General features: G+C 49.7%; 2 long non-coding RNA genes across 2 annotated transcripts; one reads left to right on the top strand and one right to left on the bottom strand.

Annotated features, from left to right (window-relative positions):
* The first annotated feature begins 24,230 nt into the window (after positions 1-24,230).
* LOC123375652 lies at positions 24,231-36,318 on the top strand. Its single transcript, XR_006581546.1, has 3 exons — positions 24,231-24,269; positions 32,728-32,915; positions 36,052-36,318. It is a non-coding gene; the product is annotated as an uncharacterized LOC123375652 (long non-coding RNA).
* Positions 36,319-57,680: 21,362 nt separating this feature from the next.
* On the bottom strand, positions 57,681-66,476 carry LOC123375715. The gene is made up of 3 exons (XR_006581567.1): positions 66,372-66,476; positions 58,666-58,752; positions 57,681-57,822 (listed from the first exon to the last, which is right to left on the bottom strand). It is a non-coding gene; the product is annotated as an uncharacterized LOC123375715 (long non-coding RNA).
* Positions 66,477-71,571: the final 5,095 nt, after the last annotated feature.

Here is a 71,571-nt window from a genome sequence, read left to right as displayed (position 1 = left end):
GAGGGGCTTCAGTAGCAGAATGGCAGAATAGTATGGCGGGCTCCCAGGCCAAAGGGACTGGACTTTCCTTGGACACAGAGTAATTGTACATTGAAGCCCAGGGGGATGCAGAGCTAGAACTCCCATGTTGGGCTGAATGGCTATCTGCTTAGCAGACAAGGGGAAGTATTCGCCAGTCTTCTTGGCTATCCACAGGTGTTCGGCTGTATTTGGCACTGACTTGTTTTACTAAAAGATCTGCAATTGGGAACAGGTGGAATGGCCAAGTCTGTGTCAGAGGGAATACACACGCCCGAACCCACACAGCAGGAGCCAGAGTCCAGCTGCTCCCTTGGCCAGAGGCTTTTTATGACTATGGGTATATCTAGCTTACAGTTACCATGACTGTAGTTAGCTGCAGTGCAGTCAGCACAAAGTAGTGCATGCACACAGGGTGTTCCCACGAGGGTTTGCTGTCCACTCACAGGCACAGGCGCATTGCACTCAGGCATGTTGGCAGCAATGTTTTCTGGGCAGACAACCCAGCAGAGTTCCCAGCACTGCTCCCAGCTGCAGGGCACAGAGCATAGTTACATCCAACCCCTGGGACAACCCAGGGGGATTGTGGAAGGAGAGGTCACTGTGACGGGTTCAGTCACAGAGACCCCCTTGGGACTGCCACCTGGTCTGCTGAGACTACCTCTGAGCCCATTTTCCCTGGCAGCTTGAGACTTCAGAACCCTGTCTTGTTGAGCCAGACATGCTAGCCTGCTACAAACACAGACCCAGGTCTGAATCACGTCCCCCAAAGCTGCAGACTTTAATTGAAAACCACTTTGCAGGTACTCCTGTCTCCAGCACCCAGATACCCAAGTCCCAATAGGGTCCAAACCCCAAATAAATCTGTTTTACTCTGTATAAAGCTTATACAGGGTAACTCATAAATTGTCTGCCCTCTATAACACTGATAGAGAGATATGCACAATTGTTTGCTCCTCCAGGTATTAATTACTTACTCTGGGTTAATTAAAAACCAAAAGTGATTTTATTAAGTATAAAAAGTAGAATTTAAGTGGTTCCAAGTAATAACAGACAGAACAAAGTAAGTTACCAAGCAAAATAAAACAAAATGCGCAAGTCTAAGCCTAATACATTAAGAAACCGATTACAGATAAAATCTCACCCTCAGAGATGTTCCAATAAGCTTCTTTCACAGACTGGACTCCTTACTAGTCTGGGCCCAATCCTTTCCCCGGTACAGTTCTTGTTAGCTCCAGCTCAGGTAGTAACTAGGGGATTTCTCATGACTGGAAACTCCTTTGTTCTGTTCCACTCCCTTAAATAGCTTTGGCACAAGGAGGGAATCTTTTGTCTCTCTGGGTCCCCACCCCTCCTTCTAAATGGAAAAGCACCAGGTTTAAGATGGATTCCAGTACCAGGTGACATAGTCACATGTCCTGTGAGACCCCAAACCTTCATTCTTCCTGGCCTGACTCACAGGAAGGCTTGCAAGTAAACAGAGCCACTTACAAATAATTGTCCTACTTGATGGGAGCCATCAAAATTCCAAACCACCATTAATGGCCCACACTTTGCATAATTACAATAGGCCCTCTGTGTTATATTTCATATTTTTCGTTTCAGATACAAGAATGATACATTTATACAAATGGGATGACCACACTCAGTAGATTATAAGCTTTGTAATGATACCTTACAAGAGATCTTTTGCATGAAGCATATTCCAGTTACATTATATTCACACTTATTAGCATATTTTCATAAAATCATATGGAGTGCAATGTCACAGTCACATTCTCCAAACTCCCATAATCCCCCTGGAAATCCCAACATTCCTTTCCTGTCTGGAACCTTCACTTATGATATGTTTCCATGGCAACCAACTTATTTTGGCAAATGCTTCCTGGGACCTTGCTGTGGTGTAGATTTTTCCCAGAGCCCCGGGCTGTCCCTGGAGGAGGGATGATCATGTGCTGTGAGGCCTCAGTGGTGGCAGGTGTTCCCAGCAAGAACTCAGCAGGATAGATTCAGAGGGTGTCTGCATGGTCTCCTGGGGAGGGAAGCGCTCTGGGCCAGTCAGAGGTGCAGAATGGCCAGACCACAGAGTTGTGGAGACTGGGGATGGCCAACAGCAGCTGCACAACTTCCTGATGAAGAGGTCACTTTTCTGAAAGTGTGTGAGGAGCTCGCACCAGGCCTGGAGAACCTGGCCGCAAGGTTGGGAGCCCGGGTACCCATCCATGAGCCAGTAGCATCTCCCTGTGGATGCTGGTTATCTCTGATTGTTGCAGGTCTGCTGGGAAACCCTTCACGCTGGGTATTTCCCTGGTGGGTGCTGTGGAGAATTGTGAGGCCATAAGTGCTGAGCTGTAGCCTTGTGTAGAGAAGGCAGCCAGTGTCCCTGAAATTACTGAATGATTTTGGCAGCTGAGATTCCTCACTGGTGCTGTAGCCAGGGGTGATACGAGGTGCTACTTGGCGTGCACAGGAAAGTTCACTACTCCCTGGTGAAGCAGCTCTGGCTGCCAGGGAGCCTCATGCACAGACATGCTGGTAAAGTCCGTGATGTGAGGGCATTCAGAAACTTGGCCAGGCAGGAACCCTATGAGTGACACTGCTGGTGTCTGGGTTCCTACTGTCATCCAGGGAGACCCGAGTACCCACCCCTGCCCTAGCTAATGAAGCTGCACTCTGATGGGAGGCTGCCAGTTGTAAGATGGTTTCACTACCCCCATTCCATGCCCCCATACACACGGTGGCCAGCTGAAAGCCCAGAGGAGATGCCTCCTCACTTGCAATGACTTAGTTGGGTTTGGTCCTGCTTTGAGCAGGGGGTTGGACTAGATGACCTCCTGAGGTCCCTTCCAACCCTGAGATTCTATGATTCTATGACTGCTCAGCATGCAAGCTCATCCCCATCACGACCCCGGATGCACCCACTGCAGTGTGTGTGAAATCAAAGGGGAGCTTTTAGGCCTGAATTCAGGAGGCCATGCCATGAGCCTGTCTTCAGACATCTTGGAACTAAAGCACTTGGAAGCAGGCTGAGAATGCAGCTGCCAACAGCGTACAAGCTGCCCTGTGCTCTCCTGGTGGATTTATGTAGGGAATTCACTGCTGAAGTTTACTGGTTTTACTTCCTTGATGAGCATGGCCGTGACATTTTACTTTGGGTACTATTCAAATGCCCTTTATGCCACACAGAGTTGTACCTGTCAGGGTGGGGATGCAGGGAGGAGATGCAGCAAGAGCTCCTGGCCTGGAAGTGCATGTAATGCAGTCATATTTGCTTCAGGACAAAACTTTATTGCCAGGCGAGATTATAGAACAACTGCTATCGCTTGACAACAAATGAAGCAGCACAACCTCGTGCTAACACGGCAAAGGTGGTAGCATTCTCTTCATTGCTTCCAGGTCCACGTGCAGGGCCAGTTAGACAGGCAGAACTGCATGTTCTCAATGCATGGATGAGCCAAGAGGATTGGGAGGAGGGATTTAGGTTTATTAGGAACTGGGGAACCTTTTGGGAAAGGAGGAGCCTGGAAGGATTACACCTAAACCAAAACAGAACCAGGTTGTGGGCATATAAAATTAAAAAGGGCATAGAGGAGTTTTTAATCTAAGAGCTGGGGAAAGCCGACAGGTGTGCAGGAGCACGGGGTTCAGATGGATGCATCCCTTAGGAGAGGATTTATTAAAAGGGGATACTCTGTATCCTAATACAGGGGAGAAGATAGACACTGATAAAATACAGGTAGGAACAGAAGAGAAACAGTCAAAGGAAAGAGAGTCCCATTCAATTACATCACATGAAGGCAAACAGTGCCACATTTTATAAGTGCTTGTATACAAATGTTAGAAGTCTAAATACTAAGATGGGTGAACTAAAATGCTTGGCACTAAATGATGATAGTGATACAATAGGCATCACAGAAGCTTGGTGGAACAATGATAATACCGGGATACAAAATATATAGGAAGGACAGTAGACCATGCTGGTGGGGGAGTGGCACTAAATGGGAGAGATAGCATAAAGTCAAATAAAGGAAAAAAATCTTAAATGAATCAAATGGTACCATAGAATCTCTAATAGAAATTCCATGCTTGAGCAATAAAAATATAGCACAAGGAATACAATTTTTTTTATTAAAAGGTAATGTTAAAAAATTATATAATGCACAGGTTAAGCAAAGAGCATCTGTACATCTGGGTGTAGTGCTTAGATTATCCAAAGTAATGATCTGGAAAAAGGGGTAAACAATGTGGTCACAAAATTTGCAGATGATACAAAATTATTTAAAATCGTTAAGTCCCAGGCAAACTGCGAAGAGTTACAAAGGGGTCTCATAAAATTGGGTGACTGGGTGACAAAATGGCAGATGAAATTCAGTGTTGATAAATGCAAAGTAATGCACATTGGAAAACATAATCCCAACTAGACATACAAAATAATGGGATCTAAATTATCTGTTACAAGTCAAGAAAGAGATCTTGGAGTCACTGTGGACATTTCTCTGAAAACATCAATTCGGTGTACAGTAGCAGTAAAAAAATCTATCAGAAAGTTAGAAACCATTAGGAAAGGGATAGATAATAACACAGAAAATATAATAATGTCACTATATAAATCCACGGTACTCCCACACCTTGAATACTGCATGCAGATCTGGTCACCCCATCTCAAAAAAAATTAGAATTGGAAAAGGTACAGAGAGGAGCAACAAAATTAATTAGGGGAATGGAACAGCTTCCATATGAGGAGAGATTAAAAAGACTGAACTATTCAGCTTAGAAAACAGACAAATAGGGGAGTATGATAGAGGTCTATAAAATCATGAATGGCATAGAGAAAGTGTTATTTACCCCTTCACATAACACAAGAACCAGAGCTCCCCAAGGGAATCAATGGACAGCAGGGGATTGGTCCTGCTTCAAGCAGGGGGTTGGACTAGATGACCTCCTGAGGTCCCCTCCAACCCAGATATTCTATGATTCTATGAAAACAGTTCTTATGAAGGTGCTCAGTGCACAGCAGCCTACGCAGAGGATGCACTTTCACAGAGTGACAGGCAGAGCCACCCACTGGGACCTGCCCCGCCTGCCCCTTTGGAGTGGCTTGCTCTAGCAGGGGACTAGGAAGCAGCAGTTCCAGTGGCCTATATGCACCCCAGCTCCTGCCTGCTCCACAGCATGACATTGGCTACAGCTGGACTGACCGGATTAGAAAAGGGGTTGTGTACATGGGCACTAGAATGAGATACAGAAGCCTGGAGCAATTCAGGGAGGACCCTGGCAACAGCCTCTCTTGCTGGGTGAGAGATGGCCCCTGCTCTTGAGACCTGGGAATGGGAGTCACTGCCTGAGGCAGGAGTGGCGGAAGCTTCCTAAAAGTGTGGGGGGGGGCCACCAGCACCCAAACCATGGCCCCGCCCTTGCGCCTCCCCTTCCCCTGAGGACTTGCTTCTTCCCCACAAGACTCCTCCCCCCTTGCCACTCACCCTTGTGGTTGGTAAAAAGTGGTGGGGCCATGGCCCCCCGTGTTCCAGTACCCCGGCCAGAGGCCATACCAGCCCAACAGTGACTCCTGCAGGAGTCACGAGACATCCCAGCTCCCACTGGGCCAAGTGAAACCTTTCCAGTGGCTGCAACTTCATGGGCCAGCTAGCCTTCTGGGGTAGTCTACTGACAGCCCTAGGGTTCTGAACCAACAACAGGAGCCAGACTAAACTGTTACTGACCCTATGGCATCCCCATGCCAGCTCAGCCACTCAGCAATGCCCCTTCTGACCACCAGAGGGTTTGTCTGCATTGCATAGAGCAGTGGTCCCCCAATGCGGTGCCCGCAGGTGCCATGGCGCCCGCCGGGGCATCTATGTGCATCCACGTACTGTCCGGCAGATGAGCATCCGCTGAAATGCCACTGATTTTCAGCGGCATTTCGGCGGCGACGCCTGTTGATGTTGCTGCTTCTCAGCGGATGCTTGTCCGACGGCCACGGTCCTTGGTGGCTCATCGTCTGGCACCCGCCAGACGAAAAAGGTTGGGGACCACTGGCATAGACCATCCAGCATGTTAAGGTCAGAAGGCTGTGATCATCCGGCCTGACTGCCGGTATAGCACAGGTTGGAGAACCTCCCCCAGCCATCCCTATTCCCTGCCTCCAGCCCAGAACTTCTGGTAGGGAGAGAGGCAATCTTACACAAAAGGTGGGCAGGAGAAGCTAGCCATCCAAGTACATACTGCAGGTCTGTGACGGGATCATACCCAGGGTGGCTAGACTCTCCCTCTGCTTGGGCTGCTGCTGCTATCCTTTTATTTTTAGCAGGCTAGCTTGATCAGAGCTAGGAGGGTACGTCTCCTCGAGCTGGACATTACACCTGCCTGCTCCACTGTAGACATACATTAAAGGCTCCAAGTTATGGAAAATCCATAGCTTGAAGCAGGAGCACTACAAACTGCAGGATTGTGCTGAGCACACTGCACAGACACCTTTCTTAGAGAGGCTCCAAACACAGAACTCTGGAAACCCAGGTCAACATGCACCACAGATAGGCGGTGACAAATAAGCCACACAAAGGCTCATATCTGAGGAGCCCAGTCCTGTTGTGATAAATAAAGTGGGGGGTAGCTTCCTTTTTTGGACACCCAGCCAGCCAGTAGCTATACAATTCCTCTCAGTAGCTGTTCTCTAATTTATCTACCTGTAGAGGGTTAAAAAGTCTCACTGCTATGCATAGGTAAAAGGAAGTGAGTGGGCACTTGGACAAAAGACACAATGGGAAGGCTAAAACATTTTAAAATTGAAACAAGACTCCCCTTTTGTCTGTCTATGGCTGTTCTGCCAGGGAGAGGCAAACAGGACAGAGTTATGCTGTGAAAAGCTTGGGCCAGGTATGAAAAATCATTAGTATCATACCTAGAAACTACTAATTTAAAACTCCAGATATGTAAGTAGATCAGGAAATGTCTAGGAAGACGCAATTAGGTTTATCCCTTTTAGATCTTTATGGCTTGTGGACTCCTCTGTGCTAACCCCAAGTGCTTTTGTTTTGCTTGTAACCTTTAAGCTGGACCTCAAGAAAGCTATTCTTGGTGCTTAATCCTTGTAGTTTTTTTTAAAATCTAGCAATAGCCTGAGTTCCCAGATATATTTTCTTTCTTTTTTTTTTATTAATTAAAATGTACCTTTTTAAAGAACAGAATTGGATTTTTGTGTCTTAATTGGTTTATGCATATGTTGTTTAATTAGCTGATGGCAACAGCTGATTTCCTTTTTTCTTTTTCTTTCCCAGCTCTTCCCTGGAGTGGTGTGTGAAAGGGCTTGAGGGTACCCCACACAAAGGAATTCCCAAGTGCGCCTTCCTGGGCTCTCAAAAGGGTTTTGCACTTGGGTGGTGGCAGCATCTACCAATCCAAGGTCAGAGAAAAGCTGTAACCTTGGGGGTTTAATATAAGCCTGGAGTGGCCAGTATTAATTTTTAGAATCCATGTGGGCCCCAGCTTCTGCACTCAAAGTGTCAGAGTGGGGAATCAGCCTTGACACCAATACTCCTGGCCTAGCTGTATATTTCACCCAGGGTAGGTCCTAGAGACTTGAGCTCTCCTAGCCCTCTTCGATAAACTAGACCAAGTTTAAGTTTCTCGTGGTGAGGCCGGCTTTTCAGCCCTGTTAGTTCTTTTCTGAACCCTTCAATTTTATCATCTTTCTAAAACAGTGGGCCTGGTAGAGAATTCCAGTAGTAATGTCACCAGTCCCATATACAGAGGTAACTCGCCCTCTGCTTGCACTCAATATCCCTGTTTATGCACCCAATCGTCACATTCACATGAGCCTTCTCAACCACAGAACTGCCCACCGAGAAATCTGGTCTTTTGTGTGTTTTTACTCTATACTATACAGATTTCATGGGGTAGACCAGCAGTTCTCAAACTGGGGGCCCTGACCCAAAAGGGAGTTGTAGAGGGGTTGCAAGGTTATTTTAGAGGGGTCATGGTATTGCCACACTTCAGTGCTGCCTTCAGAGCTGGGCAGTAGAGAGCAGCAACTGTTGGCCGGGTGCCCAGCTCTGTAGGTAGCGCCCTGCCAGCAATAGCGCAGAAGTAAGGGGGGGCAATACTCTACCATGCCACTATACCCTTACCTCTCCGCTGCTGCCTTCAGAGCTGGGCGGCTGGAGAGTGGCGGCTGCTGACAGGGCCCAGCTCTGCAGGCAGCAGCACCGAAGTAAGCGTGGCAATACCATACCATGCCATCCTTAGCTCTGCACTGCTGCTGGTGGTGGCTCTGCCTTCAAAGCTGGGCTCCCAGCCAGAAGCCATCACTCTCCAGCTGCCCAGCTCTGAAGGCAGCACCACCACCAGTAGCAGCACAGAAATAAGGGTAGCAGTACTGCACCCCTCTACAATAACTTTGCAACCCCCCCACAACTCCTTTTTGGGTCAGGACCCCTACAATTACAACACCATGAAATTTCAGATTTAAATAGCTGAAATCATGAAATTAACGATTTAAAAAATCCTATGACTATGAAATTGACCAAAATGGACCATGAATTTGGTAGGGCCCTAGCTATGGGGCAGCCTGCAAGCTTATCCCTGGGGGCCTTTTGTGTGTGGCCCATCCTGCGGGTGTGCTCTGAGCAGCTCATTAGCTCTGGGTGGCATCAGGACGTACTCGGTTTTGCACATGCCCACCAGCAGAAACTTGGGTGCTTCCATGGTCAGGCGGCAGCCGCATGGTGGTTTGAGAATGTCAGTGGCACCTAAATAGGCCATGGGCCCCTAAGTCCCTTTGTGAATCTAGCCCTTAGGCATTGCAATACTAAGCAAAGCAACATCTAAATATCTTAAAATCTGGGCCTTAGACACTTCAATGTTACCTCAAACTATTTACCATGAAACATGGGCACTAGCAGTCTTTAGTTCTTTAATGCTGGAGCCCCATATCAGCGATTCCATTATTTTCCCTGTGACCTATGTCATGCTAACTGGCTTTTAATTACCTGGATACACAGGAACATAGGAGTTGCCAGACTGGATCAGACCCGAGGCCCATTCAGTCCAGTCCAGTGTCCCTGACATTTTTTATCCCATTTTAAATACTGGCACAACACTGGCTATCCCCTGCTCTCCAGAACTTCCCCGGTGTCCAACAGTTGTTTAGAATTAACCCTCCAGTGCAGCGAGCTCTGCTTAGCTAGCGCCTTCAGACCTTTCCTCAGACCTGTGCCCAATGCGGAATGAGCAGGAGGCAGGGGGCTGCACTAGGGGAGTGTGAATGGAAATGATGGGGGAGTTCAAGTGGGTAGGGACTGATGCAGGGATTGCTCTGTCTGCTATCTCAGAATAAACACACACATTAAGCTTTCCTACTGGCAAAATGAGATAGGAACTCTAGCCTGTAATGGTACCAAAGGACACAGGCCTTCACAGACTGGAAGAAACTGGCTGGGCAAGTTAAACTGGGATGCTGAGCTGTGTTCTGTACAGGGAACTAAAAGCAACACAGACACTTGTACTAGATACAAACGCAGGGCGAGTATGCACTGTAATGGCAGAGCTGCAGGCTGCAGGCTCTGCCACTGCTGAAATGCTGCCTGCTCCCTTGTGCATTGGGCAAATCCATAGCAAGAGAGGTAGATGCAATATCCCTGTGAAGTTCAGTAGCTGGGCAGCACTGACTGTGCACTCCAAGAGCAGATTTTGGCATAAGGAATTGTAGGGAGCCCCTATAAAGGCCTGGTTGGAGGTGGGTGTGATGCTCTGTAACTCAGGGGAACACCCAGCACCCCCATGTTCATCTTTATAAAATGATTGTGTGGTATCCAATGCAAAGTTTGTCATGTTGTGTGTCTTTGGAAGGCTCATGATGTACTGAGCATTGTTGTTATAGTGATTGTGTAATTGTTGTTACAGTACTATTACAGCAATGTTATTGGTTATAATTTCATGTATATAGTTATGAGGCTGAAAATGTGTCTTCATGGCTTAAAATAAGCCCAGGAAAAAACTGTCCAAGAGCAGAGGGGCAGTTCACACCACATTAGGGCATGTATGGAACAAACCCAGCCCAGACTCACAGGAACAAAGGACGCTGGCCTAGGCAGGAAAAAGCTAGCAGCACAGGAGCCAGCAAACAGAGCTGTAAACAGGGGAGTTTGAGTGGGAGTTTGCAGCCGGAGTTTGGGGGAAGACTAAGCAAGGCAGGCAGAGGATTAGACAGGCTAGTGAAGGGAGTGCGCAGTGTTCTAGCAGTGTTTTGGTGCTTGTTGGGGGTTTGTTTTGCTGTGGGTGGTGGTGTTTTGGTTTGGTTTGTATTTCCCAGGTTTACAGGATTTAGGTGAGAAGGCTATGACAGCTACAGAGGCAGAAGTGGTAGTGACCCAAGCAGTGGAAGACACAATGAAGATGACTGGATGTGGAAGCCGCGGAATGTACGTAATCCTGGAGGGGGCACCTGAGAAGAGTTTTGTTTGCATGAAGTGCTACCTGATAGAGCTGATGGAAGAAAAGATCCCAGGATTGGAGATGCAGGTGGACACTCTGGCTGAGTTTAGAAGGCGGTTCGAGCGGATGATGGAGCAAAGACATGGAGGAGTCTGAATGGAAAAGCTCAGACCTGCAGATAGAAGCAGGACCAAAGAACTCTGAGGGAAGACTGCTGGGTGAGGAAAGTGGTCGGTGGAAGTATGTGACTAAGAGAACCAGAACCAGGCAGAGGAAAAGATGGGCTAGTGAAGGAGAAATAGAGATCAGGAACAGGTTTGTGGGGTTGGAAAATGACGAAGGGGCACAGCAGGTGGTCGCTGAAGGTGAAGAGCAGCTAGTCCTATAGGACGAGGGGAAGAGTCAATGGAGATGACACTAAACATGAGCCCCAGAAGGATATAGGATGGGTTGCGGAGGACTGCAAGGGTGAATAGCAATCGAGAGAACTTGCAGCCAGAGGGAACAGAGGATAGACCAGAGAATTGCACCGTCACCAGGAAAAGGCAAGTCTACTCAGTAAGAAGTCTCCAATCATGAATAATAGATAGGCCCGTAAGCAGAGCTGATCCAGAGAACAGAAGGGTGTGCTGTCTGTCGGGTGCTAAGATACGGGATGTGGACCTCAGGCTGAAGAGGATCCTAACGGGAGCGGGAAAGAATCCGCTGATTGTCCTTCATGTGGGAATGAATGATACGGCTAGATTCTCGCTGGAACATATCAAGGGAGACTATGCCAGACTGGGGAAGACGCTTAAGGAAATCAAGGCTCAGGTGATCTTCAGTGGGATTCTGCCTGTTCCCAGAGAAGGGCAACAAAGGTGTGACAAGATTATGATGATCAACAGATGGCTTAGGCAATGGTGCTCTAAGGAGGGCTTTGGGATGTATGGTCACTGGGAGGCATTCATGGACAGAGGACTGTTCTCTCGGGATGGACTTCACCTGAGTAGGGAGGGAAAGAGACTTCTAGGATGGAGGCTGGCACAACTGATTAAGAGCGCTTTAAACTAGGAATTTGGGGGAGATGGTTGGGAGATGTCCAGGTAATCTCCACGCCAGATTTTAACATTGAGAGGGAAGAAAACAAAGAAAGAAAGGATACAGCCGTGGGTAGGAGAATGGACGTACGGAGGAAGGGTAGTGTAGATACCATTCCAATAGGTGATACTGGTGGTAGAATGTCTGGGCCTAATCATGTAAAAGAATGTGAGCAAAGCCAAACAGCAAGAATTAAGATGTTTGTACATCAAAGCGAGGAGCCTAGGTAACAAAATGAGGAACTAGAGTTACTGGTTCAGGAAGTGAAACTGGATATTATAGGGATAACAGAAACATGGTAGAATAGTAGTCATGACTGGAGTACAGGTATTGAAGGGTATGTGCTGTTTAGGAAAGACAGAAATAAAGGCAAAGGTGGTGGAGCAGCATTGTATATCGATGATGAGGTTAACTGTAAAGAAATAAGAAGGGATGGAATGGATAAGACAGAGTCTGTCTGGGCAAAAATCACATTGGGGAAGAAAGCTACTAGACTCTCCCCTGAGATAGTGTTTGGGGTGTGCTATAGACCACCAGGATCTGATTTGGATATGGACAGAGACCTTTTTAATGTTTTTAATGAAGTAAATACTAATAAGAATTGTATGGTCATGTGAGACTTTAACTTCCCAGATATAGACTGGAGGACAAGTGCTAGTAATAATAATAGGGCTCAGATTTTCCTAGATGTGATAGCTGATGGATTCCTTCACCAAGTAGTTGAAGAACCAACAAGAGGGGATGCCATTTTAGATTTGTTTTTGGTGAGTAGTGAGGACCTCATAGAAGAAATGGTTGTAGGGGACAACCTTGGTTCAAGCGATCATGAGCTAATTCAGTTTAAACTAAATGGAAGGATAAACAAAAATAGATCTGTGACTAGGGGTTTTGATTTCAAAAGGGCTAACTTTAAAAAATTAAGGAAATTAGTTAGGGAAGTGGATTGGACTGAAGAACTTGTGGATCTAAAGATGGAAGAGGCCTGGAATTACTTCAAGTCAAAGTTGCAGAAACTATCAGAAGCCTGCATCCCAAGAAAGGGAAAAAAAATCATAGACAGGAGTTGTAGACCAAGCTGATGAGCAAGCACCTTAGAGAGGTGATTAAGAAAAAGCAGAAAGCCTACAAGGAGTGGAAGATGGGAGGGATCAGCAAGGAAAGTTACCTTATTGAGGTCAGAACATGTAGGGATAAAGTGAGAAAGGCCAAATGCCATGTAGAGTTGGACCTTGCAAAGGGAATTAAAACCAATAGTAAAAGGTTCTATAGCCATATAAATAAGAGGAAAACAAAGAAAGAAGAAGTGGGACTGTTAAACACTGAGGATGGAGTGGAGGTTAAGGATAATCTAGGCATGGCCCAATATCTAAACAAATACTTTGCCTCAGTCTTTAATGAGGCTAATAAGGAGCTTAGGGATAATGCTAGGATGACAAATGGGAATGAGGATATGGAGGTAGATATTATCACATCCTAGGCAGAAGCCAAACTCGAACAGTTTAATGGGACTAAATCGGGGGGCCCAGATAATCTTCATCCAAGAATATAAAAGGAACTGGCACATGAAATTGCAAGCCCATTAGCAAGAATTTTTAATGAATCTATAAACTCAGGGGTTGCACCGTGCGACTGGAGAATTGCTAACATAGTTCCTATCTTAAAAAAATAAGTCAGTTTGACATCTGTAGTATGCAAGATCTTGGAAAAAATTTTGAAGGAGAAAGTAGTTAAGGACATTGAGGTCAACGGTAATTGGGACAAATTACAACATGGTTTTACAAAAGGTAGATCATGCCAAACCAGCCTGATCTCCTTCTTTGAGAAGGTAACAGATTTTTTTAGACAAAGGAAACACAGTGGATCTAATTTACCACAATTTCAGTAAGGCATTTGATACGGTTCCACATAGGGAATTATTAGTTAAATTGGAAAAGATGGGGCTCAATATGAAAATTGAAAGGTGGATAAGGAACTGGTTAAAGGGGAGACTACAACGAGTCGTACTGAAAGGTGAACTGTCAGGCTGGAGGGAGGTTACTAGTGGAGTTCTTCAGGGATCAGTTTTGGGACCAATCTTATTTAATCTTTTCATTATTGACCTTGGCACAAAAAGTGGGAATGTGCTAATAAAGTTTGCGGATGACACAAAGCTGGGAGCTATTGCCAATACAGAGAAGGACCGGGATATCAGACAGGAAGATCTGGATGACCTCGTAAATTGGAGTAATAGTAATAGGATGAAATTTAATAGTGAAAAGTGCAAGGTCATGCATTTTGGGATTAATAACAAGAATTAAGCTGGGGACGCATCAGTTGGAAGTAACAGAGGAGGAGAAGGACCTCAGAGTATTGGTTGATCACAGGATAACTATGAGCCGCCAATGTGATGTGGCCGTGAAAAAAGCTAATGCGGTCTTGGGATGCATCAGGCGAGGTATTTCCAGTAGAGATAAGGAGGTGTTAGTACCGTTATACCAGGCACTGGTCAGACCGCATCTGGAATACTTTGTGCAATTCTGGTCTCCCATGTTTAAGAAGGATGAATTCAAACTGGAACAGGTACAGAGAAGGGCTACTAGGATGATCATTCCAAGGAATGGAAAACCTGTCTTGTGAGAGGAGCCTGAAAGAGCTTGGCTTGTTTAACCTAACCAAAAGAAGGCTGAGGGGGGATATGATTGCTCTCTACAAATATATCAGAGGAATAAACACCAGGGAGGGAGAGGAATTATTTAAGCTCAGTACCAATGTGGACACAAGAACAAATGGATATAAGCTGGCCATCAGGAAGTTTAGACTTGAAATTAGACGAAGGTTTCTAACCATCAGATGAGTGAAGTTCTGGAACAGCCTTCCAAGGGGAGTAGTGAGGGCAAAAGACATATCTGGCTTCAAGACTAAGCTTGATAAGCTTATGGAGGGGACGGTATAATGAGATTGGTCTTTGACTACTAATGGTAAATATGCCCAATGGCTTGTGATGGGATGTTAGATGGGATGGGATCTGAGTTACTACAGCGAATTCTTTCCTGGGTGTCTGGCTGGTGAGTCTTGCACATATGCTCAGGGTTTAGCTGATCACCATATTTGGGGCCGGGAAGGAATTTTCCTCCAGGGCAGATTGGCAGATGCCCTGGAGGTTTTTCGCCTTCCTCTGCAGCGTTGGGCACAGGTCACTTGCTGGAAGATTCTCTGCACCTTGAAGTCTTTAAACCATGATTTGGGGACTTCAATGGCTCAGACACAGGTTTGATACAGGAGTGAGTGGGTGAGATTCTGAGGCCTGTGTTGTGCAGGAGGTCAAACTAGATGATCATAATGGTCCCTTCTGACCTTAAAGTCTATGAGTCTAAAAGGATCTGTTGGACTCTCAAGTGAGTCACCTCTTTTCTTTTGGTCAGTTTGGGACTGCAATGAGGTAATGCTCACCTGACCCTGAAGGGGGTGGGGGGCAAAGCCAAGAGGGAAGAAAGAACATGATAAAAGGCAGAGACATTTGCCATGCTCTTCCTCTCTCTTCCACCTGCATCTACAGACACCACACCAAGCGACTGAAGTGCTAATCAAAGGGGAGAGCCTGGCTGAAAAGCAACCAGCCAGCCTGTGGTGAGAAGCATCTAAGTTTGTAAAGACATTGAAAGTAACACTTAGAATGCATTTTGCTTTTATTTCATTGGACCAAATCCGACTTGTGCTTTGACTTATAATCACTTAAAATCTATATTTGTTGTTAATAAATCTGTTTGTTTATTCTACCTGAAGCAGTGCGTTTGGTTTGAAGCATGTCAGAGACTCCCCTTGGGATAACAAGCCTGGTACATATCCATTTCTTTGTTAAATTGATGAACTCATATAAGCTTGCAGTGTCCAGCGAGCATAACTGGACACTGCAAGACGGAGGATCCTAGGGTTGTGTCTGGGACTGGAGATATTGGCTAGTGTCATTCAGTTGCACAATCCAAGGAGCAGCTTACTTGCCAGAGGCTGTGCATGAACAGCCCAGGAGTAGGGGTTCTCACAGAAAAGCAGGGTAAGGCTGGCTCCCAGAGTCAAGGACTGGAGTGACCTAGCAGATCACCAGTCCAGATAACACCAGAGGGGAACGTCACAGGCTCCCCGGAAACTGTTCAGTGTTGGGCTGCTCTTTGAATCCTTATTTCTTATGCTTCAGAGCCAGGGACTTTGTGCGTATGTAGCCAAGTGAGGGCAGGTCTAAACTTAAAATGCTGCATTGGGACAGCTGCACTGATGCAGCTGCGCTACTGTAGTGCTTAAGTGAAGATGCACCCATGTCAACAGGAGAGCTTCTCCCATCGGCATAGTTAATCCACCTCCCCGAGAGGCAGTAGGCATGTCAATGGAAGAAGCTCTCCTTTCAACATAGAGCTGTCTACATAGGGGGAGTGGGGGTAGGTCGGTATAACTATGTCACTCGGGGGGGCTGAGTGACATAGTTATGCCAATATAGGACTGTAGTGTAGACCTGGCTTGGGTGTCATACAGAGACATTGGCCCTCCCATTCATGGGAGCCATTCTCTAACCCTATGAGAAGTGAGACTCTCCCATCCCCCACCCTTCAGAGCTGCCCATTTCCTGTGTGGATTTCCCTCTAATGCAAGAGACAGGGCCTCATCCCTGCACTGCGCAAGAGCCTACATGCCTTGTTCTCCATTCTGTGCCCAGCCCCCCCGGGCTGCGCTAGCTGCACCCCTGGCCTGGCGGCATGTGGGATTTGCAGATGCAGGGTCCCTGAGCTTGTGGGGACAAGGAGTTGGGGTGCGGGAGAGGGTGAGGGCTCTGGCTGGGAGTGTGGGCTCTGGAGTGGGCCTGGGGATGAGGGGTTTGGGGTGCAGGAGGGGGCTCCAGGTTGTGGAGTGGGGCCAAGGGATTCAGAATGTGGGAGGGGGCTCTGGGTTGAGGCAGGTGTTTGGGGTGTGGGAAGGAGTGAGGGCTCTGGGCTGGGCATGCGGGCTCTGGGGTGGGGCTGGAGATGAGGGGTTTGGGGTATAGGAAGGTGCTCCAGGCTGAGATTGAGGGATTCGGAGGTCGGGAGGGGATCGGGGCTGGTGTTGGCTTCAGGGATGGAGGGCTCCAGCTGGGGATGCAGGTTCTGGGGTGGAGCTGGGGATGGGGGGTCTGGGGTGCAGGAGGGGGCTCTAGGTTTGGGGGGGGCTCAGGGTTGGGGCAGAGGGTTGGGGCATGGGCTTACCTCAGGGGGTAAGCTGACCTCTGGTCAGCAGCGCAGCGGGTCTAAGGCAGGCTCCCTGCCTGTCCTGGCTCCACCCTGCGCTATGGAAGCAGCCAGCAGCAGGTCCGTCTCCTAGGTGGGGGTGGGGGCAAGAGGCTCCACACGCTGCTCCTGCCCACAGGAACCGCTCCCCAGCTCCTATTGGCCGTGGTTTCCGGCCAATGGGAGTGTGGAGCCGGAGCTCAGGGCAGGGGCGGCGCGCGGAGCCCCGTGGCCCGCTCCCCTGCCTAGGAGCCAGACCTGCTAGCTGCTTACAGGGTGCAGCATGGCACCAGGACAGGGAGGGACTAGCCTACCTTAGCCCTCTGCGCCATCAACCAGACTTTTAACGGCCCTGTCGGCGGTGCTGACCGGAGCCGCTAGGATCCCTTCTAGACCGGGTGTTCTGATCAAAAACCAGACACCTGGCAACCCTAAGAGGGGCCATGAGGCAAGACAGTGGCCAGCTCTCAAACATGCCCCTTCCCCAACCCCCTCGTCAGGCTACCCAGCCTTTGGGGCACTGTGGGAGGGCGAAGCAGGGGATCAGATTTTCACATGCAACAACAGGCTCGGGGAGGGGCTGGGGGAGAGCAGAGAAGGAGGTGGGGGGCAGGGCAGGCCTACCCTTGGGTCCTCTCTACCATCCCCCTCTGCCACAGTCAGCCCTTCAAGCCTTCTGAAGAGGAAGGAGCTGCTGGGCGGGAGATTGGGAACCTGCAGGAGGATGAGGACCCCGGGTAGGGAGGGGTGAAAGAGCCTGGAGGAAGCAGAGCTGGCAGGGTCAGGAGATAGGGGGCATAGCTCAGTGGTTTGAGCATTAGCCTGCTAAACCCAGGGTTGTGAGTTCAATCCTTGAGGATGCCACTTAAGGATCTGGGGCAAAAATTGGTTCTGCTAGTGAAGGCAGGGGGCTGGACTCAATGACCTTTTGAGGTCCCTTCCAGTTCTAGGAGATTGGTATATCTCCAATTGTTACCTTTATTACCTTTTAGACGGGAAGTGGAGGGTCACAGTCCCTGCACAATGGACAAGTGGCCAGCATGGGAAGGGGGAGGTGGCAGAGGGTGGGGGCAGGGGGCTGGAGCAGAGGGCTGGGGGTAGTAGCAGGTGTCAGAGGCAGGTAGCAGAAAGGGGGTAGCTAGCAAGGGGTGCAAGCAGGGGGAGAGGGCAGACGCAGGTGTCAGGGAGCGGGAGCAGGGATGGGGTGGGGGCAGGTGGCAGGGGATGGGAACAGGTTGCAGAGAGGGGGCAGCTGGCAGGGGGTGGGGCCAGGTGCAGGTGGCAGGGAGGGGGAGCAGGGGCAGGCTGCAGAGGAGGATCCCAGGTACCACTGTGCTTGGGAGGGTGACACTGCCTGGCTGTAGCTCAGGAGCAGGAGCAGTGCAGAGGAGCCAGCAGTGCTGACCTGGGCATCCAGGCCTCAGCCCCAGAGCCAGCAAAGCTACCAGGGCCAGGCCAACCCCACAGAGTAGGGGCTCCCCAGGGACTATGCCAGACAGGCTCCATCGGCCCTGGAGAAGCATCACGGGGAGTGTGACGGGTTTCTCTGGCCCAGGTGAGCGCTGTCTGGGCCATGCCCGACCCTCTGCCCAAGGCAAGGGGCTTTGGAGGCAGAGCCAAACACTTTGGGAAGCAGCTTGCAACTCATCTCTTCCTCTCCTCCACCTGGCCCCCCCTTGCACCCCAGCGCCAGCCCCCCTCTCCCAGGCAGGGGCCACAAAAGGTAGCAGAACAGACCAACTTATAGCAGAAGGGCTGCTCTCCTTCCCCCTCCTCACCCCACTAACTCACTCTCCTGCTAGTTTATGGCTGGAACATTTTGTTTGCAAAGTGCTGTCAGATGCGACATTAAGAGGCACCATAAATCAGAGTGCAGGGGCCTCTCCAAGCCTCCACAGATGAAAACCTTTTATCACAATTTGGATCTGTTTGCACTGGTATGAAAATTACGGCTCCAGTTTAGCATCAACCTCCCATTATTCATGTCCCTGTGAGGCTGCAGCGCCTGCAAAATTGGATTGTTCCAAGCTTCCCCTCCCCTCCACATGCTCCCACAGCCGCTCTGTCCTGGTGCCACCTGCCTGCTCCCTAAGGTGACCAGATGTCCCAATTTTATAGGGAGAGTCCTGATTTTGGGGTCTATTTCCTATTACCTCCCTTCCCCCCCATCCTGATTTTTCACACTTTCTGTCTGGTCACCCTACTGCTCCCTAACAGACTCAGCCCCTCCACCTCAACCTGGGCATGAGTGGGAGTGAGGCCAGGGCCCCAAAGGGCAGTGGCCAGCTGAATTGGGGCCAGGAACCTGTTTGGATCGCGGCCAGAGCCCCAAAGGGCAGGGGCCAGCTGAACTGGGGACAAAGGCCAGCCAGGAGAACTGAGAAACCAAACGGGGGTGGGGGATAGAGAGAGAACTCCAGCCCCTAGCATGGATCCCCCAGAACTGGACACTGTCTGAGACACAGCAGTCACTCCAAGCCATGGACCCTGCTCTGAACCCTGGTCTCCTCCAAGCCATACCATGCCCTGAGCCATGAACCTGCTTCTAGCCAGCCCCTGCTGCCAAATACATCAGCGCTGAGATGACATGCCATGCCAGTTTCAAGCAGCGCCCCGCCCCAAACCAGGGCCCTGCTGCGAGCTGTACCCTGCCCCAAACCAGGACCCTGCTGCGAGCTGTACCCTGCCCCAAACCAGGACCCTGCTGAGAGCCGTGCCATGTTCCAAACCATGGTCCCTGCTCTGAGCTGCATCCTGGCTACAAGCAACGCCGAGATTCAAGAGGTGCCCTGATGGAAGCCATGCCCAACTCAGGGTCACAGCCCACTCCAGGCCAAGCCCCTGCTCCAAGCCACAGCCTCTAGTCTGAGTGTTATATCCTTGGGGGCAGCCGGTTTAGGAAGAAATCACTTGAGGCCAGACAGCAGACAGCTAACAAAACTACCATTTTATTTACAGACACAGAGCTCACCCAGCCGGCCGAAACTGGCTGGTCTATCCCCTAATAATCTAACTCAGTTGCCATAGCAACAAAAACCATGACAACCAAATACACAACATATTCCTCCCCCCCTAATAAGAACATCCCCTAAATAAAACACACACTAGACTAGAGAAGGAGGGTAGACTGCCTCCATTCCCGGCTAAACCCTGGGGATTATTTTGCCCCATAACCGTGGGTTCGCCCTAGCTAAAGATCCAGCCGATGAGGAGGCCTTCTGTCTCTAGGTGGATTACGGCGAACTTCTGGTGTTGTTGCACCCGAAAGTACCATGGGCTCAGGGTCCGCAGCACGAACAGGTGAGGAGGTGGTATCAGCTTGTGCTGGGCAAAGGGGTATCTCAGCTGCCGGCAGTAATGGAGAAGAACAGTCAGGAACAGGTGATTCGTGATTCGGTGTCTCACCAGAAGAGGTGAAGTCAGACCCCTCAACTGCAGATGTGTCCTGAGGACTGGCATGACCTGGCAACAGCTGATCTACATGTCGCCGCCAGGTAAGATTCTCTGCAGTCCGGACTGTGTAGGAAACAGGTCCTGTTTGAGTGATGATTGTGGCAGGGACCCATTTAGCTCTGGAAGTATAATTCCGAGCCAGAACTGGCTGTCCTGGGCTAAAGGTTCAGTCTTTTGCTCTGGGTGCCCGTCTGATGACTTGATATTGCTGCTGATGTTGCACAATTTGTCGGGGTTCAGAAGGTTTCAGCAGATCAAAGCAAGTGCGCAGCTGTCGTCCCATCATTAGAAAGGCCGGGGATGCTTGGGTTGTAGCATGAGGTGTGTTTCTGTAGGAAAGTAAGAAGGTATCCAGACGCTTTTGAGTGGAGTGTTGTCCCCTTGCTGATTTCAAAGCGTTTCATTGTCTGCACAAATCTTTCAGCTAATCCGTTGGTGGATGGATGATATGGTGCTGACGTGATGTGGTGTATCCCATTTGCCTTCATAAAATTTTGAAACTCCTGAGAGACGAACTGCGGTCCGTTGTCGCTCACAAGTTGTTCTGGCAGACCAAAATGACTAAAGAGTCCTCGTAGTTTTTGGATAGTACTCTCTGCAGTAGTGGACTGCATTATAGAGACTTCTGGACATTTAGAATGGGCATCTACTGCCACCAAGAACATGCTTCCTTCAAGGGGGCCAGCGAAGTCAATGTGAATACGTTGCCACGGGTTTTCAGTCCAGTCCCATGGGTGTAGGGGTGCCCACTGGGGTGCATTCCTCACACCCTGACATGACATACAAGCTTTTGTCTTCTCTTCAATAGCACTGTCCAATCCAGGCCACCAAAAATAGCTTCGTGCAATTTCCTTCATGTGCACTATTCCACAGTGACCGAAATGTAGCTATTCTAACATCTGTGATCTCAGTGGTGGTGGAATAATGACACGTCTCCCCCACAACAAACAACCAGATTGGACCGATAACTCCATCCTCCTGGACATGTAGGTAACAAGGTCGGGTGAGACCGGAGAGGTTTGTCGAGATTTTCCATGCATCACCAGGTCCATAACTTGGGACAATACTGGGTCAACGTGAGTTGCCTTCTTTATCTGAGTAGCAGTGATGGGTGTATTTTCTACCTGTTCAAAGTAGAAGATTTCCTTTTGGGCACTATCTTGATGTTTGACCGGCAAAGGCAATCTTGAGAGGCCATCTGCATTGCCATGCAGAGTGGATTTCCGATATTTGATTTCATATGTGTGTGCGGAAAGTAACAATGCCCAACGTTGCATATGACTAGCAGCTAATGGGGGAATGCCTGTGTAGGGTCCAAAAATTGACGTCAGGGGTCGATGGTCTGTGAGAAGAGTAAACTTTCACCCAAACAGGTACTGATGAAACTTCTGAATTCCAAAAACAATTCCTAATGCCTCACGTTCGATTTGGGCGTAGTTAGTTTCTGCTTTGCTTAGAGTGCGTGAAGCAAAAGCAATAGACCTATTCTCCCGAAGGCATAATGTGTGACACGACTGCTCCCACTCCATAAGGGGAGGCATCGCAGGCCAATTGTAGGGGTAAGGATGGATCAAAGTGCGTTAGAACTTCAGAATTTAGCAATGCATCCTTAGCTTTGTTAAATGCAACATCACAGGCTTCAGTCCACTTCCAGGCCTTGTTCTGCCCAAGGAGCTCATGAAGTGGTTTTAGCAGTGTGGCTAACTGTGAGATGAACTTTCCATAATAGTTCAGTAGTCCTAGAAACGAGTGCAGCTGGCTTACATTTCGAGGTGGGGGAGCCTCCACAATAGCTTTAACTTTTGCAGGGGGCCTTATGAAGACCTGCAGAATCAATGATGTGTCCCAAATATTCAACAGAGGGCTTGAAGAATTCACACTTGTCTTTGCGAACTCGTAGGCCACACTCTTCCAGTCTTTGTAGGGTAGCCTCTAAATTCTTTAAGTGATCCTCTTCATTTCTTCCAGTGACCAGGATATCATCCAGATAGCACTGAACTCCTGACAAGCCACACAAGATCTGGTCCATAGCCCTCTGGAACAGGGCGGGAGCAGACGTTATTCCGAAGGGTAGGCAACAGTATCGATAAAGCCCCTTATGAATCACAATAGTCAACAGCTCTTGAGACTTTTCATCGACGTGCATCTGTAAATATGCTTGACTCAGATCAATCTTACTGAACTTTTGTCCCCCAGCCAGGCCTGCGAAGAGGTCATCGATGCGGGGAAGCAAGTATTGCTCTGCACACAACACTGGGTTGACAGTGACTTTAAAATCACCACAAATCCGGAGAGAGCCATCTTTCTTCACTATTGGAACGATAAGAGTGGCCCATGAGCTATGGGTAACTGGTATTAGGACTCCATTGGTGACCAGGCGCTCCAGGTCTGCTTCAACTTTTGGCCTGATGGCATATGGCACAGTTCGGGCTTTCAGATATTTTGGTGGACTGTAAGGTTTAATGTTCAATGTCACAGTGATTCCCTTCATACTTCCCAAATCATCTCCAAAAACAGCAGCATGTTTCCTTAGTATAGGGGTTAGACTGGTTTCTTCTTTAGTCATCCGGTGCACTTCTGCCCAGTTCAGTTGAATCTTCCCAAGCCAAGACCTACCCATTAAGGCTGGGTAGTTACCTCTCACCACAAACAGTGGCAATTTAGCAGCCTGTCCATTGAGCTCCACCTTAACATCAATAGTGCCCAACATGGACACAGCTTCTCCCGTATACGTCTTCAGAACTGTTTTTGTTGCCTTAAGTGGAAGATGCTGTAGCTTTTCTTTCTACACAGTCTCGGAGACCAGCGAGACGGCTGCACCGGTGTCCAGTTCCATGCGTATAGGTTTGCCATCCAACAACGGGGTTACCCAGTATTCATGTGAGCCCACTGCCAAAGACAAAACATGCAGTGGCACTTCCTCTTGCGATGAGGTGTCACCTTGATCATCCTGGGTCTGCTCTAGGGTATGCAGGGTTCCTCTTTTTGTTGGCCAGACCACCGGCCTCTTTTTCTTTTGTTTACAGGCATACTCAATGTGTCCCTTTTTGCCACAGTGTCGACACACCAGGTCCTTACACCAGCATTCTGATGCCTGGTGACCTGGCTTACCACAGCGGTAACATTCTTGACTCTGCACAGTTTTGTGGGTCGGTTCTTGTGACACTTTTTGCACCCTAGGGGATGCACCGATGTATTGCGCCTCCCTTGTAGCCAGTTCCATGGAGACAGCAATATCAACAGCCTTCTGTAAGGTAAGCTGAGCCTCTATCAGTAGGCACTTCCGTATAGCTTCACTGTAGAGGCCACACACTAACCTGTCACGCAGGGCATCATTTAACATCTCTTTAAATTCACAGTGTTCTGCTAGCTTTTTTAAAATTGCTACAAATTGTACAACTGTTTCATCTTCCTTTTGGTCTCTTTTGTGGAACCTATATCTTTCAGCAATTACCAGTGGTTTTGGGGAAAAATGGGACCCCAGGATTTCCACAATGTCACTGTAAGATTTAGTCTTAGGCTTAACAGGGTGTAGTAAGCTGCGTAGCAGGGAGTAGGTTTTAGCCCCTACAACACTTAAGAATATTGGCACCTTCTTCGCTTCTGTAATGTCATTTGCAATAACAAAAGGCTCAAAATGCTCAGTATATACATGCCACTGCTCTATAGTCTCATCAAAAGGTTCCAGTGGCCTGGTCAGAGTAGCCATGATTTTTAGTTTCACTTTCACAGTCAGTGCAAACAAGCAGGTTGTTTGTTTGTTTGTTCTTTACCTTGACTTCTACTTCCGTTACTGGAGCAGCACCAGAATCCCACCCTCGTCGCCACTTGTTATATCCTTGGGGGCAGCCGGTTTAGGAAGAAATCACTTGAGGCCAGACAGCAGACAGCTAACAAAACTACCATTTTATTTACAGACTCAGAGCTCACCCAGCCGGCCGAAACTGGCTGGGCTATCCCCTAATAATCTAACTCAGTTGCCATAGCAACAAAATCCATGACAACCAAATACACAACACTGAGCCCCACCTCGCCCACTCCACATGCCAGGCTCTGCAGGTGAGCAGGTTGGATTGGTTCAGGCTCAGGCAGCACTGAAGACCTCTGGGCCCTGCAGGCCTCTTGCATGTCCCCCCTATCCTCCTCTGCACTCAGGTGCTTCCAGGAGGAGATTGTCTTGAGGATGATGAAGCAGCAGAGCCACAGGGCCTGGGATGGGCCCTGGGGGCAGGGAACGAGGCGCCCTAGGAAGACATGGCTCACAGAGCAGAGCGCTCCCTGTTGGGGACAGTGCATCTGAGTTGGAGTCTCCTGCTACCATTCCCAGAAGTGAGGCAGGGACTGGGGAGGGAGCAGCTGCCTGGGGCCCTGGTCAGGACAGCAGGATACTGTGCCAAGTTTGGCTGCAGGAAAGGGTGCAGCTGGCACATACCACCCAGCGGGGTTGTCCTACTGCTCACAGCCAGTGAGCCAACTGGGGGCTAGTGCGCAGAGCAGGAGGTAGGGCTGGGAAGTAGCAGTCCCACCCTAGCTCCCTCAGGTTCCTGGAGGCTGATAGGAGACAGCAGTTCTTCCCAATGCCTGCACAGGGGCTGGTTGCTCTGCTTCTGTCTAACCTAGGCATGTGCAAAGTGCCGATTGCCATGCAGCAAAGTCAGCAGTGTGCTGGGAGTCAGCACCCAATGGCTGGGGATTGCTTATGGGGCACACAGGGCAGGGTCTGGGGAGGGAATTGGGGGTGTTATTGGGAGGTGGTGGCTGCTGTTGGAGGAGTCTCAGCTCTCATGGTGCAGAAACAGCATGTTAGCTGCTCCACTGGGAAGTGACTGGGCCTAGGCCACTGCTGAGGCTTCACCAGGTTGGCTGGGTGGGGCAGGCTGGCTAGAGGATGCTGTGGGAGAAGCAGGCAGCGCTGCTCCCTCAGGTAGCTCCCTCCTACTTGACTCCCTCTTTTTAATGCCTGTGCTCAGAGTACAACCCCCACCGGCCCCTCTTCAGATGCTGAGGCTGCAGATGGGAAATCCCACGGCAGCTGAATTTCCATTAAAACACATGGTTTGTAATGGGTGAAATATGAAAATGAGTGATGCAGTCAGAACAGCAGCCCCTGTATTGTTTGTTGATGTTAAATTCCCTATCTGGGCAGGAGGCAGGATGGGTTTCTGGGATAGCACATTGTAACTGTGCATCAGTGGGCCACAACTGAGAATGCCAAACTCAGGACAGACTGCTGAGAAAACGGGCAAACACAACCCATAAGATACATCAAACCAGCAACAAAAGTAAACTTCTGTTTCACCACACTGGCTAACACTAAGTCAGAACAGCAGTTTCCTCAGGCAGTCCAGTTCTTAGGTCACCACCAAAAACACTAGATTCAGAGGTGAGTGGTTCTTTACAACCAGTCTCATCAAATAAAAGGTTCTTCTGATCCCAAAGGACCAGCCACACACCCAGGTCAATATATAACTCAGAGCTTATCCAAAAATCACGCTGATGCCAATCCTTTAGTATCTAAAATCTAAAGGTTTATTCATAAAAAGAAAGAAAGAAAGAAAGAAAGAAAGAAGAGAGTTAAAATTGGTTAAAGGAATCAAATACATACAGTAATTGCCAAGTTCTTGGTTCAGGTTTGTAGCAGTGATGGAATAAACTGCTGGCTTAAGTCAAGTCTCTGGCTGCTTTTAAATCATTGGAAGGACCTGAGTCCATTAGTTAGAATGCTCCCATTAGTAAAGTCCTGAGCTTTGGGCAGGAAAGAGGCTGGAGCAAGGTAGAGGCAAAATGGAGGAGTTTCCAGGGCCTTTGATATCTTTTGTCATGTGGCGGGAATCCCATTGTTCTTACTTTGGAAAAGTACAGTAACAAGATGCTGGTTGGAGTCACATGGACCAGTCACATGTCCATGCATTTTGCCTAGTCATTGCAGGAAGCCATTACCTATACTTCAGATGGAACATTTGCAGGACAGTCCAATTGTGTAGATGGGCATCTCCCAGGGTCCACTGTCAGTTAAGTGGCAAAGAGTTCTGTGGCACCTTATAGACTAACAAACATATTGGAGCATGAGCTTTTATGGGTGAATACCCAAGTATTCACCCATAAAAGCTCATACTCCAATACGTTTGTTAGTCTATAAGGTGCCACAGGACTCTTTGCCACTTTTACAGATCCAGACTAAAACGGCTACCCCTCTGATATTTGTCAGTTAAGTGTTTCTTGATTAGCCAGTTAATTTGAATAGTCCCTTCAAGATGTGCAGGCTAAATACCTTGTGGACATTACCCCAGGAGCAAACATTTGAAATACAGGTATAGAGCCAATACTCATAATTTCAAATACAAAAACGATACATGCATACAGATAGCCTAATCATAACCAGCAAATGGTTTTCATAGACACCTCACTTGCCAATCTTTGTACAAGATTTGTTGCAAATATATAACAGTGGTTGCAACAATGATCAATATGGTCCTATTTTAATCAGATAACGTCACACATATAGCTAGCGGTTTGGCTATAAGGAGGAGTACTGAAATAGAGAACAGTATTGGAAAGCAAAATGTCATCTTTAGGTTTCATAAGCAACACTTCATTGAAATGAAAGGGGCAGATCACACCTCTCAGAGGTATTGTTTCAGGCTGGTTCAACCTCAGGCAGATACCACATGGTTCAAGGTTTTCTTCACACCCATTAAAGCTAGAAACATAACTGGAAGGTGTTAATGGCTGTCACTAAGTGACTCTTTGATCTACAGCTCAGTCACAGACCTAATTAAAGTCAGTGGGAGTGCTAACCACCATTGACACTGAACAATGAAGCAATTTAATGTTCTTTTGTGTAGTGATAGCTAAAACAATAGGAAACCACTGCCAAAGGCACTGAGCTTCACAGCAAAGCCAAACATAAGCTAAATCATGGGGTTCAAGGGCTTTCCCTAGAATTGATTGCAAATTCAGTGAGTAGGGTGTGACAGGTTCCCCCGGCCCAGGTGTCACCTGGAACTGGGGTACTGCTGAGTCCACTAACACAGCAGTCTGCAATCCCTCTCACACTGTGCTGCTGTGACAAGCTGCAGACATGCTCCTGGTCTTACACTTCACCAGCATTCACACAGGTAGGGACACACCCAGCTGCAGGGCCGCCCAGAGGATTCAAGGAGCCTGGGGCAAAGCTATTTCAGGGGCCCCTTCCATAAAAAAAAGTTGCAATACTATATTTTTTACATTTCCAAATACATGATACTAACCAGTGAAATACATTCAAAAAATAATTTTTAATAATTTGAAAATACACAAAATACATTGTTTAAAAACATTAAATGCTTTAATGGTATGTATACATTTGCAACTACATAATGGGCTGTCACTGGGTGATGGTGATGGTTGGTGCTAATAGGCTGTCGCTGCCTGGGGGTGGCACTGCTGTTGCCCAGGGCTGGGTGGGGAGCTGGGCTCTGGGTCGGGGAGTGCCCGGTTCACAGGTGCTGGGCTCAGAGCTGGGGGTCAGGGCTGGGGGGGGGGTCAGGTGGGTGCCCGGTTCACAGGTGCTGGGTTCGGAGCTGGGGGTAAGGGCTGGGGGGGGGCAGGGGGTGCCCAGCTTAGAGGGGCTGGGCTCAGAGCTGGGGGTCAGGGGGGTCCCCAGCTCAGAGGGGCTGGGCTCAGAGCTGGGGGTCAGGGGGGTGCCCGGCTCAAAGGGGCTGAGCTCAGAGCTGGGGGTCAGGGCTGGGGGGGTGGAGGTCAGGAGGGTGCTCGGCTCAGAGGGGCTGGGCTCAGAACTGGGGGTCAGGACTGGGGGAGGGTCGGGGGTGTCCGGCTCAGAGGGGCTTATCATGCTGCTTACTCCTGCTGGTTATAGAAAAAGAAATCTTGGTTTCTTTGCAGCCATTCTGAAGGGAAAATGGGCCTTTTTCCACAGAAATGTTTGTAAATAAGCCAGGCAAAAAGACAATCTAATTTAAATCATTTGACTGAACAATTTAGTCAAATTCGCTAAAAGAACAAAAGGAGTTTCTATTGGAACTTAACTGCCCCCAAATGTATGCAAATATAATCTAGGTACAGCTATGTAAAAATTAAAGCAGTGTAAGGTATGTTAAGCAAAAGAGAGCGTGTGTGTATAAATATATTGTGTGAATATTTGGAGTGTTTACGACCTAAACCAACACTCCTGGCTTATAAAACTCTGGTTTGTAGGTTTAAGATAAATTGTTTTCTTTTTTTGTTTTGTTTTTCAATAATACCACTAAAAATCCATTTGAATCTTTCATTCAAAGTTGCAAAACTGACAGACACTTTTTGCCAGACACAGGTAACTAGTGTTGTTTGAATCATAGAATCATAGAATCTCAGGGTTGGAAGGGACCTCAGGAGGTCATCTAGTCCAACCCCCTGCTCAAAGCAGGACCAAACCCAACTAAATCATCCCAGCCAGGGCTTTGTCAAGCCTGACCTTAAAAACCTCTAAGGAAGGAGATTCCACCACCTCCCTAGGTAACCCATTCCAGTTCTTCACCACCCTACTAGTGAAAAAGTTTTTCCTAATGTCCAACCTAAACCTCCCCCTCTGCAACTTGAGACCATTAATCCTTGTTCTGTCATCTTCTACCACTGAGAACAGTCTAGATCCATCCTCTTTGGAACCCCCTTTCAGGTAGTTGAAAGCAGCTATCAAATCCCCCCTCATTCTTCTCTTCTGCAGGCTAAACAATCCCAGTTCCCTCAGCCTCTCCTCATAAGTCATGTGCTCCAGCCCCCTAATCATTTTTGTTGCCCTCCGCTGGACTCTCTCCAATTTATCCACATCCTTCTTGTAGTGTGGGGCCCAAAACAGGACACAGTACTCCAAATGAGGACTCACCAGTGCTGAATAGAGGGGAATGATCACATCCCTTGATCTGCTGGAAATGCTCCTACTTATACAACCCAAAATGCCATTAGCCTTCTTGGCAACAAGGGCACACTGTTGACTCATATTCAGCTTTTCGTCCACCGTAACCCCTAGGTCCTTTTCTGCAGAACTGCTGCCCAGCCATTCGGTCCCTAGTCTGTAGCAGTGCATGGGATTCTTCCGTCCTAAGTGCAGGACTCTGCACTTGTCCTTGTTGAACCTCATCAGATTTCTTTTGGCCCAATCCTCTAATTTGTCTAGGTCCCTCTGTATCCTAGCCCTACCCTCCAGCGTATCAACCACTCCTCCCATAGGGTGACCAGATCACCCAGGTCAAATATCGGGACGCGGGGGGGTGGGGGGGGGGAAATGGCGGCAGAGCAAAAAAAAAAAAAAAATCCCCCACCCCCGATTCCTCCTCCCTCCGCAAGTGCTGGAGGGAGGCCCGGGAGACTCAGGGGAGCACGGGGCCGGGGTGAGTGTGAGTCCAGCCTGGCCCTGAGCAGGCAGGACTCAGGCGCGGTATCTGGAGGGAGAGTACGGGGTGGCCTGCGGGGCCAGGCAGCGGCTGTTCTCCCCACCTGAACAGCAGGACTCGGGAGCAGCCGCTGCTGCAGCTCCCACTGCCGCGGGGGGAGGAAGCGGCCGCTGGCCAAGCTCGGCAGCTGCGGCTCTGGCGCCCACGAACCCCCCGAGCCCAGGCCTGCTGCGGGGACCCAGCGCGCACGCTGCGCATACCCAGCCCCTGGCCACTCGCGTCTGGGCTGGCTGCCCAGCTGGTGCAATCCTGCGGGCGGCCTCGGAGTGGGGGCAGCAGGCCCCAGCCCCCCGCATCCCGCTCGGGTCCTGCAGGGGAACCAACGGGACTGGGCTGCGATGCCTCCGCCACGGGATTGCACCAGCTGGGCAGCCAGCCCAGACGCGACTGGCCAGGGGCTGAGCGCAGTGTGCGCGCTGCCCCACAGCAGGCCCGGGCTCAGGGGGTTTGGGCCCGGGCACCAAAGCCGCAGCCGCCGAGCGCCACGTGCTTGGCCACTTCCTCCCCCCGCAGCAGTGGGAGCTGCAGCAGCGGCTGCTCCTGAGTCCCCTGCCCAGGGGAGGAGAACAGCCGCCGCCTAGCCCCACGGGCCGCCCCCCTACTCTCCCTCCAGGTACCGCGCCCGAGTCCTGCCTGCTCGGGGCCAGGCCAGACTCACACTCACCCCGGCCCCGCACTCCCCTGAGTCTCCTGGGCATGGCATGCTTGGAAAGAGGCGAGGATTTGGGGAAGGATCCAATGGGGGAAGGAGGGGGGGGAGTCAGGGCAGGGGAGGGCGCGAGCCCTTCAGGCTCCGGAGCCTTTGCTTCTTTGTCCAGTGTCCCGACCTAACATTGGTCGGGACGCGGGACAAACAAGCAAATATCGGGACAGTCCCGATAAAATCAGGACGTCTGGTCACCCTATCCTCCCAGTTTAGTGTCATCTGCAAACTTGCTAAGGGTGCAGTCCACACCATCCTCCAGATCGTTAATGAAGATATTGAACAAAACCGGCCCCAGCACTGACCCTTGGGGCACTCCACTTGATACCGGCTGCCAACTAGACATGGAACCTTTGGTCACTACCCGTTGAGCCCGACCATCTAGCCAGTTTTCTATCCACCTTACCGTCCATTCATCCAGCCCATATTTAGCTTTGATATTTAGCATTTAACCCTTAAGGTACCTCAATGCTTTATAAAGTTCAATATCTTTTTAAAGACCAAAGTCATGGGTACAGCAGGGAAGTCAAACCCAGGAGAATGGGGAGATTTCTGGATGTTTTGTTTGTTTGGTTTTTTTTTGTTTGGTTTTTTGGTAGCAAAATAGCAGATAAGGGCTGTAGTAAAAGAATAAGAAATTTAAAAAGACAGCGCCCCTCTGGAGCAACAGCAGGGGTGAGATTCACAAAAAAAAAAAAAAAAAGCAGCAGCAACATTAGAAACACTGAGCCTTAAGGTGGCTTTGCGTAATCAGCCTGTCACTTTGATAAAGGTACATGAAAACTCTGTGAGCACAAAAGAAACAGTTACACCTTATGTAAAAATTGATATGGCTAATATAAAGTTATAGAAGTTAAACTATGAAAGGAATGTGCATTTTCCCCAGGACATGTGCAGTGTATATTGTAGAAGGGGTAAATGAAATGCAAACAAAACATGCAACTTAATTAAAATCCTATTAGGGCTTCAAAGGGATCCACAATAGGTTGTGTGTTCTTTTTCAGATCGCAGTGTGTTTTGGAAGCAGGAGTTGAAAGTGAAAAGAAATCAAAACTCTGGTGGAAGTTGATTGTGTCCCTTTTAAAGACAAGTATCAGAGGGGTAGCTGTGTTAGTCTGGATCTGTAAAAGCAGCAAAGAGTCCTGTGGCACCTTATAGACTAACAGAAGTTTTGCATGCATCCAACGAAGTGAGTATTCACCCACGAAAGCTCATGCTCCAAAACTTCTGTTAGTCTATAAGGTGCCACAGGACTCTTTGCTGCTTTTAAAGATAGAGTCTCTGAGCTGCTGATGGCTTTGGATCCAAAAGCAAGCCAGAAAGCATCTGTGTTACTGCAAATTACCTAACTGATAGAGAAAGGAGAGAACTGCCTTTAGCAGCACAAAGGAGCTACAGGTAAGGGACATACCTGGTCAGCAAACAAACTACCTGAAACCAAAAGGCTCAAATTATGACCCTCCAGAGGAAGGTGGAAAAAGGAGTCAAAACTAAAAATAAGAAAGTGACAGGTTAACCCTAAGTAGAAAAAAATATACTTTTTTTTGTGTGTATGCAGTGCTGAAATCTGAAGACAGGTATAAAAGGGGTCTGCTTATATGCATGACACCCTTACCTTTTAATTCACCAAACCCCCAAGGATATAATTAAATTAAAAAGCCTATGCAAAAATTTCAAGAGAACGTTGAACTCACTGGCCTCAAAAACAAATTATCTAAATAAAAGGCATGTAATAAGATACTTTTAATAGATTTGATGTTAATATTAAACATTGGGATAAATGTATTGTTAATAAGTACCCCTGTAACAATGTGTAGTGTGTATGATTTTTGAATAAAAACCTTTAAGGTCATATGGTAATGATGCTTCTCAGCTATTACCTGTGAATAAACTTAAAGCTTAGCACAGCAGAAAATATATTACAAACTTGGTCTGCTGTATAAGAAGAAAAACTAAGATGCACTACCTCATAAATTTAATAACTGAGCAGTGGGATAATTTCCTCATAACCCTTAAAAGGTAGAAGCCATTGAAACCTGGCCTGCCTATAGAACAAAAACACAGGAAAGTATGGGGGTAATTCCTCTGTTTTGCCTGCAATCAGCAAGGGTATTTGTAAAAGAAAGGGATATTTTAAGCAATAATCTGCCACCCCAAAAGGGGTAGAAACATGTTCTTTTTGTCTTTCAGAAAATCAGGAGAAGCTGGTACTAGGTGAAGAGCAAACCAGAATACCATGGATCTACTGTTGCAACAAAGATTGTGTTTTGTGTTTTGTCTTGTGTTGTTTGTCCTGTTGGTAGCATTGTTGTGTATTGTTTTACAAAAAAAGAAACTACCGCATTAGGCAGAAAAGGATTAATAAGCATTTTAACTGTATTTACAGAAACCAATGTTGCAGAAGGGCAGAGGTCAAGAAGCGCCAGTCTGTTAACAGGGAAACATCCTTAGGTGGTAAAAGCACATTTAAAGGCAAAATATGCTCAAGACAGAAGGTTTATCTGTTGGTGGGAATAAAAGAATGGATATAAAACATTTTAAAGCACAAAGTGAAATTACCAAGGAAAAAAAAGGGTATGTGAAAACATTGGTTGCTTGGGGGGGAAAAAATCAGTAATAATTAGCAAGTCTTAATCAACTTCCAGTATGCAAGGCCAGCTGAATGCACCTGGGTGTTGTATAAAATTAAATGTAAGGAAAGGAAGGCCATTGCAACATGTTCCCTGATTACTATAAGGGGCAGTACAGTAAAGGCCCAGTGAAGGTATAGCTGCCCTAATACTATCTCAATGTAAACTACTAAAGGTTATTGAATTTGCCTGGCAGCCAGGAGTGGTGGGTAGCCTAAAGAAAAGGCTCCCAAGAAGTGTATTGAACTGCTTTGGGTAAAACTGAATTAGAAGTTGGAGTACTGGATGCTACTACCACAGAGGTAATGGCAAACAAACCAAGTTATGTTACAGCTAAAATACAAGAATTGGGAAAGTCCATCAGTGCATCCTTATCAAAATTAGGAACGGGGCAATAATTATTTTCTAAAATACTGCCAGTATGGCAACAGCAAGATGAAAATAATTTGTTATTGTTAGCAGGAACTATGGAATCAATACAAGAAAATGTGTCTCTTGCATGAGCCTGTACACAGACCCAGGAAATAAGTCAGCAATTTTGGTCATTCAAATAATCTGGAAAGGCATGCAAGGAAATTTGCCTTTGAAAATAAAAAAGTTGTTGGAAAATGTTACAGAAGGGGAAAGACAATTAATGATGTGGTGGAAATTGATAAATTTTAAATAAATAAATAAATAAAAATCAAATGGTTCTACAAGCATATGTACTAACTGTACCCCCCAGTCTAACTATTGATATATATCCAGTGGTACCTGTGGAAATCCGATTAGTGGAATACATAAGCAAATTTTTTGTTAATCATCATTCCTGGGCATATAAAGAAAACCAACAATGGAAAACCACTGATGTGTTTCAGTGTGTAGCCAATGAACATTTGGGATATGTGTGTGAAAATCAAAATTTACAACAAAGAGATAAATGTGTCCATGTTAAAGACAAAGAACCCCAAAGATGTATGTTTAATATATTTACTGAACAAAAGTCAGCTGTTGTATATGCAGGAAGGGGATGTGTTTGTGTTAGAAGTCATTGTCCCAATGGTAGTAGTAGACAATAAGGAATTGCATTTTAGGACTTATTTAGTTAATAAATGTTTTTGCAACATTACAAAGATTAAAAAGTTGTAATTTTAAATACTATGTACCTGTATGGGTTGTGAAGTACTTAAAGTTTAAACCACAATTGTATCACAATGTAACACTTGTAAATTTAGGCATAAATATGACCATGATAAGAAAATTAATCCATCCTATGTTACATTCACATTTACAAAATATTGCAAAAACAGGAGAACAAATACGTATTAAAGTACAACATGATAATATAGAAATCACTCATGTAATGAAAACTATTGCAAATTTAGAATATCACTCCTGGTGGAAAACATTATTAGAGTGGTTACCTTCTGCAACTAGTATGCTAAATATAATGGTTTACCCCATTGTGGTGATCATTGGAATCCAATTGGCTTTATTAGCGAGCAGAATAGCTTTGGCTTGCTGTATGAAGAGATCTGTCTGAAGAATACAGGAAGCTGGCATGCAAAGTCAAATAAGGCCCTTGTTAATTACACCCAGGAGGCAAGCCCAAGCTCAGCAGGTCTGAGTATTGGACTCCTGGAATAGTAATGACGACTTTGGTAAAAGCATCATTAAGGAGGGGACTGTAAGGATAAGGCCTTTTCCTGGAGCCATATTGTAAGGCCTAGAGCCTTCGTCTGCAACCAGATTGAAAAAGCAGCCAAGCAGCAGCCATTAGCTGAGAAGCAGGAAGTCACATCCTCATATTCCATCTAAACTACATTAAAACAAGGTAATATCAGGCTGATAAGAAGGAGACCCGTCCTAATGGCACCCACTATCACCAGATAAAGAAACAGAGCTTAAAATGATTTAAAAAAAACTTAGTTTGATAGCATCCTGTGTGGCAAGAGATCACTTATCAATAATTGTGGTTGTGAAATCCTAATTTCTTTATTGTTTTGTCATTATGGTCCCCACTTCCCTATTCTTTATCTGCATGGTGTCTGTCTGGTTCTTTAATTGTTTCTGTCTGTTACATAATTAATTTTGCTAGGTGTAAATTAAGATGGTGGAGTAGGATTGGTTAAAGAATTTTGTTACAGTATGTTAGGATTGGTTAGTAAAATTTTAGTATAATGATTGGTTAAGGTATAACTAAAAAGAACTCAAATTTCACTATATAAACTGGGGTCCAAAAGGAAGTTCTTTGGGAACCAACTTCAGGACACAGCCCCAAAGATCATAGCTGCCAGACTGTAATGTTCTGCCAATGATACCGTGCAGAAACTGGAGTCTCACAGATGGACTTGATCCTGACTAGCCATCAAGAAAAGTTCATCTGTCTTATTGGGAGTGGTGAGCACTGTATGTGTAGTGTGTGCAGTCTGGTTTTGGTGATTATTAATAGAGGTTATGTAATATATTACGGTGTAAGGCTCTTTCACTGGTAAAAGATCCTGCAAACCTGCAGAAGTAGTATACACACAGAGCCCTATGTATTGGGAAAGGGTGTGGGTACTTAAATTGACCAGGTTAGTTACACCTTCATCCCTATGGATTGGGTACAGGTGGCCCTGAGCCCTACGGATTGGGTAAGGGTAGGTGCTTTTTGCCTGGAGCCCTACGAATTGGGAAAAGGTGGGGGTGCCTAAAGTAACCAGGTTACGCCTGTAGCCCTATGAATTGGGAAAAGGTAGGGTGCCCTAATGTGTGCAGGTTACACATAGGGATTGGGAATTGATTGGTTGCAGTGGTGTGTGTATGTGTTTTTGCATGTGTGTGTCAGTGTCTGAGAGCGAGTGAGACAGAGAGTGTAAACAGAAAGGCAAGAGAGCCAGTGAAGCAGTGGCGAGTGTGGCCCTGGGAGGAAGCCATGGGACAGAGCATCTTGGAACACAGGACTGGCTGGAAAGGCAGGCTTGGATTTCTGAGCAGCGCAAGTGCCTGCTGTTCTTTGTTCCTCCTGTGTTCTGGAAACATCATACATACTTTATAAACAAACAGTATTGTGCCAAAGACTATACCTGACTCATATCATCAACTTCTCCTCCTAACAGATGCAAGACGGCAAGGCCTCGGATATTGGTTAATAATTCAGGTCAAAGGGACAACAGTAATTTTTTGTTACTGAAAGCTGAGATTCTGGAGCACAGTTCTACAGCAGGAGTCAATTCCATAGCAACATCCACGGCTATGGAACTGTGGATACATGTGACTGCTCAAAAGATGTAGTTGTCACCAAATAAGTATCTTTTTTATAAAACATTCACCAAAATGTAAAAGAATTATGAGGTTTCTAGTTCCAACAACAACATCCAGCAAGAAACCTGGTATGACAAAAAGCACAGACCTCTGGAGTAGAGCTGTGCAAAGAATGAATTTTTGGTTTTCTGGCAGTTCTGGTGGGAAAAAATAGTTTCAGGTTGAACCAAACCCAACATTTCTTTATTTTTTTTCAGTGAACCAGAAAGTTAAAAGAAAAAAAGACATTTGGGCTTGAATGAAACAGTTCATTTTTATTTCTATAGATTTTTAATGTTTTTGATGTTCTTTAATGAAATTAAAGGAAATTCTAAAAAGTTGTTCCAAACTGAAAAAAATGAAACATTTTGATTTTATTTATTTGTTTTAACCAAAATGATTTGACGAAACCAACACAAATTTGCAAAATGTTTTGGTGTCACTGAATGCGCATTTCTTGCTGAAAAAGGATTTCAGCCCCTAAATTTTCCCCAGTTCTACAGGAATTGGACCTTTTTGCAAGACCTGTACTTATTGCATCTTAGAAGTACAGGAGGGAGGAGAGTGGGATTTTAGTGCATCGTCTTGCATTACAGAATTTAAACTCTACAAAAATCAAACCATCAAACCCAAGGCCAACAGACAGATGAATTAAACATGATAATGAAAAGAATTATCTCTCAAAATCTAAACAGGTCCCTGCAACATCTGAAAGCCAACAACACTCTGCTAAGAAACTGAAAGTGAAACAAACTGAACTGATTTGAATTGTCAGGCCCTAGAGAAATGAAAGCAATAACCAAAGGCTGAATTGTAAAATGCTTTTGCTGTTGGCAATCTGTGGTGCCATTAGTAACATCAAGAAAGAGGTTTACTCTCAGCATGGGATTTTTGTGCTGACATTGGCCCTGGAGACTTGGAGATGTTCTCAGATGGTGTAATGGAGCGATGACAGCTGACATGAGAGCTGGCTGGAAATTTTTTGCCAGAACATCAGAGAATGCCAGTCCACTGAAATCGCAACACTTCGCAAGATCATGTTAATGTCACCGAAACTTTGTTTAGGAGACAAACAAAAAGAAAAGTTCCAGAAGACCCCCTTGGCTCTCTAAAAGTCCCATTTTGATATTTTCAGAAGGAAACTTTTTGATTGTTTGTGGTGAAATTACTTTTCATTTCAAAATGGTTCTATTTGGCATTAGATATTAAAGTATGTTATATACATTACAGTCAAATATACATTTTTTAAAAGTTAAAATTGAAAAAAAACATTTTGATTTTGTCAAAATGAAATATTTTGATTGTTCTGAAATGAGGTTTTGTTGCTTTTCTGTTTATTTTCCAATTGGAATGAAGCAAAATGCCAAATTTTTGAAATCCTTCACACAATGGCATTGCCATTCCTCACCCAGTGCCAACAGATGCCAGCTGAGTATCTGGCCCTACTTGGCTGGAGGGACTCCTTCTGCACCCTCACTGTACTGGCTGAAGCAGCTGCAGTATCTGAACCAGGGGCATGAAATGGTGAGCTAAAGAGAGCATTAGCCAGGCTGTGCTGACCCCTCCCGGTACTGTGGTGCACAGGGCAGCGTTCAGACTGCCTGTAATACCCTTGAGGACCATTTCTTGGCTAGCCAATGATCCAATGCTTTTGTTTAAAATCTCCCCATTATCTTCATGTTGAAGGTTTTCTCCCTGGAGTCCATGGCTCCAGCTCAAAACAGCAATAGAAAGCGTATTGACCCCTCTGGCTACTGGGCAGTGCCCATCGCAGCCAGGCACTGCTCAGCAAGAGCAGCCATTAGTGACAGGCAAGGTGCTCACCAGGCACAATGCTGAGAAAGGATCTGTGAAAATCCCTACCCACAGAAATTCAATGGAGAAGGGTAGCCAGAATGTGGGGGGGAAGGGGGGCTGCTAGGAAAGGGACACAGGGCCCAGACTCCTGGGAGCGGGCAGGGTGAAGGCACACAGGGCACAGATCCCCAGGTTGGGAAGGCAGCCAGAATGGACTGAAAATTCCTGCAGGGCAGGAGAAGCAGAGGGTACAGACTCTGGAGGAAGTGCAGCAGCAATCATGTGGGCTGCATGCTGTTACACATCCACATAACCAGTCCCTTGGGAGTGACCCCTTTAATGTGTCAGGCCCCAAGGGCAGGGAGCACAAGGAGCAGGGAAGCAGATGGAGGAGGGATGCAGAGGAAGCGGGTGGCGAGGGGGTGCAGGAAGCAGAGAGGCATATAGAGAGGGGATGCAGGGGAAGTGGGTGAAGGAGCGGGCACAGGAGCAGGGAAGTGGGTGGGGAAGCGGGTGGAGACAGCACACAGAGAGGTGGGTGAAGGGCAAGGAAGATAGGCATCAGGCTGGGAGATTGTATCCCCAGGCTTCTTGGTAGCTGTGGGTAGCCGGAGCACCCCTCTGCTCCTCCAAGAGTGACCTAGACAAATTAGAGGATTGGGCTAAAAGAAATCTGATGAGGTTCAACAAGCACAAATGCAGAGTCCTGCCCTTAGGATGGAAGAATCCCATGCACTGCTATAGGCTGAGGACTGACTGGTAAAGTGGCAGTGGATGAGAAGCTGGATATGAGTCAACAGTGTGCCCTTGTTGCCAAGAAGGCCAATGGCATATTGGGCTGCATTAGTAGGAGCATTGCCAGCAGATCGAGGGAAGTGCTTATTCCCCTCTATTCAGCACTGGTGAGGCCACATCTGGAGTATTGGGTCCAGTTTTGGGCCCCTCACTAAAGAAAGGATGTGTACAAACTGGAGCGAGTCCAGCAGAGAGCAACAAAAATGATTAGAGGCTGGGGCACATGACTTACGAGGAGAGGCTGAGGGAACTGGGCTTATTTAGTCTGCAGAAGAGAAGAGTGAAGGGGGATTTAATAGCAGCCTTCAACTAACTGAAGGGAGGTTCCAAAGAGAATGGAGCTAGGCTATGGTGGTAGATAACAGAACAAACAGCAATGCTCTCAAATTGCAGTGGAGGAGGTGTAGGTTGGCTATTAGGGAAACCTATTTTACTAGGAGGGTGGTGAAGCACTGGAATGGGTTACCTAGGGAGACGGTGGAATCTCCATCCTTAGAGGTTTTTAAGGCTCAGCTTGACAAAGCCCTGGCTGGGATGATTTAGTTGGGTTGGTCCTGCTTTGAGCAGGGGGTTGGACTAGATGACCTTGTGACGTTATGAGTCTGATCTAATATCTCATTGAAGGATGACTGATTGACCCTGTCAGGGCTGCAGGTTGCAGCTTTGGCAGGGGAAAGGCCATCTGTTGCCTCTGCTGGTGCAAGCCGCCGTGGCCAGTGGGCAGGGGAAATAAGGAGTGCACTGTGTGAGCGACAGAAACAAAAACAGGTCAGGATCTGCCAAGCTGGAGCCATTTCAGCCTAAACCCACGATAGGCAGCGTTCTCCAGCACCCGGGCGCAGGTGGCACGGGCCTTTGCTATGCCTTCCGTTGGAGCCCCTGGCATGGGTAGCTCCTGTGAGGCTCACCCCCCTTTGCCATCTTATTTCTGGTATGAGAAGAACCCTCTCAAAACAACCCATTCCCCTCCCTGACCCCGGCGGAGAGAGTTATCAGAAGGCTGATGGGTGATCTGGAAGGGGACCTGGAAGATCGGGAGGAGTATCTCCAGGTAACTCCGTTTCCCCATCTGTCCAATGGCTTGAAATAGCTTTTGACTATTTAGGTGGTCAGGTTTGGGACTGTCTCTTAGTGTGCATATGTACAGTGACAGGCATGATCAGGCTCTGCTTTCGTTTGGGGTCTGTGCAGCGTCGGGCACAGTGAGGGCACCAATCTCAGTAAGTACCTGGCACAAGGAGCCCCCGTTGGTCAGGGGCGACTCTAGGTATTTTGCCGCCCCAAGCACTGCAGGCAGGCTGTGCTCGGCTGCTTGCCTGTGGGAGGTCCCTGGTCCTGCGGATTGGGCGGCACACCTGCGGGAGGTCCGCCGAAGCCGTGGGACCAGCCGCCGAAGGTAGCCTGCCTGCTGCCCTCGCGACGACCGGCAGAGCGCCCCCCGCGGCTTGCCGCCCCAGGCACGCGCTTGGCGTGCTGGTGCCTGGAGCCGCCCCTGCCGTAGGTGACGGGCATCTCTGCAATGCCTGGCACAATGGGGGGCCCTAAGCTCAGTTGGGGTTTTTCGCCTTCCTCTGCATCACGGGGCATGAGTCACTTGCTGGAGGATTCTCTGAAGCTTGAGGTCTTCAAACCACAATTTGAGGACTTCAATAACTCAGACATAGGTTAGGGGTTTGTTACAGGGGTGAGATTCTGTGGCCTGCATTGTGCAGGAGGTCAGACTAGATGATCATAATGGTCCCTTCTGACCTTGAAGTCTATAAGTCTATGAGACAGGGCCAGAAAGAGTTAATTAACTCACAGACTGACCTGACCCATGGCCGAACTTTAGAAACTGGTTAGGAAGATATGTCAATGAATAGAGCTTTGAAATTCAAGTCTGCATTGTTAGAGGTAGAAGGGTAGGTGTTTGTTCAGGTCTTGGGATGTAAGCAAACAAGTCTTGTCTATTGCTATAGCTTTGATTCAAAGATCAAAAACGGAATATTAACATTCAGGAAGATACTTGAGTGAAATAGTATTATTGTCTATGTGTCTCTTTGAAGGTTGTGGTAGCCTGTATCTGAACTGTTTAATGGATAAATTACCCTGTGCTAATTGCCAGGATGTTTGGGAGGAGTTAAGCCTATTGTTTTCTCAGGCCAAAAGGCTGATGGAAATGTATAAGAACCCTGGGACACGATCATACTTCATCTCAGATCTGCTCTGGGTTTCAAGAAGAGGAAACCTTAAACCATAAGGATTGAGATCCCCAGCCAATGACTGGAGTGACTCTGAATATGGATATTGGACTATAACCTATGGACTATATCTAAAGGGACTTTTGGCAACTATAAGCTCATCTCTACTATGTATCTGAACCTCAAGAATTGAATTCAAGTCTGTATGTATATTGACCTATTAACCAACACTCTCTCTCTTTTCTTTTTTAATAAATTTTAGCTTAGTTAATAAGAATTGGCTAATAGTGTGTATTTTGGGTAAGATCTAAGTTATAATTGGACCTGGGTATGTGGCTGATCCTTTGGGATTGGAAGAACCTTTTCTTTATATGATGAGATAAGATTTTCAGTAATCATCATCATATCTGACGTGTGTCTGGACGGAGGCCTGAGGCTGGGCACTTTAAGGGAACTGTGGTGTTTGAACTTCTAAGTAACCAGTGAGGTACTGTAGGAGCTGTTCTGTGCAGGCTTGGTAAATCTAAGTATTGGAATAACCACCAGTTTCTGGGGTTTGTCTGCCCCGTTTTGTTTGCAGTTCACCCTAATTGAGTGACCTCAGCTGGCTCCCACGGGCAACACCGTCACAGACCTCCTGAGGTCTCTTCAAACTCTAATATTCTATGATTCTATGTGCACATTCCTGCCAGGGGAGCTGCTCCAGTGGCTGGGCCAGGGATTAGCTGGTACAAACCACATATCCTGAAGACCATTATTCCCACTCAGCCTTTCTTTACAAGGCAGCTCCTGCTGGGAGTGGGGGAGGCCCTGCCCAGTTCCCTTGCCCTGTGGGCAGTAGGAGCAGGCCCAGCTGAGCTGATGGTGGCCCAGTGTCATGTCTAGTAGCTTCCTCCCTGCTCCCTTACACTCTTCCTGGGCCCTGCTCTCTGCCCCAGACTGTCTCTTCACAGCTCTAGCCTTGGGGACTACAGAGCAGGCCTCTGTGGTTTTGTGGGAAGCAGAATCAGGGCAGAAATCTCCTAGCCCATGATCTCCCTTTGGCCCACAGCCTGAACTTGGCCTGTAGGGTTTATTTTTGTCATCTGGAGTAAAAGAAAATGAAATGGAATTTCTAAGCCATTCCTCCTGATAAATACTTGCATTATTGTGTCAAGTGAGTGACCAATTCCCAAGACATCATTCCTGGTCTACAGTACCCACTGCAGGGGGCAGGGCTGGGTGCTGGTCAGCACCCACTGCAGGGGGGCAGGGCTGGGCATTAAGGGCAACCACTAGAAGTGGGCCAACACCCAAATATATGTATATGTCAAATACATGATTCTAAATGGCAATATCTGGCACCTATTATCCAACCAGCTTCTCCCTCCCCCCATAGGCGCCATCTTTCTAAGTTGCCGGGGGGTGCTCGACCCCCTCTCCACCCCAGACCCTGCCCCCACTCCACCCCTTCCCCCAAACCACCTCCCCTCTTCCTGCCCCCACTGTGCCCCTGCACCACCACATTTCGCCCCAACCCCTGAGCATTCCCTGCCCTCACTCCTCTCCCTCCCCCCAGCACCTCCTGCAGACCACTGAACAGCTGATCCACCGTGGGTGGGAGGCACTGGGAGGGAGGGGGAGGAGTTGATCGCAGGGGCTGTCAGTGGGTGCTGAGCACCCACTATTTTTTTTCCATGCATGCTCTAGAGTCAGTGACTATGTCCCACCCCCCTGTGTTGTTCCTCCCTAAAGTTGCAAGGGTGCTATCACACAGGGGAGTCTGGGTGCTGCTACAAACAAAGGCCAAGAGTTGCTAAAATGGGTGCCCAATATACAGGCACTTAAATAAACTGCCTGGCTCCCCACTGTGCCAAGCACCTGCAGCCAGAGGTGAAAGTAATCCGGTATGCCCTGGTAAGAGCCGGTGCGCCGTACTGGGGTGGATCGGCTTCCCCTGGCAGCAATTTAAATGACCTGGGGCTCCCAGCAGTGGCTGGAGCCCTGGGCCCTTTAAATTGCCACCAGAGCCCTGCTGCCGGAGCCCTGGGGAAGTGGCGGCGGGGCTCTGGTGGTGATTTAAAGGCCCCGCCTCTTCCGGTAGTGGCCCCGCCTCTTCCAGTTGAGGCCCCACCCCTTCTAAGGACTCTGGAGTACTGGTAAGTCCTTTAAGTTACTTTCACCCCTGCCTGCAGCTCTTACGGACTCTGCTGGGAGGTCCTCAGGACTCAGTCAGGCCATGGATGTTGGCACCTGAAAACGGAGCTCACACTCAAACTTCAGCTGCCAATTTTCTAAAATGTTTGGCCAAAATTTTCAAAACAAATTTCTGGGTGGTTTGTGCATGTGTCCTGTCTCTCCCTATGCACCGCGTATCTGCCAGTGCGACGTCTCACCCTGAGTTCAGGGTATATCTCTGCAGCAAAGTGCTGGGTGAGGGCTAGCTTTCCCTAGCTAGTTTGAACTCAGTTAGCACGGATACAAGAGCAGTGAGTCTGTACATGTGAGTGAGCAAGCCCAGTACATGCCCATGATCTGTGCCAGGCTTGCACTACCTAGAATCCAATGCCAGCAGGGACCATCATGATCATCTAGTGAGTCTGACCTCCTGTATAGCACAGGCCTGGGAACTGCTCCAAAATAATTCCTAGAGCAGATCTTTTAGAAAAACATCCAGTCTTGATTTGAAAAAAGTGTTTCATTGAGTTCTTTACACTCCTTAGCCCTAATTAAAAGAACATATATTTTAATTTCAGTGCCTTGAAATTCCTCAAAGATGGTTCTTGAAATATGTTGGGAGAAGAATGCACACCAAATGGCATTCCTTTACATTTTTAATCTCCAAATGGTAAAAGTCACTAGCTTAGAACTTGGCTCATCTACCTTTACTTGCCATAGTGCATGTGCTACATTTAATACGAGGGCTGTTTTTCCTGCTGGGAGCTTAGGTCTTCAATAGTTTAATAATTAACTTCTTTAAAATAGTTTTCATAGGCTATTGTTGCCATTTGAAGGCATGATGTGAATCATATGGATGAATGCATTTCTGAAATTTCTTTGCCTTTTCATTCACCATCACAGAATTACCCCAGTTTGCAAGTGGCTTTGCCTTTTCAATGACTCCCAATGTTTGCATATAAGCAGGTTTGATTTTTACTGTATTTTGTTGGGAAATTGGATTTTTCTTGGTGTAAGGGTCACTGGAGAGACTGATCTGTTTGACCTCCTGTGGAGTTCTTCTTCCCTGGAAGACATTATTTGTTTGATTTCAAAGGTGCCTAGGCCTCATGTAAGCTCTCTGCACAGGATGAATTTCACCCAGCATATGACAATTACACTTACAGAAAAGTCTGTGTAAACAACTTCACTGGTAGTCATCTCTTTAGCCTAACACAGACCGGACACCTCTTACAACCTCTAATGTGATTGAGTGACATGGGATTTTTAATGGTCTTTTTCTGCACAACATTTAATTTCACTGTGCTACTAGGTGCATTGGACATGGGAGATTGGGGGTGGGGCAGGAAACAGAGAGAATGTGAGTGGGACCAGAAGTGGATCACTCTGTACAGGAGCTAGCATTTAGCAGACAGACAGTGCAAAAGATCTCCTGGCCTAGTGCCAGTCAGTGTGTCTGAGCTACCTCTCTATCCAATGTTTGCTGCTATAGTTTTTGCATACTATTCCCCAGCTGTGGCTGGCTCTGAGGGTCCACGTAGCTGGCCCCCTCCAATTAAATCCCCTCTTCTTTCTTTCTTTCTTTCTTTCTTTCTTTCTTTCTTTCTTTCTTTCAGCTGCACAGTGGGGAGCACAGCAGGGCCTGGGAGAGCCTACCCTCTGCAGTGCTGCAGCACAGAGGTCAGTCAGAGAGGAAGGGCTGACGGCACCAAACAGCCCAGGTGCAGCTGCAGCATGGAGTACAGCCCAGGGAGGGGCGCACCCAGTGGTGAGCTGCAGCCGGTTCGCACCGGTTTGTGGGAACCGGCTGTTAAATTTAGAAACCCTTTTAGAACCGGTTTTAAAGGGCTTTTAAATTTAACAAAAGCTCCAGAAGCTCCCTGCCCTGCCCTGCCCCCGACCCCAGCTCACCTGGCTCCAGCTCTGCCTCTGCCTCCTCCTCTGAAGGCTCCCCCTCCCGGCTTCCTGCCAATCAGCTGTTAGCGCGGGAAGCCTGGGTGGGCTGAGAGGGAAGCGGCAGCTTCCTACAGGTGAGCTGGGGCAGGGAGGCACAAGGAGGGCTCTAGGCACCGTGCGTCCCCGGCCCCAGCCCTGGCCCCAGCCCCGACCACGGCACTGGCCGGGCGGCGCGGCTCCGGGCCGGCCCCTGGCCAGCCCCCGGCCTCGACTCTGGCCGGGCGGCGTGGCTCTGGGCCGACCCCCGGCCCTGACTCCGGCTGGGCGGCGCAGCTCCGGGCCAGCCCCCGGCCCCAACTCCGGCTGGGCGGTGCAGCTCCGGGCCGGCCCCCGGCCCCGACTCCGGCCGGGCGGTGCAGCTCCGGGCCGGCCCCCGACCCCAACTCCGGCCCGGCCCACGGCCCCCGACCCCGACTCCGGCCAGGCGGCATGGCTCCGGGCCGGTCCCTGGCCCCCGGCCCCCGACTCTGGCCCGACCCTCAACTCTGGCCTGGCCAGTGACTCTGGGCCGGCCCCCAGCTCTGGGCTGGCCCCAGGGGCGGCTCTAGACATTTCGCCACCCCAAGCAGCTGGTCCCGCGGCTTTGGTGGACCTCCCGCAGGGACACCTGCGGGAGGTCCACCGGAGCCACCTGCCGCCCTCCCGGCAACTGGCAGAGCGCCCCCCGTGGCATGCCGCCCCAAGCACGCGCTTGGCGTGCTGGGGCCTGGAGCCGCCCCTGGCTGGCCCCCAGTCCTGACTGCAGGCCGGCCCCTGATTTTGGGCTGGCCAGCGGCTCTGGCCCAGCCCCCAACTCCAGCCCAGCGCCCGCGGCTCCCAGCCCCGACTCTGGGTGGTGCGGCCCCCATCTCCAGGCAGCGTGGTAAGGGGGGCAGGGAGCAGGGAGAGGGTGTTGGATAGAGGGCGGGGGGTGGATTAGGGTCGGGACTGGGGGCAGTCAGAGGGCAGGGAACAGGGGAATTGAATGGGGGCAAGGGTTCTAGGGGGGCAGTCAGGAAGGACCAGGGGTTGGATGGGGCGGTGGGAGGCAGTCAGGGGCAGGGTTTCCAGGGGCAGTCGGGACAGAGAGAAGGGGTGGTAGGATGGGGCAGGTGTCCCAGGGGGCCATCAGGAATAAGAGGAGGGGTTGGATGGGGCAGCAGGGGGCATTTAGGGGACAGGGAAGGGGGGTGGATGGGGCAGAGGTCCTGGGGGGCGGGGCAGGAGTCCCGGGGGGCGGGGGGGGCATGACCCCCTTGTGGGGTGAGGAGGAGGGAACCGGTTGTTAATATTTTGGCAGCTCATCACTGGGCGCACCGTTTCACTCCCCTCTCCACTGAATGTGCAGCTCGGCACTGAGATCAGAGCATGCTCATTGGCTGCCCTCTTGGTGCTCTTTCAGGCTAATTAAAGCAGCCGGGGCAGATCTCCCTGCTCTCTGCAGAAGCAGCACCAAGGACTGGGGCAATGCTGTGGCTGCGGGAGTGAGGAGCCGGCCAGCCTGTGAGGCCTTTGATCAGGGAAAAGGGGACATGAGGAGCCTGTGACCTGGCAGTGGGAGAAGGGCAGCTTGTGACCCAGCTGAGGGGTTAAAATGGGACGCAGGGGGTCTGCCAGCTGGTGCAGGAGGGGCAAGGCAGAGTGCCCAGTGTGAGGCAAACAGGCTGGGGAGCAGAGGTGGCAGCTATTGCTATCAGGGAGAGGAGAGACCCACGCTAGCTAGCTGGCAGATTTTATTTGGGAGACCAGAAAAGTCAGTCAGAGAGGAAGGCCTGGCAGCACCAAGCCATTCTAAGCATGTGGCCCATCATCTGCAGTGCTAGATCTCCCATGGTGGGTGCGGGGGGAGCCAATATTAACTTTTCAATCAGAAAGAAGAGATGGTAACTCCACCTTCAGACTCCCTTGCTGTCTGTGCTAATATCTGGGCAGACTCCGGGTCAGGCCCTTGGGAGCCACAGGATATGTCTGCACCGCATTGCAAACCCAGTTCTGTGGGACCCGGTTTGTCGGGATGTGCTACTCCCCTCTCAGTGGCGCCTGCTCCTGGCCACTCTGGGGATGAGCTCCACCAGGGCAACACCCCTTCCTGCAGCTGCACTCTATCGCTCTGCGCCTCTCTCTCTCGGTCTGCAGCAGCTCTCGTACTCCAGGAGCTGCTGCTTCCTCTTCATGACTCGGCCCTTCGCCTGGTGACTAAGTGGTTTCCCCTTCCAGGGGCATCTTTCAAAGCAGCATCAGGAAGCCCTCAGGGCCGCCGCCCTGTGTCACACCTGAGTGACTCTGGCAGCCTTCGTATCCACTGCCCTTAGCAGCACCACTCTGCAATGCCTGGCAGAGGAACCCAGGCCTGCCCTCTATTCGGGGCTACACTCCAGGGCCCTGTAGGTCTGCATCAAACCCACCTTACTGCTTTCACTCCTGTCCTTCCTTCTCCCTCACCTCAGGGAGAGGGAATGCCAGCTTCCTCCCTGCTGTGCCCCACAGTTGCCAGCCTTCTGGCCTTATAGAAGCTGTGCCTGTTCCCTCACAGGTGAGCTTCCTTCTAATTAGCTCCCTCCTCACAGATGACATCTCCCTGGTTTGCAGCTTAACTAGCTGATTGAGCCCACTTGGCATAATTCAGTTCTTGCAGGAGCAGTGTGGAGTGCACACCCCATCACACCCCGGCTGGGCACTCAATGTTTCCGAGCCCACGCTAGAGCCTCTACACTGCATAGTAAACCTGAGTTTACAATTGCTGGCCCCAGGTCTCACAGCCGTGCTAATGCATCCATACTGCATCACTCAGACCTTCTGACTCGGGGCTGCAGCTTGACTGCATACACACTGCAAAATGACAGGGCTTGGTCCGAGTCGCAGCAGGACTCGGGCTCTGACCCACCCTCTAGCAGGCCCTAGGACCCGGGCCCTGAGTCAAACTGATTTGTGTATGAACAGAAGTGGGGGTTGGGCTCAAATCTGAGTCAGAGCCTGGGCTTAGTGTGCAGTGTGGACGTACTCACAGGGTCTTGGGCATACTGAACATATTGGGGGCTTCTCCATTCCGGGTGCCCTTTATTAAGGTCGAGCTGAATACAGTGGTGTCAGGGCTGGGGCCCATGCTGCCTTCAGGACACAGCACACTGAGAAACCAGCAGGAGGGGGCTCGGAGCCCGGCAGGGGGAGGGCCTCTCTCTGTAGTATGGAAAGGTGCAGACCCCCATTGTAGTGCGGTGCTGTTTGTGTGACTAAGTGCATCCCATGGAGGGTGCTCACAACACGTGTAGTGTTTGAACTGCATTGCCTAGGGATTGACTATTTACTGCGGCCTTTCTGTGCCATGTCATGGGGCTGTCACCCCCGTAGTGTGGAGGGCACAACTGGGCTGGGCACGCACACATGCCATGGGCTCGGATGTGTACAGCGAGCGCTCTCACCCACTAGCTCATCCACTAGCAGCTAGCTGGGCTCCTCCACCCAGTGGGATGCAGTAACAGAGTAGCCTGCTACCCCACAGATTTTCAGTCCTGCTCCTTGCCCAGCTCTCCCGCTGCCACTCCCCATGCACTGCCCTGCATGTGCACTTCCAGCCTGCGTGGTCCTCTGTCCCTCCTTCCCCAGCGCTCCTGGCCAGTGCTCCTGCCCCTCTCCCCCCACCCCCGGCCCCGCACACTGTGCCTGCTGTCTCTGGGCTCAGCGCCTGCCCTACCCCCATTGAGCTCTGGCACTTTCACAGCTCACAGCAGCTCAGCTTTGACTAACATCCTCCCTGGCAAAGCCCCTGGAATCTTGAGCAAAGCTTGGTCCCTGTTGCTGCAGGGCATTGCTGTTGCACTAGCGTTTGGTTCATGCTAAATTAATCTGCCTGTAAGTTCCATGCCGTTGGTTTTGAAGAAGTGCTGCTCTTCATTGTCACTGCGCTCCCTGGCAGCAGCTTTCCTCTCCGAGTCCCGGGGCTGGGACTGGGCTCATGGCATGGGAGCCGGCAAAGAGAACAGGCCGCCCCACACACGTATTAACTCCGAGACTGCTGGAATGCTCCAGACTTGCCAGAGGATGCGAATCCCCCAGTGCAGAAGGTCCTGGGAGCACTGGGGATGGAGGCCTGCAGAGAGCGGGTTGGGCACATCGCTTCCCCCTAGTTTGCAGGTGCTAAACTGCATTACAAGAAGCAAAAGTTACATTAAACAACTTGCAAATGTCCATTGAAACTATAGCTGTGGGGGCTGCTATGAGTAACAACTGGTCTGTGCAAAAGCGACTGGGAAGGAGGTGGGGGCCCGAGACTGGGGAAAGGAGGTGAGCAATGAGGAAAGAGAAGGGAAATAGAGGCTGAGGAAAGGGAAATGAGAAGTGGGGTTGGGAATGGAAGGGGATGGGGGATGGGAGGGAGGCCAAGCTATGGGAAAGGGGGGGGCGGAGATGGGAATGGGAGGAGAGATGGCAGCGGGGGATGAGGAAGTGGAGGATAGGCAATGGAAGGGGGTAGATCAGTGCAGTGTTTCCCAAACTTGGGACGCCACTTGTTTAGGGAAAGCCCCTGGTGGGCCGGGCCAGTTTGTTTACCTGCCGCATCCGCAGGTCCAGCCGATCGCGGCTCCCACTGACACGGCCGATGCTTCCAGCAGCTCCCATTGGCCTAGATGAGTGAACTGCGGCCTAAACAAGCAGCGTCCCAAGTTTGGGAAACACTGCTCTAGTGGACCAACTGCTGGTGGGGAGAGAGACAAGCTGAGGCTGAAGAAGAGCGCTGTGTAGCATGAAAGCTTTTCCCTTCCCCCAGCAGAAGTTGGTCCAATAAAAGATATTCCCTCCCCCACCTTGTCTCATTAACATACAGGGACATTTCTTGGTGCACTCCAGGGGCAAGAGCTATCACTTACACTGTGTCTGTGCAGCGCCCAGCACACAGGGACCCCATCCTGACTGAAGGTCGGGGTATAGCTGGATAGAAATAATAATAACGTAATCCTGTCTCAAGACTGGGGGCTGGACTAGAGGACCCCTTGAGGTCCATTCCAGCCCTAAATTGCTGTGATGCAGGAAGAACAGATAGGACAAAGCCTGTACCCAGCTCAGTGAGCTCCGATGGGAGGGTTTGGGCATGGGCCAAAGTGTTTGCTTTATTTAGGAGAAAACCACAGAGTAACCAAGTAATGCGAAGGGTGAGGCCTGGGACGCAGGTTAGCAGCAGTGAGCGAGTGCCATGGGCAGCAGTGAGCGAGTGCCTCGGGGAGTGCCTGAATGGAACATGTGAGAGGAGGATACGAGATGCAAAGGGTAAGACTGAGAGAGGAGGAGCAAGTGAGAGGTGAGGGGTGTTAGTATGGGCCTGTGCGATGGAGCCCTGCAGTGCATCCATGGGTGGCAAGTTTGTAAAAATTTTGGTGGGGCCCAGAACCCGCCCCCAACTCCGCCCCCCCCAACTCCGCCCCCACCTGCCTAAGGCTCTGGGAGGGGGCTCGGCGGGGGAGGTCTGGGGTGCAGATCCTGGGCTGGGGATTAGGGTGCAGGAAGGGTGCTGGGGCAGGGGGTGGGTGTGCAGGAGGAGGTGAAGGGTGCAGGCTTTAGGATGGAGTTTGGGGTTGGGAAGGGGTGTGTGGGAAGGGGGAGGGAGTTTGGGGATAGGAGGGAGTGCAGGGTGAGGACTGTGGGGCTGAGGATGAGGGGTACATGATGCAGGAGGGGGCTCAGGGCTAGGGAAGAGGGTTGGGCTGTGGGGTGAGGGCTGTGGATGAGGGGTTCATGATGCGAGGGGGCTCAGGGCTAGGGAAGAGGGTTGGGCTGTGGGTGAAGGCTGTGGATGAGGGGTTCATGATGCAGGAGGGGGCTCAGGGCTAGGGCAGAGGTTTGGAGTGTGGGGTGAGGGCTGTGGATGAGGGGTTCATGATGTGGGGGCGCTCAGGGCTGGGGCAGAGGATTAGGGTGCGGGGGGATGAGGGGTTCATGATGTGGGGGCGCTCAGGGCTGGGGCAGAGGATTAGGGTGCGGGGGGATGAGGGCTCTGGCTGGGGCTGAGGATTAGGGTGCAGGGGGATGAGGGGTTCATGATGTGGGGGTGCTCAGGGCTGGGGCTGAGGATTAGGGTGCGGGGGGAATGAGGGCTCTGGCTGGGGCTGAGGGTTTGGGGTTGGAGAGGCTCAGGGTAAGGGCAGCCTGCCTTGCCAGTACTGGCGGAGGGCAGGCACTAGGACCCTGCGGCAGCAGACAGCAAATCTGCTGGGAGCCCTCCGGGCAGCAGGCAGGGGAGAGGCGCGCTGCGTTCTGTCAGGCAGGGACGCAACACAATGCGGCGGAGGGGGGGGAACACGCGGAGGGGGGGTGGCAGGCGGGGGCTGGGACCTGCTCCAGGCAGGGTCGCGGCGGCGGGGGGAGACCTGCGGTGGCCGGGGCCGATCCAGGCAGGACCGGGGGGGGGGGGCGGGAAGAGACCCAGCTCCAACTATTGCTGGAGCAGGGCGCCCAGCCCTGAATATTGCTGGGGCCCGGGCCCCACACAAATATATAACCTGCCGCCCATGAGTGCATCATGATCCATCAGTTCATTCTCTTGCCTCAGACCAGGCCAAGCCCCTGGCACAAGCCTCCAATTTGTCTTGGAGCAGCTTCTGTTTTCCACGTGCCACTGCCTCTCTCCTAGAGCAGGGGAGGTGCATGCACTGCTGGCCAGTGACACCAGTGCCTAGATCGCACCTTGCACGGGGCAAGTTGTCAGGAAGAACCAGGAATCTCTCTGGAGGGTGAATTGTGGAAACAGATGTGAGCTGCACCCCTTGTGTAACCCAAAGCCAAGGACTGAACAGACCAGGAACACTCTGGGATCATTAATGAGCCAAAAGCAGCTGGGACCTCTGGGTGTGTGTTTCAGCTGGAAGGCAGCACCTCCAGCAACACAGAACCCTGAGGGTGCTATTGTCAGCACCACTTCATTCCCCTCCTGAGGATCCATAGCACAGTGCCCCTATACCACACAGGGTCAGTACTGAGTCACTCACACCCATACTGGGTCACCACGGGGCCTCCTGGTTGAGCCTTCCTCATTCAGTCTGGGAGGTCCAAACAGGAGTTCAGCCTGAGGCACTTTGACTGCAGACTATTTTCATGTCTTCCTTCTCCTTTAAAACATGCATTGTTATGGAACCAGTGCTGAGCCCTAGCTGCCTAGCTTTCAGAACAGCAAGGATGGTGGGATTTCTGTTGTATAAACAGTTGTGCTCTGGCATTTTGCCCTCATGCTACAGATACCTCTACAGTGTCTCAGGAGGGACTTCATCAAAGCCTCCTTGGACTCCTCATCGGCAATGCCCACAAGTTCCTCTCTATCTGTTGCAGAAGCAACATTCTCCCAGGGCCTGGGTGGATTCCAGGGCATGATGCACACTGTCCCAGGGTGTAATGAGCCAGGGCATTCTTACTTTCCCTGTTATTAGTTTCCTGGCACTCAGGTAAGGCTATTCAGGGTGTGATTCCTGGGCTCATCGTTCACTCTTTGTATTTATTGATGGGGAATGTGTTGGTTGCCCTGCACCACCCCAGAAGAGCAGCTGCTTTGGATGATAAATTGCATCTTGATGCTAGTTGCTCACCTGTTATTTGGGTGTTTGGCTCCTGCAGGTGTCTCGGATGCAGGAAAGTGAATAACAATGTCATTCTCTGATTGTGATCCCACATGATACATCCCCTCTCTGCCCTGTGCAGTCCTCAGCAGGGGGAGGGAGCAACTCCAAAGCTCTCCCAAGATGTAAAGCAGGGAATAGGAAGGAGGGAGGGGTATGTTCCTGTGCAAGCTTTTCCTTTGGCCCCTGGCTATTGTGCTACATCCTTCCTTTTCCTTGGGGGCAGGAGGGGAATCTGACTTTTATCAGAGCACTGAATCAGACCAGGTAATCCATCCCACAGCTGCTTCCTGCTTTGCCTGGGATGGTTCCCCACATGCAGGATGGAAGGAGAGGAATAAGACTCCCAGGCTGCTGAGAAATGCAAGCAAGTAACGATGCATGATGCCAATCCCCCTCCCCGGAAAACACACAATGCCTTGTTTCTGTTGCTGGACCTAGCTGCTTCCTGCCGCCTTGCTGCCCCCCTTCCCAGGCTGGTGACATCAGCATTCTCAGCAAAGCAAACAGCATGCTCGGCTACAGCTCAGCTAATGGGATTCTGCAGGAACTCAGCTTTGGATCTAATTATCCGCCTGATGTCTCCTTTGCATTGGACACACACGAGTGTCCCTGCCACACTAGGCATGCAGGCAGCTTTCCCTGCACATACTCGGCTCTGCCTTCTACTAGGGCTTGTCTATGGTCCCAGGTTTCATGGTGTCTGAGCATGTTGGCAAGCAGTGAAGTGAGCTGCATCGATGCTGCCATGGCTGTGTGCTCAGGGCAAGCTGGTCTAGTCAGCTCCACCCTGCAGGGACATGGGCCTGAAGCTGCTACAGTGCTACCACCTCGGGCATTCTTCTATCACTTGGGTGGCTGAGAAAGTGGTGAGCGCAGCAGGGGCTATGTGAGAGCCTGGCCCAGCCCTGGGCCTCTCTGGGTACACGGTGTTTTAAATTCCACGGCAGCAAGTCTCAGAGCCCAGGTCTGTGGACTGGGGCTTGCAGGGCTAGCACCACAGGTCCAAAAGCCATTGTGTAGATGATGAGTCTCAGGCTGAAGCTCAGGCTCTGAAGCCTGGGAAGGGGGTGGGGCTCCAGCTGGAGCCACAGCAGCTACACTGATGGTTTTACCACCATAGTGCGAGAGTCCAAGGTCTGGGCTCTGAGACTCGCTGCTGCAGGTTTTCAAAAGCCATGTGGATGAGCCCTGTGACCAGCAATGAGCCAGCTGCGGAGCCAGGGGTGCAATGAAATAGTTGATTCCCTCTTAGGTCTGTCCTGGCCACCAGCCCAGAGACCCAGTTGGGCAGCAGATTCACCAGTTCTCCACTAAGAGGGGAGGGCCCCTTGGGCTCAGCCAGAGGGAGAGGAGGACACTTGGTGAGCGAGAGCAAGAGCCCAGTGAAGTGTCTGTCTGGGGACTCAGCAGCACCAAGCCAGTGGAGTGACACCCCACCCCGAGGCCTCAATGCCAACAAAGGCTACAGAGGAGGGGAAGCAGTGGCATTAGCCAGAAGCTGAAAAGCCAGCATGTGAGAGGTGGGGCACATGGAGCTTCAGGAGAGTGGACTGACAAGGACCTCCTGGAGATGGCATCATGGACGATGTGAGCTGAAAGGGCAGGCTGTAGAGACGTGTGAGGGGCTGGGTGGTACGTTGTTTGCCCCATCCCACCCTAGGAGCAGCCTGTGAAACTATGCCCCATATTCTTCATAGAGATATTGGTATATGATTATGGCATAATTATGAGGGATTTTACACAAGATAGATCATATGAAATATCATTGAGAAGGTTATGATTTACTGAATATGATTATCCTATTTCTATGAATGTGTCACTTTTGTATCTGAAGGTAGGAATATTGTATATGCATCTATTACAAAGGTGTTTACACCTGGGGAACACCCACTAGACAGAATGCAATCAGTCTAGATGGCTGGCTGGGAAGGGCCATTAGGGAGAACAATAGGTCTTAGAACAGTGGTTCTCAAACTTTTATACTGGTGACCCCTTTCATATAGCAAGCCTCTGAGTGCGAACCCCCCTATAAATTAAAAACACTTTAAAATATATTTAATACCATTGTAAATGCTGCAGGCAAAGCAGGGTTTTGGATGGAGGCTGACTGCTTGCATGTAATAGCGAGCCCCCACGTACTAACCTCACGACCCCCTGAGAGGTCCTGACCCCCAGTTTGAGAATCTCTGTCTTAGAAGATGCTAATTCCCCATCGGGGAGCCTTCCTGAGGACACTACAAGCAGCCTCCAAGTCATGGCTGCTGTGTCCCTATAGAGACACATGCCCAAGTCGCCTGATACTGGACTCCATCATGGAATACAAGTGTTTTTCCACTGAAAGGGGTGGGAACTAAAAAGTTGGAGACAAAGGGTTCCTGCCATATGTAAAAGCTACTTAAGACAGGGGAGTGACTTCATCGTGGTTTTTCTCTGACTCTCTGCCCAAGATGACTGCTGTAGACACCTAAGAAACAAGGATTGAGCTGGGGGAGAAGGGCTGAACCCAGGATAGAGAGTTTTCTAGCCTGTGAAAGGAATACCCTAAGTTTTAAGCTGCAAGCAAGTGCAGCTTGACCTCAGGAATCTCTGCAAACTGCCTAAAACAACATTTAGGGTGAGAATTTGCTACTTATAACCAATTTCTTTAGTATATTAAGCTTAGATTGTGTTTTGGTTTATTTGCTAGGTTATCTGCTTTGATCTGTTTGCTATTCCTTATAATCACTCAAAATATATCTTTTGTAGTTAATAAACTTGTTTTGTTTTGTCTAAAACCAGTGTGTGGAAATCATAACTTCTTCTTCGAGAGATGTCCCTGTGGGTGCTCCACTCTAGGTGTCGGTGCGCCCCTGCGCTTTTGATCGGAGATTTCTGCAGCAGTACTCCTACTGGCCACGCATGCTCAGAGCCTGCCTCCCCCCCCCCCCGCTCTGAGTATAGCTCTAGTGAGCATGCGTGGCCATTTCCCTCAGTTCCTTCTCTACCATCCCCGGCTTGAGACGGAGCTCAGCAGACTCCTAAAGAATTTCTTTCCTCGTCTTTAAATAACTTAGAATTAGATAGTTCTCTTGTTAGTTGTTAGTTAGTGTTACTTACCTTTTCTCTACCGTTTAAAAAAAATGTCTCTCAGCGCTTCAGACATGCCTGGCTCCACGGGCTTTAAGCGCTGCTTCTCATGTAAGGATGCTATCCCTCTTTCTGATGGACACTCGCAATGTATAAAATGTCTGGGGGAAACTCATATTCCCCAAAAATGCTCCCACTGTACTAAACTAAGCTCTAGAGCAAGAAAGGACAGGGAGCTAAAACTTAAACTTATTTTACTTCAAAAATCCTAAGGGTCCACGTCAGTCCCGGGCGCGGACTCAGCCTCCGCCCGACACAGCTCTCCCACTGCAAAAAAGCACAAGAAATCTACAAAACGAGGGCACCCCCTGTCAGGACCAAAGGAAGCCCTCAGATACAAACCTTCTCCAGTGAGATCCACGGTCTCCCTACCAGTGCTCCCCCGGCTGAGCACTTTCGACGAGCCGGGCTCCTCAGGGATCGCTTCAAACCCGCCTGTGCTGTCAGCGGCGATGCGAAGATCCAGTGCCGAGGCAACAGGCTTTCAGTTGCCTGCCTTGATTATGGCACCTATCGGCACCGTGGTGAATGTGGTGCCGACATTCCAGGACCCTCCTGAGGCACCGCAGCACGCAGTTACTAGCGCGCAATCAGCTCCAACACTGGCACTGAAATTAACAACGCTACTTGGCACTGAGCCAACACTTAGAACTCCGGTGCAAACCCGAGTTCCCGCACAGCAATTTTATCAGCCTTCACCTTCTGCTACCTCAGGGCTGCTGTTTACCCAGTCAAGTGACCTATTAGTGTCACCTACAATGCAATCGCCTTTCCTTAAAGATTGATTCTCCCTTACCAATGAGTCTGGATCTGAACAGCATTCCTCCAGTGAAGAGGAGTCGGAATTACAGGGTGATGCCTCTCTACAAGAAGAATTCCATCCTCGGGTTCCTGTCAAACGCGGGCACAGGAAATTGGTCTCAGACTCTCCTCGAGATCCTGCCTCCTGGTGCATTAACCCCTGGATGGCTCTGACTGTGCCCTTTCCACCACCATGGCAGTATTGGGCCCCATGGGCACCTTTCCCTCCGCAGCACACCTGCTATTCCACTTCCACGAGACGCCACCGTCCAGATAATATCACTCAGTTACCGGCACCTTCTCATCCTCAAGATCAATTAAATCCTGCTCCAGACCCAGTACCAACGGAAATACCAACTGAAGTAATGCCTGAAGAAGCTTTACTCCCCCGCCCCTAACTTCTTCAGACGATTTTATGAAATTTCAAGATCTCTTTAAAAGGGTTTCCAGTGACCTCAGAATTAATCTAGAGGAAGTACCGGACCAACAACATGAACTCACGGATATCCTGCAACCCTCTTCTTCATCCAGACTGGCATTACCAATCAATCCAGCCCTTCTGCAACCTGCTAAGTCCATCTGTCAGGCTCCAGCCACGAGCCAGCCTACCTGGAAACAAGAGGACTGTAAATACTTCATCCCCTCTAAGGGCTCCGAATTTCTTTTCTCCCATCCTGCGCCAAACTCACTGGTAGTGGACGCAGCAAATCAAAGGAATAAACAACAATATTCCCGCCAGACCCCAGCCAATAAGGAAGGCAAACGTTTAGACCTGCTGGGTCGCAAAGTGTATGCCTCCTCGACCTTACAATTTCGAATTGCCAATTATACCGCAGTTTTGGCAAAGTACGACCACAGAAACTATAATAAGTTCATGGACTTTATTGAACACATTCCAGAACAGAAAAAACAACAGTTCTCAGCTTTAGTTTCCGAGGGCCAAATCATATCACGCACGGCTCTTCAAGCAGCTCTGGATGCAGCCAATACCGCAGCAAGTCCACTGCTACGGTGGTGGTCATGCGCTGAGGTTCATGGCTCTCTTCTTCCCTCTTTCCTCGTGAGGTTCAGAGCACCATAGAGGATCTCCCTTTTGATGGTGACAAACTCTTTGCTTCCACTACAAATGAGGTGCTTCACTCAATGAAGGAATCAAGGGCCACTCTTCGATCCTTAGGCATCCAAACCCCTACAACTAGAAGGCGACAGTACAGATATCAACCCTACCACCGTCCACGCTACCCCCCATATACTCAGCAGTTCCCAAGATCTCAGGATCAACATCAGCAACACCAACGCCAGAGATCCAGATACCAGAGGCGTCGCCCCAATTCTTCCGGGATGCCCCAGCCCCCTCCAACTAATAAGCAGATTTGAATCTTTGGTCGAGGGTCTCGTAAACATCGCCCCAACTTCAGAGCCTACACCGCTTACAACTATCTTTGGACACCGCCTATAGCCATTTTTACACCAATGGCAGAATATTACCACCGACAAGTGGGTTTTAGAGCTCATCACAACTCGGTACTCTATCCCTTTCCTCTCCTTCCCTCCCACCCACCCCCCTTCCCCGTCCCTCTTCAGGGACCCCTCTCACGAGCTACACCTCCAGCAAGAAGTACAACATCTCCTCCACCTGGGGGCTATCGAACTCGTGCCAGACTGCCACAAGGGAAAAGGGTTCTACTCCCATTATTTTTTAACAGAAAAGAAAACTGGAGGATGGCGACCGATCCTCGACCTCAGGCAGCTCAACAAGTTTATCAAAATGCAAAAGTTCAAGATGGTTACTCTCACCACCATAATTCCAGCCCTGGAGCAGGGCAATTGGTTTTCAGCCCTCGACCTACAAGATGCTTATTTTCACGTCACTATCCACCCGGCCCACAGACGCTTCCTTCGTTTTACCCTCGGATCAACGCATTACCAATACAGAGTTCTGCCCTTCGGCCTTTCCACTGCCCCCCGAGTTTTCTCCAAGCTCCTGGTGGTAGTCATTGCCTACCTCAGGAAAAAAGGGGTCATAATATTTCCTTACCTCGACGATTGCCTCCTGAAGGCCTCCACGTTCGACAACGCCCTCCGCTTCACACAACTCACCATTGATTGCTTCCAATCCTTGGGCCTGCAAATAAACAGAAGCAAATCCACATTAAATCTGACCCAACACCTGGAGTTTATAGGAGCGAGTCTCGACTCCACAACCGGGCTGGCATCTCTCCCACCCGACCGTTTCAATACCATAAAACTGCTGGCTACGAGACTTCGCAACAGTCCTCGGGTCAATGCCCGAGACTGCCTTCAACTACTAGAGCACATGGCCTCGTGCACCTTCGTGGTCCAGAATGCACGTCTCTACATGAGGTGCTTCCAAGCTTGGCTGGCCACGGTTTACAAACCGAATGTGCCCTCACTAAACAAACAATGCGTCTCTCCCGGGCTGGGGAGCCCACATCTCTCACCAAACAGTCCACGGGTTATGGTCTCCTGCTGAGACCTCCCTGCACATAAATGTTCTAGAACTTCGAGCTATACGAAATGCCTGCCGCCACTTCCTACCACTGATCAAGAATCAGCATGTCCGCATAATGACAGACAATATTGCCTGCATGTTCTACATAAACAGACAAGGAGGGGCTCGCTCCCATTCTCTTTGCTCAGAGGCCATAAAACTCTGGAACTGGTGCCTTGCGAACCATATCCGCATATCAGCTGCTTATCTCCCAGGGGTGATGAACACCACCGCCGACGAGTTAAGCAGATGTTTCCCTTTGGACCACGAATGGGAGATAGATCAGGGAATCATTTACAACATATTTCACACTTGGGGTCTCCCAACCATAGATCTCTTTGCAACCGAGAAGAACACGAAATGCCCCAATTTTTGCTCCAGGGTGGGGCTGGGCAAACACTCCCTCGGAGACGCACTCATGATCCACTGGAACCGGGACTTGCTCTATGCATTTCCCCCAATACCGCTGCTCAACAGGGTCCTCATAAAGATACGAATGGACCATGCCAGGGTGATTCTGATCGCACCTTCATGGCCGAGACAGCCGTGGTTCCCTTTCCTAACCAGAATGTCAGTTCGACCACCAATCTCCCTGCCTCTCATCCCGAACCTTTTATCACAACCATACGGCCGGCTTCTTCACCCGAACCTGTCCATGCTTCATCTCAAGGCCTGGTACCTCCATGGTTCTCACAACGAGAACTAGAATGTTCCGACCAAGTTCAGAGGGTGCTTCTACACAGCAGAACACAATCCACCTGTACCACCTATCTCCGGAAGTTGAAACGATTCTCAGAATGGTGTTCAACTAGACAATTGTCTCCTACCTCGGCACCCCTTCCCTGCATACTCGACTACCTATTGACCATCAAGCAATCCGGCCTTTCCCTCAGCTCTATCAGAGTCCATTTAGCTGCCATCACAACCTTTCATGCTACAGTTGACAATACCTCAGTCTTTGCTCATCCCATAACCAAGTGTTTCCTCAAGGGACTCCAAACCTTATATCCAGACATTAAGGCACCATGGGATCTTCACTTAGTATTGTCCTGTTTAACCCATCAACCCTTTGAGCCACTAGCCACTTGCTCCCTCTTGCATCTCTCAATGAAAACAGCTTTTTTGGTGGCAATTACCTCCGCCAGACATGCAGGAGAAATAGCAGCCCTTATAGCAGATCCACCATATACGATCTTCTTCAGGGACAAAGTGACTCTACGCTTGCACCCAAAATTCCTTCCTAAAGTTCACACTTCTTTTCACATCAATGAGCCAATACATCTACCAACTTTCTTCCCAAAACCACAATGCATACACTGGATGTAAGCAGAGCCTTATCATTCTATTTGGACAGAACCAAACCCTTCAGAAACTCTCCTAGGCTCTTTGTCTCCATCGCGGAGCACTCCAAAGGCATGCCTATCACTCCCCAGAGACTGTCAAACTGGATCTCCGATTGCATACGACTCTGCTACCGGATAAAGAAGGTTACACCACCAGCATTCATCAGAACTCATTCCACTAGATCTGTATCTACCTCTGTAGCCTTCCTACATAAAGTCCCATTGACTGTATCTGTAAAGCTGCCACTTGGTCCTCTGAGCACACGTTTGTCAAACACTATGCCCTTGTTCAGGGTCCTCTCTCTGACACTCGATTAGGCAGGGCAGTATTAACCACGGCATTCCTGCCAGATCCGAAGTCCCTACCTCCTTGAGATACACTGCTTCGAAGTCACCTAGAGTGGAGCACCCACAGGGACATCTCTCTCTCGAAGAGGAGGTTACTCACCTTGTGCAGTAACTGACGTTCTTCAAGATGAGTGTCCCTGTGGGTGCTCCACTACCCTCCCTCCTCCCCTCTACTTTGGAGTTGGGGTAGCCTCCGGTGTAGAGAAGGAACTGAGGGAAACGGCCGTGCATGCTCACTAGAGCGATACTCAGAGCGGGTGGGGGCAGGCTCTGAGCATGCGTGGCCGGTAGGAGTACTGCTGCAGAAATCTCCGATCAAAAGCGCAGGGGCGCACCGACACCTAGAGTGGAGCACCCACAGGGACACTCATCTCGAAGAACATCAGTTACTGCACAAGGTGAGTAACCTCCTCTTGGGGCAGAAAGCTGTATATATACACCTCACCACATTGAGGGAGGGGGTGACTTTAATGAGCTTACACTGTACTGTTCTCTGTGCAGCGCAAGATGGTATAATTTGGCTTTACACTCCAGACGGGGATGTGCACATGAGTAACAGGACAGTTCCTGAGCTGAGCCTTCCCATGCAGAGCTGATCTCAGCATCTGGGAGTGTAGCTGCAGCTGTGTGTGTCCCTACCTGTATGTGTGCTGGTAAAGTACAGTCTGAAGCCTGCGAAAGGGCTTGGCAGGCTTGCCTCAGCAGTACAGTGTAAAGAGAGCCCAGGTTGGTGGATCAGGTGGGCTCAGTGGTACCCCAGTTCCAAATGGCACCCCAGGGGCAACCTGTCACACAGCCCAGGGGCTGTACACACAGGAACAGCTTGGCGGGCACAGAACCACCCCAGTAGCAGGGCCTGAAGCCCCTTAGCTATATCCTGTGGGGCAAGGCTGCTTTCCAGCTCTAAGCAGAGGAAAGGCCAGAGCCAGTCAGGGGTGTGAATCTAGCCAGGAATAAGTCCCTGAGGTGGGGCTTTGGCTCAGCTCTGCACAGCCGTCTGTGTCTCTGAAATGCCAGTAGTCACCTGCCTCCAGGGTATGTGGGGTGGTCCAGGGAAGGGCCAGTGTGGCCAGCCCAACACAGGCTGCAGGGCCTTACAGGGAAGCTTCGTAATTATGGGAACATCTCCCCTGGGAGCAGCTCCCAGTGTGGAGGAGACAAAGGCCCAGATGCACCAGCTCAGATCCTGGTACCAGAGTTGTTGATTGTCATCCTGACAGCAGCTGAGGTGCAGCTGGGTCACAAGAGACTTCGCAGGGAGCCCCAAAGAGAAAAGAGCCAAGGAATAGGGCTCCTCCCTGAGGCCTTAGCCTGTGAGCCTGAAGGACAAAAGTCCCTTGCTCCATGTGTGTATGTGCTGTGTAAGCACATGCCGGTGTGTGCCCACTGCTCAGCGCTAATGTAAAGAGTGTGGCAGAGCTCTGACCTTGCTCCTGTGGGTCCTGCGCTTCTAGGCGGTTTATGCTAGCCTCCATGGCTCACTGTGACCCTCCACGTAGCCCTTCTCTCTCTAGGGCCAGGGTTACAGTCTTCTGAGCCCTTTTCATCATAGGCCTGCAAGGAGGTTGGTGAGAGAACTCCCACAGTTTCTGTTCAGCCTCCTGTCCTGACAGGGACCTGACTTCCCCTTCCAGGAAATGTTCCTGTAGTGGTGGGTTGGGGGGAACCCGGGCCCGCCCTCTACTCCGGGTTCCAGCCCAGGGACCCTAATAGTAGCAGTTGTTGGCAGCCAACCTTTCACTGCCAGAGTTGCTACATTTCCCTGGGCCACTTCCCCACAGCTCTCCTGCTTCTCCCTTCTTCACCCTTACCTTAGGGCTCCTTTAATGATGTTTTAGGGTGTCTTCAGTAACCAGCCCTTCAGCTGCACTTCCTCTCCTCTGGCTCCCTGACTCCCCTGCCTGACTGAAGTGAGCCCTTTTTATAGTATCAGCAGGGCCTTAATTAGAGTCAGGTGGTCACATTAACTGAATGGCCTCACCTGACTCTTTACAGCTTAATTAGAGTCAGGTGTTCTCATTAGCCTGGAGCAGCCCCTGCTCTGGTCAGTCAGGGAACAGAAAACTGTTAATCCAGTGGCCAGTATATCTGCCTTCTGCTATTCTGCTGTACCCAACTGGCCTGGGTCTATCACAAGAGCTACCCACATGAACCCAACAATAACAACTGGAGGTTCTACAAAACCTAGGATCTGGGCTGCACATTCTTGAGTGCCACCTATTGGTACACTGTCTACTAACTAACTACCCACATGAATCCAGACATATTCCCACTGCAGAGCACTCTTGTAATGCCTACAGGTGTCTTGGTGGGCGCATGCATGCTAGCACTCCCTGGAAAACAAGCACTCTCTCCATCGCTCCTGCTGAAGCTGTTTCACTTTGTATAAATAACTGACGGTTTAGTGGCCCAGAAGGACTGACAGTATAGCCCAGTGGTGAAGGCACTCACTGTGGATGTAGGAGACCCACATTCAAGTCCCTGCTCCAAATCTCGAAAGGCAGGAATTCAAAGTGAGTGCCCTGGCTCTTTGGGGTGAGCACTCTTCTCCTCTCTCTGACCAAACATTCATTTTGGACCTGAGGACCCTTTTCATTTGGTTGTTTCCTGGAGATGTTTTGGTTTTGTTGAATTAGCTTTTTCTGATAGAAAAAAAATAGTAATACATTTTAGCCCCATGGTGCAAGCCCCATGAGTCCATTCAGTGGACCAGGGCTCTGAGACTTGCTGCCGCACGGGGCATTGGAGTGCAGATATACTCCTATAGGGCCCATTTAGAGCACACGGTTTCCAGTGGGCACAATGTTTCTCTGGAGACTGTGACACTTAGACCAGGTCATCTGCATTCTGTGGGAGTCCTGGGTCTGGGGCTTGTTCCAGCAGAGCTGCTAGGTTACTGATGTCTGTGCTGAAGAGGGTCAGGCTGAGGTTATGTCCCTGTTCTCCTCTCCTTTCTAGCCTGAAGGCCTATTTGCATGTTGTTTGTTTCAGTGCTGTCATGAGATTTTTTGCCAGCTCCATCGGGTAGCAATTTAAGGGTCAGTCCTGGCTGCCAGAATGAGTCAAAAGCTTTTTTTATAATCTGTGAAGCAGGCAAATACCTTCCCCCTGTTTGTAAATGAGCATCTCTAGGCTAGAGATGTGCTCCTTGGTTCATTTCTCAGGGAGGAGTCTAATTCAACTTTAATGGATTATGCTGGCTACTTCAGAAGTGTGTCCTGCTGCTGCTGCTAACACCAATGCCTGTCTAGTTGTCTGGGTGGCACCTCCACTTTTGTATATTGGGGGTACACATCTGACCGTGTCTCAGGGAAGTGTCCAGATGGGAGGGGTACGTCTAACAGTTTGAAAAGGGCATCCTGGAGATGTTCAGTGCTGTGTTTTAGCATCTCATTTGCTATATTATCTGGAGCACACGATTTCCAGGGTTGGCATTTCAGAGAGTTTTCCTTTTATTCTGCATTAGTGGGTGCCTGGTGGCTGGTAGTTTTAAATGGTGGTTAGGAATATCATTGTTTTCTAATTATGCTGTTTTGTTCTTGGGTCAGGATCCTGGGTTGGATTCTTTTCTCTAGGTCTGGCCGTGTCTTGTCCAGTTTTGCCATTCTGGATTATTGGGGTTTGTTTCTGTTTGTTTGGTTTAAATTCTTCCCAGAAGGAACTGGCATCTATCACGTCTTCAGTCTGAGCTAACGTTTCCTTCCTGTGCTCTGGGTTTTCTCTGCTGGAGCATGGATCACAGTGTTTCCTGGTAGCTGGATCTAGATTAGTGCAGGTGGGGGCTCTGTGCTGTGAGTGGAAGAGCTCCCTAGCTTTCCTTCTAAGTTAGAGCAGCCTGTATCACACCACGTCCCTTCCCTTCTCTTTCTCTTTCATGGTCCATCCTTTCCTGCTGGCTGTGGGAAGAGATTGCTCTCCTGCTCTGCTGAGTCTTTTGTGGGGATGTTAGTATTGTTTGATGTATGGCCATAGTGTTTCTTTAAAAACAGATTCATTAGTTTTTCATTGACTGGGGTTTTCAGAGCTATCTCACATTGTTCTACTCATACCATTTGTTTTGTTGATTGATCGCTAGATATAATTTGTGGCCATTCTGCAGAAGGTTAGTGGGGTGGTGTTCTTTGTTGTTCAGTGTGGTTTGTTTAGGTGAAGGACCAGTTGCTGTGGACCGATAAGTGCAACTAAGTTTGACAGCAAGTTTGCCTCACCGAAGATCCATGTAGCATCGATCATTCTGCTTATCCTTACAGAGTCATAGAGTGAGAAACCCAGAGTCACCAACATTCAGAGTCACATACACACCCAGAATCGCACACACAGAGAATCATGCGCGCACACACACACACACACACACAGACACAGAATCATAAACACCCAGAATCACACACACAATCACATACTCACACAGACTCATGCACACACACAGACTCATGCATACACACACACAGAATCCCCCCCAGAATCACACTCATCCAGAGACTCATACACACATATACCCAGACTCACACACACACAGACTCACACACTCAGAGAGTCTCACGCACACACACACACACACATCCAGAATCACACAGACTCACATACACACCCAGAATCGCACACACACACAGGCTCACGCACTCCCCTCCAGAATCACCCCCCCAAATCAGCCCCCCCAGAATCACACACACACACACACACTCATAGATGCACAGTCAACAATCAAATGGACACAGATGCATGGACTCTGTCACAACAGACACAGAGACGGTTGTAGCTGCATCTCTCCTGCCGTGCTGGGCGCTGGGTTTCCATGGTAACCCAAAGGCTCACTCTCTGACTCCAGGTTTTCAAAACTGAATATTTCCATTTCCATCAAAATAACATTTCTGCCATGAATCATTGTGCCCCCTCCCCAGTGTGGCCAGCTAATGAGCCCAGTGCTGAGCAGAGCCACAGGAGCTATCCCCACAGGCAGCCCGTGCCAGTCCTTTTGGGAGCAGCTCTGGCCTCACACCTGTAGGATGACTATGCTGCGGAGATGGGCTAGCAAAGCACTCAGCGATCCTCTCCCCTCCCACACTGAGCTGTGCCGCCACATGGCCCCTGCCCTCTATGGACTGTGCTGCCTCATGGCCCCTCCCTTCCCCCACCAGGCTTTGCGGACCCTTGGCCCTTTCCTTTCACCTCTCCCAAGGCTGCATAGCCTCTCAATCTCTCTCCATCTCGTTGCTTCACTCCCTGTTATGTAGCCTGCTCCATGCCTGTTTGTCTGTCCTTCCGTTTCTCCCCTTGTCCATCTATAGCAGTGGTTCTCAACCTTTCCAGACTACTGGACCCCTTTCAGGAGTCTAATTTGTCTTGCGTAGTCCAAGTTTTACCTCACTTAAAAACTACTTGCTTATAAAATCAGACATAAAAATACAAAAGTGTTACAGCCACTAGTACTGACAAATTGCTGACTCATTTTGTCTGTATGAAATTTTAGTTTGTACTGACTTCGCTAGTGCTTTTTATGTAGCCTGTTGTAAAACTAGGCAAATATCTAGATGAGTTGAGTACCTCCTGGAAGACATCTGCGTACACCAGGGGTAGACGTACCCCTGGTTGAGAACACTGATCTAGAGCAGCACCAGGACAGACACCAATACAAGCCAAGTAACCAGCTTCCTGGGCTGATGACCCAGAGATCAGTAGGCAGCGTCCAAAGATGGACAGAAGGGATGTAGTGCGGACTGTGCCGTCTCAGCCCCCAAGCGATGAGAAGATCTCAGGGAAGCTGTGCCCACACTGTGTCCTGGGAGAGAATCAGAGAATCATAGAAGATTAGGGTTGGAAGAGACCTCAGGAGGTCATGTAGTCTAACCCCCTGCTCCAAGCAGGACCAACCCCTGGCTGGGTCCAGGGACTGGGGGGGGAGGCAGAGCTGAGCAGGAACATGCCTGTGCACCCAGCAGCAGCACTTTTGGTTCCATCACCTTGTCTCCAAGTTTGGCAGCAGCATTTCCAGCCTCCCAGTGCACGTGGCCCATGTGGGAAACCTGGCACAGACAATGCCATTCATCTTCCAGCAGACAAATACATTCCCAAACAATATTCATTTGACAACTAATCTCTACATTTAACTGAATTTTCCAGGTGGAATAAATCTCAGAGCCTTTATAAATTGGGTCACTGTGTAAAGAATGTGCAGCTGGCACCTCGTGTCAAGTAAATCCTGCCCAGCTCCAGGAAGGCTGAAGTGGCTTCCGTATATCACACCTGCAGTGGAAACCAACCGAAGATTATAAAGTTCAGTGGCTAAACCGCTGCACTTAACAAAGCCTCTGTGTCCGTCAGGCCATAAGTGGCATCTTCCCCCCAACCCCGCATCTCCAGCCCCTCAGCCAAATAGCAGATAGGGTGTCCTACCCTCACCAGCAAGGCCCAGGGAGTTCTGCAGCAAGCTGGGCCTAAACTGGGTACCAACTGCCAAGGCCCCTGGATTCTGCAGCTTCTGGCCTGGCAAGGAAGTATTACGCAATGGTTGCATTTACATGCAACACTGAAGGTTTGGATTGAATTAAATCTGGATTATCTATCTCACTCCATAAATCTCACCACGAGCCCCCACATTTTCAGTTTTCAATGTGCCACTTTTCTATTGACAACATCTAACCACACTGTAGTGGCTGTCAGGGAAGCTGGAGCTTGTTGTCACTGGCTAGGCACCAATTGAGGCTTTTGGCACCTGGGGAGGCATCAGAAGCAACTGGGATTGTTGATAACCACAGTAGCTGATGTTGCTATAACAGTCAACAGTGGAATACAGTAGTTAACTGTGTTGCCATTTAATCAGCCATCTGCAGGTTTCAGAATTAACATGCTCAGAGCTATTGTTTCAGGCTCTCTGCAGCCTCAGGCAAACATCACCATATCACATACACACAGGTCACGTTTTCAGGAGTTTCATCATAATCATAAGAGGCAGAAGCATTTTTAAGAACTGAAAGCTCAGACTGGAGCAGAATTCTGCATCAAGGGCTGGCTTCTCTGGCAGCTGCCCAGACTGAAGCCACAGAACAGACAAAACTTGCTGCCTAATTCTATCCTTGCAGGCTTGTCATGCTCCTCTTTAAAAGATGAGCTGCAAGAAATGTGCATGGATCCTTTCTGTAATGGGCTAGTTAGTTATTATTATTTTTGTTCTTACGATTATTTATCCTTGGTATTGCCATAGCACCTAGAAACCCAAGTCATGGACCAGGGCCCCATTGTGCCAAGCACTGTATAAACACAGGATAAAGACACTCCCTTGCCCCAAACGACTTACAATCTAAGTAGAAGACACTGAGACAACATTGGTCAGCAGCCAAATCATTGTAGCATCACAGCTAAGGAGAGTTCTGAGCAGGGACAGGGCCACCCGGGGGGGGGGGCGGGGGGGGGCAACTGGGGCAATTTGCCCCAGGCCCTGCAAGGGCCCCCAAGAGAGTTTTTCGGGGCCCCTGGAACGGGGTCCTTCACTTGCTCTGGGGCTCCCAGAAAACTCTCGTGGGTCCCGGGCCCCCAGAGCTTCTTCCACTCCGGGTCTTCGGTGGCACTTAGACAGCGGGGGGTCCTTCCGCCCCGGGACCCACTGCCAAAGTGCTGGGTCTTCGGCGGCAATTCGGCGGCAGGGGCCCCCCGCCGCCGAAGACCCCAGGCCCCCTGAATCCTCTGGGTGGCCCTGAGCAGGGATGTGGAGGTAGTTTTGTGGCTTTTTGCGGGGAGTGCTTGTGATGAAGTGGGGGATTTTCTTAGTGTTTTGCCTGAGTGCTGTATGAATCTCAGTTTCCCCTGTGTGCTGTGTGTTTAACAAGGTGGTGGGTGAGGGTGTCTGTTGTTGCAGAGGACAAGGTGTGACCTCACCTAGCAGTTGGGAGCCTGGACAATGGCCTGAAGATTGGGTACCCTAGTGACTGATGACTGGGAGGCCCACCCCAGCTTGAAAGTCAGCCAGTTCTGGCCAATAGGGGGACAAAGGGCTGAGAAAAGAGGACCCCAGTAACCTGACCAGTCACTTTCAGCCAGTAGGGGAACAAAGGGCAAAAGAGAGAAGGCCCAGGTGATCTGTTTGCCCAGGAAAGAAGATGAAGGATGGAGAAGGAGCTGTTGGGGAAGGTGATGGTCGGCTGGAAGAAGGGGGGCTTCTGGACTGGAGACAAAGAGCAGCCTGAGCCCACCTGGATGGGGGATAGATCCAGATGAACTGTGCTGCAAGTTAGGCTCTCCACAGGCCTCTGTTGAAATGGTCTGAAATGCCCTGGGCAGGCAATGCTTGAACTGCAGGAAATGGGGGTTCCAGTGTCTCCGATGTATTCTTTACAGGTAGGGGGAACAGATATTACAGCTGGCCTGTAAGTCCCTTGCTCACGGCCCAGTGACTTTACTGAGGCTGCTCCCATGTGTCTGCATCTGCAGGACCTGATCCTTAGGGCTTGTCTATCTTCAAAACGCTACAAGTGGCACAGCTGCACTGTTGGAGTGCCTCAGGGTAGTTCTCCATAGGTAATCCACCTCCCTGAGAGGTGGTAGCTAGGGCAACAGAAGAATTCTGTCTACAGGGGACTTAGGTCGGCTGCTGAGGGGGAGTGGATTTTTCACACCCATGAGTGATGTAGCTAGGTCCACTTAAGTGTTTAGTGTAGAACTGGCCTTCGTCAGCACATAATAGAGTACACCTTGGTAAAACAAGCAATATCAGAGCTATGGAGCTGCAGGCCACCCCCCGGCCCTTTTTCAAATGCAGCCCCTTGATTGATTGAAATTAATCTGTGAGAAGGAGGTTTTCCATTCCAGAAATGCTCCCTCTGTCATGTCAGTTTTACAGTTGCTCTGTACACCGGGACTATTATCTCAATTCCTCCATCCACTCCAGAGACAGCTCTGCCAATGCATCTCAGCCCTAGCCCACAACACCTCTCCTGTGCTTCCTGCTCCAGGCCTAGGACCTCCTAGAGCTTTGCTGATGCACCTGAGTCCTGACCACACATGCAGCTCTGCCAATGCACCTCAGCTCCACACAGCTCTGCTGGCGCAACCCTATCTCATTGGCAGCACCCCTTTTTCTTCCAGTATTAATCATCTCATTGACAGGCTGCCAATCCTGCTGAGCTGCCTTGGCTAACTATCCCCTAAGGTCTGGAACCCAGGTCCTCAGAGGTGAACGCTGAGGGCTCTAACTCTCTCTAGCTCCTCACATCCCGTTTATGTCTAAATCTTGCTAATTCTTTCTGTGAAATGTCTCTAAGGTACTTTCCTATCCATCCAGATGGTGAAAACCATCAGCTCAGCCCTCATCCTCCCTATGTCTCATCCTTCTCTCTGGCCTTGACAAATGCCATCCTGCCCCACTCCGAGCCATGCAGAATGCTCCTGCCAAAGTCCTTTCCCTAGCCCATCGCTTTGACCTGTCACCTCTTTCTGTAGAACCCTTCCCTGCCTCCTCCTGCTCTACTGCATCTACTTATGTTCCCTGCATGGTCAATCCTCACCCTCCGTCTCCCATTCACTAGTGAGCTGTTGGTGCCCCCCTCCGATCAGCCCATCATGCCCGCCTGCATCACCCTCTTAAGTTTCAGAGAAGCCCCTTTGGGCTTCCTCCCCTGCTGCTCCTCAGCCTGGGAGAGGCTGGCACGGACTCACAGGCCCTGTGCTCTCAGCTCCCTATGTTCCTGGGAGGAACCCCTTCAGTGTGACAGCCTTCCTCCTCAGAGTCACAATCTCTCGGGTGTTAAGCCCTGTGCTCCAGTGCCTCCAGTGCCTCCTGAAACCGCACTTCTCTGAGCCTTCAGCACACCTGTCTCTCACCATGGGCCCCCTCAGGGAGTCCACTTGTTCTGGACCCCTGGAGCCTCCACATCTAGAAGGAACAATGCAACCCACTCTCTAGCCTGCAGAGACTCAGCCGGCATAAAAAAGGAGGGTTTATTGTACATCTGTGCAGCCTGATGTTACTTAATCAGTGTTGCCAGTTCTTAGTCTTTGCTGCAAAGACTCAGCTGGTGAAATCAAAAGAATGCAGGAGAATCTCAGCTTTCTTTTGTTAAAAAAAAAAAGTAAGTTTCTAGCCCTCATGGTTGTGGAGAAAAGCTTGAAAATGTGGAGTGGAGTGGGACCTAACCCCTCAGAAAGCAGAAGGCAAAGAAGAGTGCCCTGGGGCAGGGGTTGAAACCTGGCTGAAGCTGGTGGATGTGAGTGTGACAGATGCCTTCATTCAGGGGAGATGCAAGAAGCAGAAAAGCTCCATATGGAGGAAGACAGCTGAGACAATAGGAGCCAAAACACAGGTCACAGGCAAGGCCGGTCAGGAGCTGAGCTGTGTGACAGAGGGTTTCATGGGGGGTGGGAGAGTGGGAGGTTGAATGCAAACACAGAGGGCTGGGTGTTGCTTTGATGGAGCTGTGTGAGGTGAAACACCACAGAAGCAGACAGCAAAGGTAGCAGGAAGCAAAGGACAGGCAAAGAGACCCTGAGAGAAAGTAAAGAGAGAGCTTTTGGGCAGAATGCTAGCTGGAAAAAGAGGCTTGGATTTCTGAGCAAGGAAACTCTCCTGTTGGTTGATTCCTGCGGTGTTCTGGGAAACAGCGCTTTGTACAGAAACAGGCTTGCACCAAGGAAACGCCTGGCTCCAGCATCCATTTCTCCTCCTAATTGAAATGACCCAGCAAGGCCCTGAATACTGTCTAATCACTCTGGCCAAAGAGATATCCACAACATTAATTCCTTTTAAAATCTCATG

This window comes from Mauremys mutica, chromosome 8, assembly GCF_020497125.1.
Source record: "Mauremys mutica isolate MM-2020 ecotype Southern chromosome 8, ASM2049712v1, whole genome shotgun sequence".
Lineage (NCBI taxonomy): Eukaryota > Metazoa > Chordata > Testudines > Geoemydidae > Mauremys > Mauremys mutica.
This window is presented reverse-complemented; position numbering and strand designations above follow the sequence as displayed.